General features: G+C 36.0%; 1 protein-coding gene across 2 annotated transcripts; it reads right to left on the bottom strand.

The window, feature by feature from the left end:
- Positions 1-14,436: 14,436 nt before the first annotated feature.
- SLC6A15 (solute carrier family 6 member 15) lies at positions 14,437-57,993 on the bottom strand. Of its 2 annotated transcripts, XM_036091259.2 has the most exons (13): positions 57,835-57,993; positions 57,108-57,214; positions 37,943-38,413; positions 32,943-33,100; positions 32,458-32,584; positions 30,965-31,146; positions 29,455-29,565; positions 25,823-26,064; positions 25,528-25,720; positions 23,012-23,204; positions 19,922-20,081; positions 16,229-16,391; positions 14,437-15,139 (listed from the first exon to the last, which is right to left on the bottom strand). In XM_036091259.2, exons 3-13 carry the CDS (start codon positions 38,229-38,231, stop codon positions 14,768-14,770), a joined length of 2,190 nt encoding a protein of 729 aa, XP_035947152.1. In that variant the 5' UTR covers positions 38,232-38,413; positions 57,108-57,214; positions 57,835-57,993; the 3' UTR covers positions 14,437-14,767. The 2 variants fall into 2 exon arrangements, with proteins under 2 accessions (XP_035947152.1, XP_035947151.1); XM_036091258.2 differs by lacking the exons at positions 57,108-57,214; positions 57,835-57,993 and adding an exon at positions 56,394-56,553.
- Positions 57,994-72,089: the final 14,096 nt, after the last annotated feature.

Raw genomic sequence — 72,089 nt, forward strand, 5'->3', positions numbered from 1 at the left:
TTGAATTTCATGCAGATTTGCTAGTACTGGGATCCTTAGAGAAGGATCAGATGAACATTTGTCAGAAAATACTGAAATACAGTATTGTTTTATTAGTCACTTCTAAAATTACTTTTAATGCTACCATATTGTAATTCTAGGAACCCTCAAGTAGCAACTAAAGAGTGGGCGTTCTGAACCATTATGGAATTGTTATTAAATGATATAAAATGTCATAGAAGAATAGTGGCAATCATAACAATAGCTTACATTAGCACTTAAAAATTTTTCAGGATAAAAAGCCTGCATAATTTCTTCATAAAACATTCACTATAGAGGCATTATTCTATAACGTCTACTCTTCCAATTATTTTCAAATGATATAAAATTATCAGTAAACAGATATAAAACACACAGGAATATTTCATATATGCAAGACCCTGTGCTATGCATATACCTAGGGACATACCAAAGCATTTACATGCTCCCTATTTCACAGAGAACCTCAGGGTCATTCTTAATCCCTCCATTCAGTAGATCAGCCTGTAGCTGTGGGTTCTAACTCCAAAATATACCTAAAATCTACTCCTTTTCATCTACCTTACAGTCACACTGGGTAAGCAATCATCATCTCCTGAAGACCTGCCTCCTTACTCCTGCTTCTACACCTCTTCTCCCCACTCCGCCATCAACAACCCAATTCACACTCAGCACACAGAGTATGGTTTTAAAACATAAATTAGATCATGACAATTACCTGTGATACAACTTTCAGGGCTTCCTCCTTCTTTTATGATAAAACCCAAATGCCTCTCTCCAGCATAGTCTTGCAAGGTAGAGCTTCTGCATAATTCCCAAGCTTTATCTGGTACATACCACACGTTTTCCCTCACCATGCTCAGCCATCCTGCCCTCCTGGCTCTACCTCCCTCCTCTGCTTTAGCATCTTGTATTTGCTGTTCTCTCTCCCTGGTAATTTCTTCCCTAGTGCTTTTTTTTTTTTTTTTTTCCTTTTTCTTTGGAAGTAATTTCAAATTTACATAAAAGTTGCCAGATAGTATTAAGAGCTCCCATATACCCTTTCCTCAGATTAGGACACTTGCTTTCATAAGCACAGTAAAATCATCACAATCAGGAAATTACCACTGATTAAAATTGCTTAAATATTACCATCTAATTCACAAACCCCATTTGAATTTCATTGATTGTCCTAATAATATACTGTAAAAGACTAAGATCCAATCCAGAATTTTATGATATACTTATTGGACATGGCTCATTAGACTTTTCAAATCTGGAATAGTTCCTCAGGCTCTCCTTGTATTTCATGTCTTTGACAGGTTTAATGAATACAGCCCAGTTACTTTGTAGAATGTTTTATATTGATTTGTGTTCTCCTTAATACATTGTATTAGAAAGTACACCATGGCTAATTGTATTCCTGATGATGCTAACTTTTACCATTTGGTTAAAATAGTGTCAGATTTCTCCACTATAGAGTTCATTACTTAATGTATTTATTAATAATAACTTTAAAGTATTTTGTAGAAAAATACTTTGAGATTCCATAAATATTCTATTCCTCATTAATGTTTCTATTTATGATTCTTATATGAATTATTTGTATGATAGTTGCCAAATGCTGATGTTCCAATTCCAGCATTGCTTTTACATATATTAGTTAACATTCTACTTAAAGAATTTGCTGTTTCTTCAATTTAATATATAATTATTTTTGTATAGATGGGAATTTGAATTTCTGTTTTACTCAAAATGTTGACAATTGTTACTATTGTTATTTGTTTTGACACTCAAATTCTCCTCTATCTGGTCACTGGAAGCCTCTTCAAAGGGGTTACCATATCTTCTACTCATCTACATCATTCTTGGAGAACTTCCTTGTTCATAGCCCAACTAGTTGTCCTGAGCTCATCTTGCTTTTTCCTTGCCAATCCCTGGAGTCAGCCACTTCTTCAAGACCCCTTGTTCATTTTAGTGGAGAATAGTATTTATAAACCAAGGTCTGGGTGCTAGTTGTGCTCTTTTCAAATGGGACATCATTATTCATTGGCTGGTCAGTGGAGAGAATTGGGAAATACATATGTGTACGTACATATGCACACACATATATATGTGAGGATATATTTCTACACCTACTTCTCTACAATTTATTTTTAAAAATCACCATTTCACACTGCTACCTATGATGCTAGACTCCCCTTTCTATGCTGGTAACTCCATTTTTAAAAGCGTGGGGCTTTATTCGCATTACCCTTCATTTATTTGCTTATTTTCTCCTCCCTCCTATATTGTATCTACCAGTCTTCCAGCAGTGTTGGCAAAAGCTCAATGCCTATGAGGGAGGGAAAAAGAGGGTAGGGGGAAGAAAGAAAGAGGAAACTTCACCATGTCTTTTAACCACTTCAGTATCATTCTTAGGTCTTAGCTCAAATGCAACCACCCTTTACAATGGATCCTTTTCACACAGGGACACACTGGTCATAAGTAAAAATATAAAAAGATTGCCTATCTAGTTTTTATAATCTCTTATTTTAAAAAAATGTGTCAACTTTTTGATGCTTTATTCCAGCTTACTGGTTGAAGTCTCAGGTTCCTTAAGACCTGATTCTGCCACTTACTAGCATTGTAAACTTGGGCAACAGATTTTAATCCTTAAGTATAAAAAAGTGATCTTGGTATTAAGATGGCTAACTCAAACAGATGTGAAGAATAAATGAGATCAGAACTGTAAAATTCTGCCATGAGCTTCACTTGGCATGTAGCAAGCACTTTGTCAAAAAATGTTAGTTGCTGTTGCTGAAATATATTTTGGGTAGTATTGTGACTGATATTAAGTTCAATTCATCTTAATATTAGCATTAACACTCCAGATTTATGTTCTTCAAGAATGTATGTATCCCCCAAATCATATCTTACACAGCTACCATTAAACTATTCATACATTTTTAAAGAAACATTATAAATTTATATCAATACTACGTAATTGTCAGCACATTATACAAAATAATGTAAGTTTATTTTGCTAAACTATCTATTACAAAGAGGTACTATTTATTTTCAAAGATGATTCATGGCATTCTACACACTAATATACGCATACACACATACAGTAAATATCTAAACAAGGATGAAAGTTGTCTAATATATTTTAACTACTTATATTTTAATTTAAAAAAAGTGTTTTCAAAATATTTTATTAATATCCAGAATTGTTATTGGAATATCAATACATTATGTCCATTTTCTTGATGGTTTGCTTTCATTGAGGAAAACAAGATTTCTTAATGATTGTTTATTTGTATTTTGTTTTTAAGAATCAATTATGTTGGTTTTTTAATATTTTTATAAAGGTTTTATTTCTAAATAGAAATAAAAATTTTTTTTCTCTTAAATTTACAAGGTAATAGAGGTGTAAAACATAAAGCTTTAAGCCATAAAAAGCAAGATTTTTACATAAACATACAGCTTCCAAAGCACCAATTATTGCTGTCAATTCACTTGGACATAATGTGAATGAAAATATTTGAAGCCTATTGATATGGAAATGTGCTACTGCCCTCTTATGGAATATACTTGAATGACAGTCAGTGATTTTACACCTCTCTTGAAGTAGAAATAAAAAATATTTTAAAAATGTGATTCAATTCATTATACTCCGTTCTATTCATTTAGTGTTTTGTTAATTTCCTGACCACAACACATTTCAAAAACTTTATTTGTATAATTTTGTTTTCCCCTAATCAATATAGAATTTCTACAAATTTCCTTCTCACATAGTATCCTTTGAATTTGTATCAGAATTATAGTAGTATATTTAATGGAAAACTGAAATTTAATATTTGACCATCTAATTTTGAGGGTGGCTGAAAATACTCATTTTAATGTTTAAATCCTGGCTGGTTAAGATGGCTAGTTAATCCAGATGGAAAAACTGGATAAAATAAGAACATGTTGAAAATAATAATTATCACTATATAACATGTACTGTTTGATATGTATTGTTCTAGGTAGAAAGCATTCTAAATATATTAACTCACTGCATCCTCACATCAACCTTGTGAGTTAGGTGCTATATCACCCTAATTTACAGGTAAGGAAAAAGAGGCAAGGAGATGTGAATTATTCAAGGTCACTTGGGGACTGAGTAGCAGGGCTGGCATCTAAACCCTGGCAACTTGCTTCCATGTGTTGAATTCCAAAACTCTACTGGTTCTCTATGATCAAGATACTTTATATAAAGATCTGATACATTTATCAATGATCCCTGAAAAGAACCCAGAAATCGTCAGCTCATCTCTGTTTAGATCATTTTAATGAGTTTGAAAAATTGGATGGGTCGACTAGTTGATCCTATTTAATAAGAGTGCGGGCATTCAGATAGGTGTTTATTCTCCTCTAATGCTTCTTTCTCTTTCAATTTCTCCTCCTCTCCTATTCCTCTTTCCTTTAAAAAGGGGGTGGGGGGGTGGGAAGCACATGTCGATTCTGTGCCAAGCACTATGTAACTCCAGGAAATATAATTCTGAATAAAACAAACAACTAACCTCTGGGAATTTAATGTGGGAAACAGAGAATCTGAATATAATGTCATGAGCGCCGTTCCGAGGGTAAGCAGAGCAGATAAACACGGCAAACAAATCCCCAAAGGAAAATGCTTTTTACACTGAGAACTGAAAGATATATAGATTCTAGCCAAAGACAAAGGGAAGAGTGGGGAGGAATGGAGAGCAATCTGGATGCATAGAACAATATGTGCAAAGAAATGGGTTCAAAGGAATTTAAGACATTCAGAGAAGCATAAATATAGCGATTGTACATGACTGCAGTGTAGAATGTGTTAGGAAAAAGATGAGCCAGGGGTAAGGCAGAAACTTATTATGAAAACTCAGGCCTCCCATCATAAGCAGTTTGTCATTTATCCTAAGGGAAATACAGAGCCTTAGAAGGACTTTTAAGAGAGTGATCAGACCAGAATTAGACACTTAAATGTTCTAGTTACCTGCATTTTTCTCCAGAAATATGAAGGAAAATAGTGAAACCTATATTTTAGTATTACTCATAGCTGTGTTAGATTTATATTTCACCAGGGAAGCTGAACATAAATGAACACAGTTCAACCTTCGCTGTTGTGGGTTGAATTGTGTCTCCCAAAAAGATACATTGAAGTACTAACCCCTGGTACCCATCAATGTGACCTTATTTGGAAATAGGGTTTTCGAAGATAAAATCAAGTTAAGATGAGGTCTTACTGAATCAAGGTGGGCCCTAATCCAATAGGACTGGTGTCCTTATAAGAAGAGAAGATATAGCATCTCTCTCACATGAAGAGAGGAAATCATGTGATGGAGAAGAAGGCAGAGATGTCAGTGATGCATCTTTGTCAGGGGCACCAAGCATTGCCCAACACCATCCCAACTAAAAGGCATGGGGCAGACTCTCCTCTAGAACCTTCAAACTGTGAGAGAATATATTTCTGTCGTTTTAAGCCACCCAGTCTGTGGTACTTTTGTTTTTGGCAGCTCTGGAAAATTAATATACTCTCCCTCCGAGTTCTGCCTTTATACTGACTTCATTCCAGGAGCACAACAGAGCACTACAGAATTCACCAAGGGATAGACACTTGACTTATGAGAAAAAGCCATTGTTATATTTTGCAAGGCATTTTTACATAGTACTTTCCCTTCTCTGAATTTTCTCTATAGCTACCTGGTTAGGTAAAGGCAATTATCCAAGCACTCAGGAGGTTTCATAAGTCTAGTGTCTTCTTATTTGCCTGCCAACATAATAATAGTGTCTGAAGAAATATTCCCTGGTCAGATGATTCTCAAGAGTTTAGATGGACACAGATGAGATATTGTGCATGGATGTGGTTGCAGATTAACAGCCTGTTTGCAGAATCTGGCCCCCAGGCCTATGTTATTCCATTAACACGTGTGAATCTTAGTGTTTTTTTAAAACAATCATTTTGAATGAATTTAGACATGTAGTCCAGTCCCTAACATTCCCTCCTGCTCTCTAGATTATAAAATTTGTTTAACTTGAAGTATCTGAGTTTGTCACCATTTACCTTGCTTTCCATAGATGTACCTGTCATCCAGCTATTTTTTTTATTTTATTATGTTATGTTAATCACCATACATTACATCATTAGTTTTTGATGTAGTGTTCCATGATTCATTGTTTGCGTATAAACCCAGTGCTGCAAGCAGAACGTGCCCTCTTTAATATCTATCACCAGGCTAACCCACCTCCCCACCCCCCTCCCCTCTAGAACCCTCAGTTTGTTTCTCAGAGTCCACAGTCTCTCATGGTTCGTCTCCCCCTCCAATTTCCGCCCCCCTTCATTTTTCCTTTCCTGCTATCTTCTTCTTCTTTTTTTTTTTTTTTAACATATAATGTATTATTTGTTTCAGAGGTACAGGTCTGTGATTCAACAGTCTTACACAATTCACAGCACTCACCATAGCACATACCTTCCCCAATGTCTATCACCCAGCCACCCCATCCCTCCCACCCCCCTCCACTCCAGCAACCCTCAGTTTGTTTCCTGAGATTAAGAATTCCTCATATCAGTGAGAGCATATGATACATGTCTTCCTCTGATTGACTTATTTCGCTCAGCATAACACCCGCAGAAGATGAAACTGGACCATTTCCTTACACCACACACAAAAATAGACTCAAAATGGTTGAAAGACCTAAATGTGAGACAGGAGTCCATCAAAATCCTAAAGAAGAACACAGGCAGCAACCTCTTCGACCTCAGCCACAGCAACTTCTTCCTAGAAACATCACCAAAGGCATGTCATCCAGCTATATTTATCCTGGTAGAAGGCAGGGAGGGTTGGCTTTGCTCTGGTTTTAAGCCAATACAAAAAAACCATTGCTACTCCCATATGAACAGGATTTTGGTATTCCCATTCACAAAGTTTTGATCTCTCAGACCTCATTTTTTCCTTTGATTCTTAGCTCCCATTTCTTCCCTGGGTCTCTGACTCTCGACTTTTCTGCCACATCTTCAATCTCCAGCCCTGCATTCATTGGTTGGATCTTATAACTTACTCTGTATCTCTAATTTGGTGGTAATGTACACATGGCATAGGCTTGGAAAATGTATTTGGAATGGAATAGAAGTATGTAATTCCTTGGCCATTTCTAAGAGGCTTAATTTGCTTTGGCATCTCAAGGCTAGTATTACACATAAGAAAAATAGGGAAAAACTTATTATTTGGCTTGATTTTTAGGGATTCTCAAAAGCCTCAAGTTTATAAGGATCATCTTCAGCCTTTGAAGAATGCCTGAATCTAAGGATTGCTTCCTCTGCCAGCAACTGTGCTGAACATTGCATCTCATTATCTTCTTTAATTTTCCTAATAGCCGTATGTGGTAGATATTATCATCAATCCCACTTTACAGATAAGGGAACTGAGATGCAGACTGGCTTGATAAGTTGTCCAGAGTTATATAGTAATAAGTGGTAGAGCTTATAATAAGAAAAAATAAATCTGACTCCAGGACCAAAGTGTTCTTATTGTGTGTGTGTGTGTGTATATACACACACACACACACACACACACACACACACACACATATATATATATAATTTGCATATAGCCTCTTGTAAACTTGGAATTCATTTTTTAATGAAATGTTACCCAACCTAAAAACAGAAAAAAAGTGAAACTGCTTTAGTTGATTGAAGAGGGGGGTGGAGTTGAGTAGAAGCCCTATCTCCTGCCTCCCCAGGCACTAGGGCCTCTGTGGATTAAAAATGGAACTGATTTAAGACTGTACTTGCTAGTAGGAGCAGCTGGGTGGCTCAGTCAGCTAAGCACCTGACTCTTGGTCTCAGCTCCCATCTTGATCTCAGGGTCATGAGTTCAGCCCTACGTTGTGCTCCACACTGGGCATGGAGCCTACTTGGAAAAAAAAAAAAAAGACTGTATTTGCTAGCAAACGGTAGACCCTGGGAGTGCTGCTAAAACCTAAAACTTTTCTAATTATTTATTCCTTGACTGATGGATAAGAGTTAAGGAAAAGAGGACAGAAAAGAGCAGGGGAACACTACAGCCTCAAAGTGGACAAAGTAGGAGGGAAGACCTGAAGAAAACCTGGTCGGCTTTAAGCCTCAGTTAAAACTAGACAGATCGTCCCCGATTTAATGATGGCTTGACCTATGAGGGCTCAACTTACGATGGTTCGACTTTATGATGATGCGAAAGCCATATGCATTCAGTAGAAACCATACTTCTACTTGTGAGCTTTTTCCAAGCTAGTGATCCGTGGGATGATACTGTCTCTTGTGATGTTAGGCCATGGCCGTGAACCACAGCTCCCAGTCAGCCACATGATCAGAGGGTAAACAGCCGACGCACGACCACTCTGTACCCCTACAACCATGCTGTTTTTCACTTTCAGCACAGGCTTCAATAAACTACATGAGATATTCAATAGCTTATTATAAAATAGACTGTGTTAGGAGATTTTGCCCAACTGTAGGCGACTGTAAGTGTTTTAAGTTAGGCTTAGCTATGATGTTCAGTAGGTTAGATGTATTAAATGCATTTTTTGTCATATTTTCAACTTGCAATGGGTTTATCAGGATGTAACCCCTTCATAAGTCCATGAATATCTGTAAATACCCAGCTTAAATGGTGTTAATAAAGACTAGGGTTGCGATAGGTAAGTTTTCTATAGCTAACTGCCCAAGCCTCTATATTAGAGCTCTTACCTGGAATGTTTACACTTCACCTTTTCAAAAGTTTGAGCTATAATTTTCCGTAGCTGAGTCTCTAGACTTTCAAATCCACATTACCTAAAATATATTGTGTTCATAAAACATGAGTAATGGGTGGGAGCTACTTTTCCAGAATTTTCATGGGTTATGCTAAGCAATAACCCTGCTCTCAGTAAGTTCCCATGTGATTTTTAAGATGGGGCTGCGGTTAAGGCTCCATTCTAATGTGACAGTGCCTAGTGTTTTTTTGTGTGAAACCAGCTGGACAAATCGGAAACCTGGACAGCACAAGGCTCCAAGTCAGCCTTGAGAGCTAATCAATAAGCGCAGACAAGGCTGCCATGCCTGGCTGATCAGTGAAGGGTATCCCAGTCTGGGAAAGGAAAGCGAAGTCCCACAGTCTGCTCATCCATCTAGTGCACACCAGGAAGCTCTTCTGCTGGAAGCATTTCCCTCTTTTCTCTGAAAAGACCAGAGCTGACTGATCCGTCTTTCTTTAATGATATCACATAGGCAATCCTTTTTTTTTTTTTCTATTAAAAGACAAAGACTCATTCACAGATAAATTATTTTCCTCTCTGATGGCTGGAATAGTGATGTAAAGACAGAGATTCAGAATTCTCTTCAGACTGTTGTCAAATAATTATCAGCATTATTTTTATTCAGAAATAGGACTGTTTAATGCCAAAAATATTTTCTTCCCATGACAAGAACTTCCTTGATGCCCTTGAAAGTCCCTGAAATTGATTATAATAAACACTTGTGCCTCAATCATATACAGCTATTGAATTCCCATGAGACAAATTACTTGTGAAATTCCAGATACTTTTTCATTTAATAGTAGCAAAATCTCTGAACTAGTGCTTGTCAGCACTATATGCATTACAAAGTTTACTTTTGTGATAAGAATACAAAAAAAAAAAAAAGTGATGCTTCTGTCACTCCCATTCTAGAGATGTTTTGCTTACTCTGCCTAAAAATAGAGAACCAGTTTTAAAAGCCTTGTTTGGAAAAGTTAGAAATGCAAAAACTTAAAAACTTTGAAAAATTCAAGTTTAGGAAATGGACTACTGTATTTTCTAAAGCAATACAGAAAGTAAGTTAACCACAGAGTGATGGCAAAAAGTGTGTGCTGTTTTGCTATTGTAATTCATCTGTAAAATTCAAGAGGAAGGCAGCTTAATCTCTTTGTTTGGATTGGGATTTGTTAGAATATCAGTATTTTATGAAGAGGTGGGAAAAAATTAAAAGTGAAAGAGTTTTGGATGAGGAAATGCTCTCTATTTTTAATAGATGTGAGTTACAGCTACAAGTTAAAAAGTAAAGATAAAATAGATAATAAATTCCATATCATGATAAAGTGCGCATTATGTAAATAACTAGATTTATTCTGTTGAATCGAAGTCTCAGAATACGTTGATCAGTGACCTCACTTGAATAAAGTAAGGGGGAGTAGATGTTCTTATTTGGAATGGCTGGTTGGTTAGATGTTTGGTTGTCTGCACTGATATTGCATCACTTCATACAGTAACCCAGAAAAAAGGATTGAGATGATTCAATCTCATATGATTATTTATAAAAGGCTGAACTGAATGGTTGATCCTACCTAAAATATTATTTAAAAACTACTTAAGAATAAACTTTGGTTTGATTAGTCAAGCAGAGAGATTGGGCTATCCAGATCCCCTCTTGCTCAGAGAGGGTATCTCTTTTGTTCAATTCTGCCAGATATTGACTTAACTGACCCCAAATGTTCTCAGATTGATCCTTTTAATATTTATTCAAGTTAAAGCAAAGCTTTAAAATGAAGGGTGGGGGGAGGCATAATCCTGACGAGAGAGATACCCCTCTAGGGAAAATGAATATAGGCCAGGCAACTGCATGCATGAATTCTGTTGCCCTGGGCAGTAATGTGGGTGAATGCTAGTGATGAGCAGATCAAGTGAACACCACATTGCTACCAAGCTTGAAAATGTTAAGCTTTACACAATCTTTTCAAATTGGTGTACACTGGAATATTGTGTTCTGCTTTTTTGCTTTTCATAAGCATCCCTTTAAAGAACAGTAAAATGACATATATTTGCAACTCTTTTAATGGCTTTTTCTCAAGAAAATTGTATTCTCAGAAACATAAATGCCACCCTCTTCTAAAATCTTTATCTTCCTTACTATGCAACGTATGCATATATTCTGAAAAGGCAAACGGGGGGAAAAGAATAGCAGCTGGGCTACCACCATTAATCTCCAGGGCATGGTTCTTTATACTTACACGTCACCACAGGCAGCACTGCATGGGTACCAACAGGGCATGGTTTTTGCTATTCATATAAATCAGGTGTTTTTGTTTCTGTTGTTATTCGTGGCCGTGGTAGTGGTCTGTGTGTGTACCTGAAGAATGACAGGTGTGTTAAAGCAGAACCCAAAGGTCATTGAATTTAGGACAAGACAACATCCCAGTCTTTTTTCCTTCTTTTTACCTCCACATGATAGGCATTCTGTAACCAATGTTTTAGATGGGAACATATGTCCAAATAAGTAGACAATCAGCCAATTTTGAAGTCAGTCATTTGAGGCAAAACAACATATGAAACACTTCAGTGCTAGTTATGAAAGTAATATATGCTATACTCAGTAATGACTAGCTTATGGAAAGTGTTATCTTTAATATTTCCAATAGGTTTTCTAGAGTTTTATGCGTTTTTTTGTCAAAACTTTACAGCTCAAAAAATTTACAACTAAAATTTATGGGAAAATCCATATAATTGGTATTATTTTATTCATATTCAATCGACATAGATATGGGTCTTTTGGGGGGGGGTAGTGTTCAGGAAGCAGTGACCAGAATAAAGTCTCAAAAGGAGAAAGATATTTTACTCTTCAAAGCATTTTTTAAAATTATGATTTCCAACTTCTATCCACCTAAATTATTTTTCTCCCCAGTTATCACAATTACAGCATCTTCTTTTCCATTCTGCTTGATTGAAGACAATTAGAGTTCATATTTACTTGTCCTTCTTTTCATCTCCTTCATACCCACGGTTCCTAACCAAGAATGCACATTAGAATAAGTTTAAAAAAAAAAGTCATGTCCTGCATCCAATCCCAAAAGAATTCACATTTAATAGGTTGGAAATACATCTCTAAAAAGGACACAAGTAACTCTAACACATAATTATAGTTAAGAAGCACTACATCTTAATCTTAAACATTCTGCATCACTTGCCCATCTGAAGATTCAATAATGAAAGTAACTTCTTCCTTTAAAAAATGCACATACACATAAACACATGGAAATGCAAAAATACTTTCGTAAAATTATATCCTAAGACTTTGTTGCTTCAAACTACTAGACTCACTCCTTATGATTCTAACACCTAATAGTGAATACTTCTTCTCCCCTTACTTTTACCCAGTGAACACTCTGTTAACCCTACTGTCACACTCCCCAGCCTCCTTTCCATTTGAAGGTAGCCAACACCTGACTCTGTTATATCCAGGTACATTTTAGGCCAGTTTACAAAAGTCATGGAAAGTAATACAAAAACAGGTATAGCTCTTATGCATTACTGTTTATTGATTAAATACTACACTGCCTGGGAAAGGGTGGGAGAGGGGTCTCTCTGACAAAGAGGAGAAAAATAGGGTAAAAATGAATAGGCCACACTAATTACAATAGTGCCTTGGCTTAGTACTAAGAATAGGGCAGATTCTTGGTGGAGAGATGCTCAAAGAAAGGGGAGCAAATGAGTGAATGAATGAACAGCTGAAGAACTGACTGAATAAAAGAAGCAGAAAGGAGAGAAGACCTGTTCTTTTCACTGTCTAGTTGTCTCATCTGCCACGTGAGGGCATTAGAAACAATTTGGCTTCTCTTCCATCGTACAGGATTCCTGCATTCTTCACATTACTGTGTAAACAAAACGGAGGAGATCTATTCGCCAGTGGAAGGCAAGTATCCCATCTGTAGATTTAAGAGCCCATGGCGAGAGGGAGCGAAGAGAGATAGCGTTGCTTGACAGTCTACAGTCGTGATAAGGTAAAGGCCAGCAGGTAAATAAGTATTTGCTACAAACCTTTTAAAATTGGGGAAGCTTATAAAAAATATTGCTTCAACACAAAAGTAAAATTTATTCCTTCAACATCTGAAATAATGAGGCAGATCTGTGTGCTTTAACATGAAACAATGTCCAGGATAAATTATTCACAGAAATAAGATCCAGAAGACAGAACACAGAATGCTGTTATTTGTGTGATGCACATACACATCACCAAAAGGATGCATAAGAAACTGGTAATGGCGGTTGCCTTTAAGGATGGAATTGGGTGACTAGGAGAAATGTTGGGAGGGAAATCCACTGTACACTGAACTGTTATAATTTTTGAGTTCTGTAAAATGTACATACATTTCCTATCAATGAATATTTTTTAATTTTAAAGTGATACAAAATACAGTATTAACAAGTATGTGAAAACAGAACCAAAAGTTTTGGTCACCAGTGGAATTATATTTTAAATGCTGTGATGCAGTCTGTTAACATACATCTCTAGAGGACCAAACATATTTGGCCAAAAATTCATTAATGGATATGGTGTGTGTAATACCTCCCGTATTTTGCTGCTGTATTCATTGTGATTTTTTAAATGTGACTAATATAGCGGTAGGGTGGGTATAAATAAAAGCCTTTTAGTGAGATGGCACTCAGTGGGGTTCTGCTTCACCCACTTTCATAGATACAACAGTTTCATAAAAAAATAATCATAATTTACATTTCAGAGACTATACGGATGCTGCAAGCAGTCAACTGCACACATGATCTCCTAGGAGACTACTTTTTCAAGAATTGTGAGACTACGTTAGAATACCATTTAACCCTAGTACTCTACTTTTCCTTTGTCTCTGAAGTGGTGGTAACTCTATTAATGAATCTATTAATCCCTCTTGGAATGTAATGATTAATTATTACGAGAAATGCCTAAGTGCTGACTGAAATGCAAGATAATCCAATTCAGGTGATATAAGAAAAATCAGTGTGGAAAACAAACATCATTTTTAACTTCATTTATTTGTAGCTTAAAATGTAATGCCATACAATCTTAACAATCACTTAAAAAAAGGATTTATATTTGCATAAAACAGAAGCAAAACAGAAAGATATGAAATAAAATGCCATCTTGCTTCAAGTTTTCAAATCAGTACTTAAGAGTACTAATATACATCTATATACATTGCAAGTATATATAAATATACTATGAGTAATCTTGAAACCACAATAAATATCAAGTAGGTTTTTAGGCACACGGCATAGGAAAATGCAGAATCTGCATAATTCTTGAGAGTGCTGAGTGACTCATTCTTAGATCATTTTCACACATATATTTTACACAAAATATACAACCATCACGCACATGATCCCCAGTCATCTCCGAATCGAAACTGTCATCCAGCATTATTCTTTGATACTATTGCTCTATACAGCTATTACATAAGAAAATATTTTGCAGTTTTCTTCAGTGAATCGCCTAAGAAGGTATCAATGCTACCAAAATAAGTACAGCCTATCTACACAACATATTCATGGAAGTGTGCCTGGAGGCGCCGACTTACACAGCTGCTCATTGCAATACTGGGAGTTACCCGGAAGGCAAACTTACAAATTTTGAAGTATACCATTTTTGAATTGCCAATACTATTAAACCAGAAATTATTAGAAACTGAGGTAACACCTGTTTTTTTTTTTTCCTTTGAGATAGAAATGCTTGAAAAAACACCCAAAAGTATTTTTAAAAATCCTGACAAACCTGGACCTCAGTCACTATAAGCTCTTGTCTGTAACTCTTTCTGCGCAAATGTAAACCAAAGAATCCAAAGGAATGCTCTAGTTGAATTTACATATACTTAGGATTAAAGATCACAGCCAAGGAACACCTGAGATCACCCTCTGATAAGTGAAGCCTAATGCTTCTCTTAGTAGAGCCAATGTTCATTGATAAAAATGAACCAAATAGAACCTGCTGATATTTCCCTCCCAGCTACAAGTCAGACTCTGGCATGTCCGGCATATCGGCCATCAAGTACCCTATTCCATATCGTCCATTGGGAGCAGTATCCAGAGTTGGTGATCCACTCTGTTTCCGATAAATATTTTTACCAAAATTTGGAGATGACATCTCGCTGGATAGCTTTCCATGAATGAGGCTTGCATCATCGCCCTCTAAGTTTACAGGCTCTTTCAGGACCCTTCCTCTCTTATAGGTCACAGATGCTAAATTACCAGAACTATTGTCTATTAGGTTGCAGTGACGAATGATAAAGACAGCTGGGACAGGGAGTATTGCCAGGACCATCAGCAAGATACAGACAACCAGTCCCCATGTTGGATAGCTCAGAAATTCTTCAGATGCCTGTGAAAGCCAAAAAAAAAAAAAAAAAAATCATTATTGATAATCTTGCTCTGTAAGTACATGAAAAAAAAATATATTTGTCTCAGGTCTGTAAGCAAAGAGTCTTGTGACATGCTTTGACCAACAGAATGTTGTGGAAGTGACATCAATCGGCTCTAAAGGCGAGGTTTTACAGGCCTTGCAAGTTCTGCCTCTGTTTCTTAGGACGCTGCCCTGAGTCCATCATGCCGGCAAGAAGCCAAGAATGAAAGATTACATAGAGAGAGACCGGTGCTCCAAGTTCAATCAACTGTATGAGTTCGTTCAGGTAAAACCTAGAGAATGACCCAGTTCACCTGCAGAACCCTGAGAAATAATAAATCAGCATTGCTCTCAGTCATTAAATTACATGTGCCACACTGTCTTTCTAAAATCTGAAAATCTAAATCTTGAAACACATCTGGCCCCAAGGGTTTTAGTAAGGGTTAACAGACTTGTTAATGCCCCAGTCATGAATTTAGTTGTTGTTATATAGCGTTATTGACCATAGAATAGTTCAAGGTCAGAGGTATCTCTGAAAAATAAGCATTCTGATTTTATAACAGTTAATATGTATCTTTATTATGATGTGGCTAATGCACCTTGAAAACAGAAATTGAAATCATCATTGCTAATATAAAACACTTACAACAAAACTTTCCTTCAATATTTATTTCAATTATATCTTCATGGCTAATGCATATTTTCTTGTTATACATTATCTGGGATATGATTTAATAAATTTATATAAGAAAAATATTCCTGGTGGTTTGGACAGTATGTTTTCTAGAGTCAAAGGCCCCATAATTATTGGTTCATCTATGGTGACATAAACACAGCTTCTTTAGTGAGGACCAAGTCCATATTTCTCATGTATTAAAAAAATCTACAATCTGTAACAAAATCATACATGCTTGGGGCCAAACAAAATATAAACCTCAAGATCCCTGCATAAAAACAAAACCATTCATTAAACAGCAAAATATACTGTGAAGAAAGCAAAAGACTAAAACCCCTAAAATAATATTTTACATATATTTTTTCATCTAACTTCCTTATTTTGTATTTTACCTTATCTTCAATCCATGCATTATAGCCAGGAGGACTTAATCCCATATTCACAACACTAGCTATTAGCAGTGATAATAGCATCAGAGGAGAAATATATTTCCACATATAGTAGTAATATCTGTTGGGAGCAAACCCCAGCATATCTTTCAGGTCTTCCATAAATCTAAATAAAAAGAAAGCATTTAATTATGCCTTGAGTTATATTTCTATACCTTAAAAATGTGCATTATATCAACAGTTTGACAAGGGTTTAGCTATGATACCCTATGACATTTTATACTGAATCAAAAAATCATATTGGGAGATGACTTATAAGTTAAGAGCATTCATAAGGTAAAGTGTAAACAGTTAAGTATTGTGATTTTTGTTTAGTGAAAGCACTCAAACCAATTACTGAAAAGTTTCCCACTGATGACTTTCTACTCTATAAACATAATATTTGCAATACATTCAAAATTCCTTGTCTCTTTTTTATTTAGCAATAATTAATTAATATCATCCAGTATCTAATCAGTGTTTATATAATCTAAACTTTCACTTCTTTTCATAGTCTATTTGTTGGAATTGAAAGGGTCCACACATTGCAACTGGCTGATGTGTTTCTCAAACCCCTTTTTCATCTCTTACGTTCCTCCTACATCTCTTTTTTGTTTCTTCCAATTTTTTTTTCAATCAGCTGGACACTCTATACCATAGTAATCTCACAGTCTGGATTTTGCTGATTACATCCACACAGTGGTGCTTCACAAGTGCATCTGATCCTCCTATTTCCTGTAAATTAGTACTTAGACTTAGTAACCCTTAGGCTTATGTTGTTGTTTTAAGAAGTTTATCATGGTATTATTTACATGAAATAAAGTTCACACTTTTAGGTATATGATGTCAACACTGTCAAGGCATAGTCATTACATAGTGGTCTATATATCTCTTATTATTTATCTAGAGATAATCATCGCCCACCCACCAGTGTTCCAGTAGATTTTTTGGCTGTGTAAAGACAGTTCTCTAGTAGAGACTTCAAAGAGAGATCATAGTAACTATATTCCCTAATTTCTTGTATGCTCATAATTGTCTGTCTGTGGTCACTATACTTGAATGTGAGTGTTGCTGGTTTAAACATCTGTGGCTTATGTTTTCTTTCCTTGAGAATTGTAAATATTCTAACTACATAATATTGTTACAAAAAATTTGTTGACTATCAGATTTTTCTCTCATAAATAATTTTGATTGATTTGTTTGTTACTGTTTTTGCCTGGATGGCCCTTTTTATTTTCTTTATTTTTTTATTTTTTTGTCTTGAAGTAAGAGCCTAGACTATGTCCTGGTGTTGCCTTATGTCTATTTTTCCAAGTGTATCATGTGCCCTTTCAACATTCAGGTTGTCACTTATTTTAGGCAAGTTTCTTCAATTACAGCATTTAATATTGTTCCAGCCACTGCTTTTAGAGGACTTCACTGTACACATGTGGAGTCCTCTTTGTTTAACTCCTGCTCCTATTCCTTTTCTTAGCTCCTTTGCTATTTCTTCTTCTTCTTCTTTTTTTTTTTTAAGATTTTATTTGTTTATTTGAAAGATAGAGAGGTAGTGAGCGAGAGAGAGAGCGCGTGCAAGCAGGAGGGAAAGGGAGAAGCAGAGCCCCCGCCCTGAGCAGGGAGCCCAAAGTGGGACTCGATCCCAGGACCCTGGGATCATGACCTGAGCCAATTCAGATGCTTAACCAACTGAACCACCCAGGCGCCCCTTGTATTTCTTCTTGATTTAAAGAAAAGTATTCCTCCTTTCTAGCTTCTAATTCTTGTGGAACTAGTCATTGTGCTTATTGTTTTTGTGTTCTTTTTAATTTGATCATCATCTGAATATTAATATTCACAATTATTTCCTGAGTTCTATCACCTGTTTTCAAATCTTCCTTTTCTTTAATTATCATATTTCTTGATTTTTAAACAACTGATGTATGCTATTCTTTTTCTTTTAGAAAAATATATTTCAACTCATTTTTGAAATATGGTTAGTTTTTCATCTATTTTGCTTATGTTCTTTTGTTGTCTGCAGGGATTTATTCTGTTCCTTTCCTCTTTTTTAAAAAATATTTTTCCTAAGATTTGGCCACATTCAAGTGAAGTGAATTTTCTTGCATTTTTAGACACTAACATATACACCAAAAGATGGAAGAGCATTTTTTGGGCATTTTCAAAAAAGAGATTTCTATCTTAGAAGGTTATTGTTAGGCTCATAGGCAATGTATGCAGAGCACACTACCTTGCATACAGTAGAAATTTAGTAGGTGCACATATAGAAGGACTTTAATAGAGACCAGTTTAATAACTACTATTAGTAGTAGTATCACTACTCTTGCTGTTGTTAACTATTATTATTTAGGGACACTAACTACTAAGAAGAGATATTTTGTACTATGCCTATTGTAAATGACAAACTGTTGAAATGGAAATCTAAATTATGATCTTATTGATCCACAGATCAGTCCAATGATAATATCAAATTCCAACACAGTGCAAGTTAGGGGTATCTTGGTAGAGTATAGGGATACCTAATTTTGAAATTGCCTTCTAAATTACAGTCCTGGCTTGTAACTAACATTCTTGTTCTCCTGCACAAGTAAGGCTAATTTTCCATCTATAATATGGATGATATTAGTTACCACAGGGTATTTTTATGAGGATTCAGATTTAATGCATGTCAGACAGCTATTACTTCTATTGCCATATAGTACATGATTATTAAAAGTAAGTCTCCCTCCCCTTCCTTGCCTGGAGCTTTTGACACTAATAAAAACATTCTCCAAGCTTTGTCACGAAGCTCATTCAATACCAGTAACATTCTCTATGTTGTTTAAGAGGACTCTGGTCTTCACGCAACACACTCCTTGCTCCTTTACGTAGACCTCTAATAAGCTTGCCGATCTTACTGCCTTAGTCCATATATGTTAACTAAAGACAACAACTTTAAAAAAAAATATTGTACAAAACCTCCAGTAACCTTTTTCTTCTGAGATTACTCTAATGCCTCATTTCATGCCAAGTATATATACTTTTCACATCAAGCAGGTATATAATTTAGAGGTTTAGGCATCTAGTTATTCAAGTAATGACTCCACGTGAATATGAAGTTTGGGCATAGCAAATGCCACATATGCCTCCAAGCAGGATAGATCACTTCCCAAAACTGACCTGCTACATAGGACGTTATGTATCATAATAAAATAAAACTCCTCCCATAAAACAGATTAGCAAAGTAATTAGGAAGACAGGCTTTAAAGTTAAGCAGAGACAGCTATGAATCCCAGGTGTGCCTCTGTCCAGGTGATGAGCAAGTCACATGGTGTCTCATAAGCCTGAGAAATGTGAAATGTGGACAACTATAATAACTTAAAACAACTTAACAAGGTTCTTGGAGCATAGCCATTACTCACTAGATCCTGGAAGATACTATTTCATAACTAGAATTAAATCAAAGCTCCAGAATCCCAGATTATATTACCATCCGCACAATTCTATCTAATCACCTAATAGAAGAATAGACTTTATTAAAAGGATTGAACCAAGAAGAGCCTGCAAAAGATTTGATTTTGTTGCAAAGAATTTTTCCCTCCTCTTCTAAATGAAAAAGATATTGACAATTGGTCTTTCCAATACAGAGATGAAAAATGAATGCATAAAAGCAAATATACTTACTTATCTATGCCATAAACAAAGGCTACAGCAATATTCTCCAAAATGACTACAATTAGCAGAGGGAGTGTAGCAGAATAATCATCAAACATTGTAACGAAGTAATTTCCAGAGCGTTGCACAAATATCAGGCCGATACAAAATGCCAAAAGACAACAGATAACTGTACAAAAGAAATAGATGAAAAAATTAAGCTTTTATTCAGTCCAGTCTTTTACATTTAATTATGAGTTATTATATTCAAACAACGTTGTCTTCACTTTTATAACTTTTCAATGATAAAAATAGGCAACACCTTTCCTGATACTATGGAATATAATACATTGGGAGTTGCCTGGATTTAGCCCCAGATTTAATATGAATCCATTGTAAGACAGTAACTTTTGACCAGCTACAATTAATATAAAAGCTTAGAGAGATTCCTGGGATCCATATAATATTCTCATATTTATGCTAGACTCTATTCTCTCACACACTTTAGTAGAGAAGCTGTCAAAAATAAAAGATGACTGCGTTCTATTTCTCAACCACCTTTGAGCAGAGGCGAGTAAAAGTAGTAGAGCAGACAGCAGGAAGTCTGCTTCTCCCTTTCCCTCTGCCTCCTCCCCCACCCAACTCATGCTCTATCTCTCTTAAATAAAAAAAATAAAATCTTAGAAAAAAAAAAAAGTAGTAGAGCAGGTACTGGCAGTTTGGGAGGGGAGAAAACAAACATCCTTGGGTTCAATCACATGGGGGTTCCCTGACAATCTCCCTAAGTATGGGTTAAGTGAAGTCATCACCTCCATTTCTCAAGGACAATGCTAGTTGTATGAGTTGCATCATACATAAATGAATATTATATATAAACATATAACGTAGAGATGGAAAAGTAACATTTACTTGGAGTCTATCGCATACTGAAATTTTCTTTTCTTAAGATTTTATTTATTTATTTGACAGAGAGAGTACACAGTGAGAGAAGGGACACAGCAGGGGGAATGGGAGAGGGAGAAGCAGGCTTCCCGCTGAGCAGGGAGCCCGATGTGGGGCTCCATCCCAGGACCCTGGGATCATGACCTGAGCCGAAGGCAGACGCTTAACGACTGAGCCACCCAGGCGCCCCTACTGAAATATTTAAATGCTTGTCCCAGTATACTGTACTCAAAGTCTCAGGATGGAAGTAGCAGGGCTTGAACCACAGCCTGTGTCACTTTCACTCTCACCTACTTACACCGTAGTACATGGTGAATATGAAGAAAGCATATTCTAGGTGGTACAGATAGTAAGAGCTTTGCTGGAGATTTGAGAGTAAAGACTATAAGTAATTTACTTATCTAAGTCCTACTGTACTATCAGACAAGACAAAAGCACAACGTTTCATTGAGGTGAAATATGACTTTAAGTATAGGTATGATCCCAAAAGACAGGTAATGGGAAAAGAGAGGACATTCCCCTTTGCTCTGACCAAACAGGTTCTCCCAGTGGGGTTCACCAAATACTACTTCGTGTGTTTTTTCCCTCTACACTGTTGCTTTTCCCTTAATTTTGCAAGCCCTCTTACTACAGGGGGGTTTAGATACGGGGCAAAGATGAGGAAAGTGGCGAAGATGTTATTTAGTATGCACATCAGGCAGGATACAGGTAGCCTTGAATTAAATAGAAACTTCAGAAGTAGAGACTGCCTCATTTGGGAGAAGATAAGGAAGTTTCTCATTTATAGCTGAGTTAAGACATAAGCATTTAATAAACTGTTAAAATTGTTTTACACGTACATACACAAACTTAGCAGAGCACTAATTGATAAAATACATATTTGAAAGTTATTTATACAGCAGTTATTACTAAATCTTTCAGAGCCAAAAACAGAACTTCGATGAGCTTGTATATTACTGCCCAACATTCAATACTATATATATATATATATATATATATATATATATATATATATATATAGGTATAGACATATATTTTCTAATTTGTTTTTGCATCACTTACCAACACTGTTCCTGCACTCTGGTCTGGCTGGCTTCCTTAACTGTTCCCTTTATCTCTGTTTATATATGTTAAACTAAAGCTATTACTAAAGCTATCCTCTGACCCCTACAAGACCCTTCCCCTTTCCAATTCAACTACCATCCCTGTCACTGATAGTTCCATCATATATTTAGATGACCCTCGCAGCTTCTTAATTCTTGTAACATGTTAAATCACTACTATGCCATCTATCAGTATATTACATGGTGTAAGTCAGACTTGGTGTTAGTTATCAGTTCTATTATTTTTGGAGACAAGGCTCTCCTATATCTCTATCTCTTTTATAATTTCTCTTATATCCTGTATATCCTTCAAGTGCAAGGATGGTGCAGTACAAAACTGGTACTCTATTTCTTTTTTAAGATTTTATTTATTTGACACAGAGAGAGAGCACAAGCAGGGGAAGCAGCAGGCAGAAGGAGAGGGAGAGGGAGAAGGAGGCTCCCCTGCAGAGCAGGGACCCCAACGTGGGGGTCCATCCCAAGACCCTGGGATCATGACCTGAGCCAAAGGCAGTCGCCCAACCAACTGAGCCACCCAGGCACCCCCAAAACTGGTTTTAATAATTGCTTGTACATTGGACTTAATAATAACAGTCAATATTGATAAATTATTTTATTTTCTTTCTTACTTGGAGATATTAACTACTAGTAGGCTACAAGGGCTATTTTATATGAGAACTGAATTTAGGTTTAATCAATTTCAATGATGCACTTTTTGGAAAAGGAATATTGGATCTGAACTTTTAAAAATAATTGTCTTATTTACAAAATTATACATGAACATTCTATGACTTCAGTCTATTCATGATAGATTCATGAATAAATTCATAATAGTGACATTACTATTAATAAAAATAATATAATAAGTAATCAACAAATAATTAATATAATCTACATTGAATCTAGAATCTATCATTTGCATTGTATATAACACATAAATAAAATAACAAATAATAGTAATACATATTAATAAATGGGCATTAATAAAACACTTTCCATTTCCATCTCTGACCTCTCACCAAGAGTAAAATGGCCTGTATCAGTTCAATGAAAAGTCAAATACCTAAAAACTCACCAGTAAGAATTTCTTTCCTCACTTTGAAAGTGTCCACAATAGGTGTGATGATCCCTTCAATGGTTCCAAACATGCTGCCAAGCCCTAGATTTACCAGCATGAGGAAGAACATCACTGACCAGAAGGGGGATGCAGGGAAATGTGTCATTGCTTCTGTAAAGGCAATGAAAGCTAAACCAGTCCCCTGAACAGCCTGTAAATTATATAAAATAGCAACATTAGTACTGAGCAATATTAAGGGATGACTATATATACCAGTTACATAGGGGAAGTAAAACTCTGCATAATGCTTGGGAGTTACTGGAAATAGATAGGCTGATATCATGCTGTCTCCTAAGAAACTGTGCCTCTAAACAAAAGTTGATTGTGTTATTTGATAAAAACAACAGACCAGAATTAAAAAAGGAAAAAGCAAAAACAAAAACTTTAAAGGGTGATTTAATAATTAAATCTTTCTTTACAGAACTCAAGATTTTTATATAAATGATGGCTCCATCCATAACTTCTTGCACATGATGCTTTATGTTTAGTCTCATGTATAGTGTTAGCTGTCTTACTGCAAGGGATCAATGGTCGATTTCTCCATTATATTTTCCTTTTTGGCAATACAAGGGAAAGGGCAACAACCAATACAATGATGCATATTAATATTCACCTGTTTCATGTTTATTAAAATAAATGACAGTAGCTAAAGAAGTTAGTCATGAACTTGTTAAACAAAAATATTAAAATGGCTAAATATCAATTATGTGTCCAAACAACCATGCAATATATTAATGATAGTCATAACTTAAATTTTGTGTTAAAGATTATATCAGGAAAAGTATCAGACTAATTTCATTTTCTTTGATGAAAATTGATTTATATTCATATTTTAAATTTTTGTGGCTTAATCAGTGAGATTGCTTTTTAAAGTAAAGCAAATCTTTGTAATTTAAGAAAATATGTTTTTTTTTATTTCTCTCTCTTATTTTTTTCCCTTTGCTTGTTTGTTTTGTTCCTTAAATTCCACATGTTAACTAACTGGAATTAAAATAAAAACTTCAGGTTTTGTTGACTGTTTTTTTTGCTGTGCAAAAGCTTTTTATCTTGATGAAGTCCCAATAGTTCATTTTTGCCCTTGCTTCCCTTGCCTTTGGCGATGTTTCTAGGAAGAAGTTGACAACCGAAAGAATGGGAGAAGATATTTGCAAATGACATATCAGATAAAGGGCTAGTATCCAAAATCTATAAAGAACTTATCAAACTCAACACTCAAAGAACAAATGATCCAATCAAGAAATGGGCAGAAGACATGAACAGACATTTTTCCAAAGAAGACATCCAAATGGCCAACAGACACATGAAAAAGTGTTCAACATCGCTCGACATCAAGGAAATCCAAATCAAAACCTCAATGAGATACCACCTCACACCAGTCAGAATGGCTAAAATTAACAAGTCAGGAAACGACAGATGTTGGCGGGGATGCGGAGAAAGGGGAACCCTCCTACACTGTTGGTGGGAATGCAAGCTGGTGCAGCCACTCCGGAAAACAGTATGAGGTTCCTCAAAAAGTTGAAAATAAAGCTATCCTACAACCCAGCAATTGCACTACTGGGTATTTACCCAAAGATACAAATGTAGTGATCCGAAGGGGTACATGCACCCCGATGTTTATAGCAGCAATGTCCACAATAGCCAAACTATGGAAAGAGCCAAGATGTCCATCAACAGATGAATGGATAAAGAAGATGTGGCATATATATACAATGGAATATTATGCAGCCATCAAAAGGAATGACATCTTGCCATTTGCAATGACGTGGATGGAACTGGAGGGTATTATGCTGAGCGAAATAAGTCAATCAGAGAAAGACATGTATCATATGATCTCACCGATATGAGGAATTCTTAATCTCAGGAAACAAACTGAGGGTTGCTGGAGTGGTGGGGGGTGGGAGGGATGGAGTGGCTGGGTGATAGATATTGGGAAGGGTATGTGCTATGGTGAGTGCTGTGAATTGTGTAAGACTGTTGAATTGCAGACCTGTACCTCTGAAACAAATAATACATTATATGTTAAAAAAAAAAAAAAAGAAGAAGAAGATAGCAGGAAGGGAAAAATGAAGGGGGGGAAATCGAGGGGAGGACGAACCATGAGAGACTATGGGCTCTGAGAAACAAACTGAGGGTTCTAGAGGGGAGGGGGTGGGGGGATGGGTTAGCCTAGTGATGGGTATTAAAGAGGGCATGTACTGAATGGAGCACTGGGTGTTATATGCAAACAATGAATCATGGAACACTACATCAAAAACTAATGATGTAATGTATGGTGATTAACATAACATAATAAAAAAATAAAAATAAAAACTTTAAAAAAAAAGTATGTCCTCTGAAATAAAAAATGTGAATTTTGAAACAGCATAATCTTCCACTGTCATTTTAAAGCTCATTTTCCTAAAAGAAGTCTTCTGGATAATGTGTATTTTTACCTGAGTGATAATTACTGTGTTGCTTAGACATAGCTTACTCACTTTATTTAGCTCATCCTCAGTTTGACAGGAATTGAGATGAAGAGCAGAAAATTCTTCTTCTTTCACTTTTTGAATGATGTCATAAACTAAATGATAATCTTCGGCAGTAACAGCTGAAAGGTTGATATGATGAGGAATAATATCCTGACTAATGTTGCCCATTTTCAAAAATTTTATGATCATTTTCGAATTTCTGAAAAATAGAACAACACAACGAATGCACCTTTATGGGTTTGGGGGGTATACGTTTTATACAATTATGCCATCAAAAGCTAAAGGAAATTAATATCCATACTCTGCTATGCATTTCTCATTTATGACATTTGCTTTAAAGCCCAGAACTGCAAACACCACCAGTGTTGCCAGGACAGATGTAAAAAAATTAATGAAGGACACCAGGACAGCATCAAAGTGGCAGTTGTTGTCTCTTTTGTTGTAGCTTGAAAAGGCGATGACACCACCAAATCCCAGACCTAAGGCAAAGAACACCTGAGTAGCAGCTTCTCTCCAGACCTTGGGTTCCAGCATCATTTCAAGCTGTTTAAAATTAAACATAATAGAAGTCAGCTGCAACATAGTACTTCGGAATAATCTACATGGAATTAGTTCTCTTATTTAAATATATCATAATGATATTTATGCACCCAAAGGTTATTTCAACTGGGAGAATAATCTGTTCTTAGTAGAAATAACAAAGTTTTCACTTAGTAGTGAGACCAGAAATATGAAAAAGAAAAACTAGAGACAATCGTGTAGATGGAGATTTTATTCACATGGAGATTTTCTACTTATATAGGAATTTTTAAGTTATCTTTAAGACAAATCAGAAGGACTATTTGAAATTAACTATCTTCAATCATTTCCTATTTTAAGTCTTTGTTTTCTTTCCAAAGCAAAATAAATTAATTACCAATAAAACTGAATTATTTAACTAATACCCTAAGTTTTGTGTTTTCTGGGGGCAGTCTAGTAGTCAAGGCAGATAATAAGCAGATTATAAGTTTGGGAGAGTTGACTATTTGTACTTTGCTTATTCACGTATGTATGATGCATTTCTTTCGATAGTTTTCTGAAAGCCTTTTCTTTGAAAATTGAAGCAATGCAACTGCATCATCTCTAAGACCCTTTCAGAGCCAAAGTTCTGAAGGTCTGAACCTATGCTGAACATATATTTCAAGTAACTCTGCTTTACTTCTTGGACAATTATCACTGTATATAATCAAACCTTTTAAATGGAACAATTAATATTAGCCATATGTGACACAGATGTCAATGAACAGGTTTGATTTTGAGTAAAAAAAGTGTTTAAATTGGTATTTTATCTCTTTTTACTATTGCAATGAGGCTGCCTTCATTGGGGGCAATGTCAAATGTGGATAAGAAGATGAGGTCCACAGTTTTAGATCTCGATTCTGCCATTTAATAATCTAAAAGCAGTGCAATCTAGAGTAAGTGGCTGCCCTCCCTGAGTTTCAGCTTCTTCAACTGAAGATGGGAGTAACAAAGCATATACCACTCTATCACATGCCCTACCACACTCTAAGTGCTCAATAATTGTTGACATATATGGACTGCATTGGTAGGAACACTGATAAGCACTTTGCATGGACTATCTCAATTAATCTTCAGAACAATCCATGAAATTTGTTGCTACTATTGTCTGAATCTTAAAAAGGTTAAGTAACCTGCCCAAGGTTACATGGCAGTTCTGAGGTAGAGCTGAAATATAAACCAAAGTGATTCCAAAATGTGCATTTTCTCAAATATTAGGATTTATTGTTCAATTTTAGTTACTAGGATTTAATTATTTCAGTTATTAGTTATTAGGATTTATTGTTCAATTTTAGTTCAATTTATTGTTTAATTTTAGTGATTATAATTGAGATAGAATATATTTTCATGAAACATAATCACGATTATATTTATAATTTATTAAGATTTAACTGAAATACTCATATTGTTTGTTGATGGCTGCTACATTACCACTCTATCATTAATATTGATCTCAAATACACTCAACTATCTATCTCTATTTTACCCACTAGATGGCAGGCAACACCCATTTACTAAACACATTATTCCGCTTTCTTCCAGTTCAGGAGCTATATCTCCATTCACTGTTTTGGGAATAGTTTGTGTGCTTTACTTTCTCCCTTGGACAAACAATGTAAACTAAAAAGTAACTGAGAACTTATCATTATTATATTAACTATCACACCTGCAGTGACCTAAAACAGAATTTTATCTATAGTCAATGAAAAGTGGGCTGAAGAAAGAATTAACTATATTTTAATAGTGATTCCTAGTCCCAGATGAAAATGTCAGTAATGCCATAGTTTTAAATACGGGGCCATGTGAAAGTGTCATATCAAAGTAGCTGAATTCTAAGATAGCTATTTAATTCAAATATTTAGAATTATGTCACAAGCAATTGCCAACTTATATAAGGTGATATTCCAGAAGGTCACACCAAAGTTGGTTGTTTTAAACTCAGAGATCTTTTTTTTTTTTAGATATTACAATATAAATATTTTTGCTTAGTAAATATGGCCCATTTGAAGCCAAATATCTTAACTAGTTATTCACTGAGGGGTTCCAACAACTCTAAATGCTAACCAGGACTTTTGAATTAGTCAAGAAAATCAGATACCAATGGCAGCATTTTTGCTACTAGAGAATGAATACTAAGCTGAAACTTGATACCCAAAGAACACAGCCTCTTTTACATCCTATCAAGGCAGCTGGAGTGACAAAGAATTCCAGGAAAGCTAATTTCTGCCCAAATCCCACAGCATGATGCTGACTGCACATTCACCCTTCAGATAACTTCCAGTTTCTGAACTAATTTTGAAACTTTATAACTCCATGTCTGCCTGTAATAGTGTTGGCAAACTAATAATGAGGTGTTAACTTCATTTCAGTGAATAACTAAAATGTATATACCCTTCAAAACTTGTTTTTGTTTCCTGCCAAATCACTATCCCAAGTCTACAAGGATTGATTAATAAGCAGGTTCAAGGTGCCCAGCATTGAGTTCAACTCTAAGATGAGTGAGAGAACATCAGTTCTGAGCCTTTTGTGGAGCCTAATGAGAACTTTCCTGAAATGTATATGCATTTATAAAGGTTACAAAACTTCCCAAATTCACCACTATAAATATTATTCTAGGAGGCACAAAACCTCGAAACAAGAACATGGATTTTCTCTGAGACAGGATTTAGAGTACAGAAGCCTTCTCAGCCTGGGTTCATGGATTTTAGGTGATCTGTCAACCTTCTGAGACATTAAACAAATTAATATGTTCATTATGTTTCTCTGGTAAGAAGATCTTATTATAGACTTTTTCAAAGGGGTCAATTACAAAAGATTAAGAACCACTGACATAGAGAAGGAAATAGAGGAAAGATGGAAAAGTCCTGGGGCCCCTAGGTGGCTCAGTTGGTTAGGTGTCCGACTCTTGATTTTGGCTCACGTCATGATCTCAGGGTTGTGGGATTGAACCTCATGGCAGGCTCCATGCTCAGCACAAGTCGGCTTGTCCCTCTCCCTCTGCTCCTCCCCCTGCTCACGTGCTCTCTCTCTCTCTCTCAAATAAATAAATAAAATCTTTTAAAAAGATGGAAAAGTCCTAAAATTTATCAGTGTAAAAAATTAGAAGTTAATTTACTATAAAAGGAAGTTTTAAGGTTCACATATTGTCTCACTCTAGAACTAAAATGGGACATTTAAAATTGGAAATAGATGGATATAATTATGGATATTTAAAAGCCCTGGTTTTTCTAGGCTGGTTAACACAACAGCTATAATTTAAAAGGCTAGCATACATATGTTAGAACAATTATCCTTTAAATCTAGCTGTGGGAACATTTGAACAATAAACCTAATGCTTTTATGATCATAAGCCTTAAATAGAAATGCAGTACATACCTTAGGGGTAAACATGTGGCGGATGCCATCAACTGAACCATTTAAAAGGAGTGCTCTGATTAGGAAGCATATAAGTACCACATACGGGAAAAGAGAACTAAAGTACATGATCTACAAAGAAAAAAAATAAATGTAGGTGAGACACACTAACAACGATACTCCTTTCTGTAGTTAAGATCATGTTTTATTCTATACTTTGACAGTCTCTGTTTTTATAGCATGATTAATAGTACTATTAATATGTTGTATAGCCATCATATTAGAATGGCTTATTAGTCTTAATGGAATGTGACTTACTTAAGATCCTATTTGAGATATAACGAGAAATAGGGAATCTCCCTTATTTACACTCCTTTAAAATAGTCCACTGGTATGATGTAACTTGAAAGTGTTTATTTCTTATAGTTCACAAAACAAGCAATATTTAAAAGAAATAATGGCTACTATCTCCCTAACAAATTCATACTTTTATTGTTTTAGGTAACAGCAACAGCAAAAAAGAGGTTTTTTTTCATTAATCAAAATTCCATTATAATTCTGTAAAGCTTCTGGAGTAGAGAGTGGGCCCCTGTGAAGGCTCCTAAGACTCTGAATAATTAACAATGTCAAGGTTTAACTTTCTGCTTCACAAATGTTCATGCTTAAAGTTATGCGAATGTTTTAGCATAGAAAAGCAATTGTCCTAACCGGATATTTACTGCTTCCTTGACATTTGCACGTGGAAGCCTAAAAGGTCTCTAAAATTTTCAGATCCAGAAAAGAACTTCTGACTTTCGCCCAGAGATGTCCCCACCTGTCTCTGTCTCAGCAAATAGAGCAACCATCCATCTAGGTGCTAAAGTCAAACATCCAGAAGTAGTCCTGCTCTACTGGTAATATTCTCCTAGTTTTCAGGCTACCACTCAGGTTATCTTATTCCTGCTTAAAGAACTCCAGGGATTTTTAATACAGTTGCAATAAAATGTGAATTCCTCTCTCTGACCTGCAAAGCCTCACATTAGAGTGCCTCCCTGCCAACCCTGCCCCCCTTCCCCCAGCTGAGCTCTGCCCCCAGACCCTTGCCAGCTACCACAGACCCAGCTCTGCAGCTTCAGGACTCAGCAGGGCTGTACCCTCAGCCTGAGGCACCCATCTCCTGATTTGTAGGACTCGCTCTCCTGTTATTTCTGTCTCAACTTCATCTTCAGTGAACTAAAACACGAGGACCAACGGAATGAAGAGCAAAAAATAAAGGTCTTTTAGGTCCTGACACAAAACTTCAAAAAATCTCTTTGATGAAATAAGGAAAGATTATAAGTGACTTCAGATTTCACTATAAAACATGTCTGTAGGTTCTTTCTTTAATTTAAACGCATTTTTTAAAGCACCACTTTTCACCAATCTTTATTTAACTACCTAGAATGACGTGGTACTTGTAGTTTGCCCACAGATGTTTATAGCAGAGCCTGAGGTGGGCATCACATGCAGGAGTGGTGATTAGCAGAAGCAGGAAGGGCTCTAGCATACTAACTTTTCCAGAAGATTGAATGCCTTTGATCATAGCCAAGCAAACCACAACCCAGGCAGCCAGCAAGCAGACGGTCATCTTCCAGTTTAAGCCCCCACTTTCAGAAATGGAACTGGAAATATTCAGGGCTTCTCTGTACCAGTAATAGGTGGTGGCAGAACTTTTTTCACATTCTGGCTCTACAACTGTAGAAAGAAAGATATTACCATCATTTCAGACTAGGAAGAGTAATGGCATTTTGTTTCCCCAGGAAGCCTACAAATCAGTTCTTAACATTTCAGAGAAAAGTACTATTATTCTAGAGAAGCATTTAAATTCACAGTGAAAACTCAATTGTGCAAAACTGTGAAAAATCCACAGACATGTATTCTTGTTAATATTTTTTATTACACATTTCTGAAATAGGAATATGTAAGCTTTTTTTAGCAAAGTAATTAAAACACAACAGGTTTATAGCCCCTTCCGCGCCCAGAATTATCTGACTGACTTCCTGTGACGGAGCTGTCAAATACACTAGCTGCTGGTCATATGTGACTTTTGAAATGAAGCTGGTCTAAAGTGGTATGTGCTGTAAATACAAAATGCAAAGAAGATTTTAGAGACTTAGTGCAAGAAAAATATTTTAAATTATTACATTAACAATTTTTATATTATTTGTTGAAATGTTAATATTTTGGAAAAATATTTCACCTATTTCTTACTTTTTTCAATGTGGCTACTAGTAAATTTTAGACTACATATGTGAGTTGCATTCTAGATTTACTGGACCTCACTACTATAGGGAATTGTCCTTTATTTATATTCTAGGATTTAAAAATAAATGATGGGAAAACTATGAAACAAGGGAACTAAAGACATAAAAACAATTATTTCGATCCAAATTATTTTTGTCCTATTTTTTATGTATGATTACCTGTATGACCTTTTTTTTAAAAAATTTGGGTTACTGAAGTATAGTTGACATAAAATGTTATATTCATTTCAGGTGTACAATATAGTGATTCTACAATTCTGTACATGACATGATGCTCACCACAATAAGTATAGTTACCATCTGTCACCATACAATTATTACAACATTATTGACTATCTTCCTTATGCTGTACTTTGCATCTCCATGACTTACTTATTTTATAACTGAAAGTTATATTTTATTTATTTTAATCAAAATGTAAGGCATCAAGAAAGTTGTACAAAATAAAAAATTGTCAAAGCTAACAACTGAAGGGTTATAATATTTTACCCCAATGTCATGCAGCATGATAAAATAACTTGGGAAGAGCTGATAAAATAACTTGGGAAGAGCTAGTAAAATTAGATGGTGCCAATGGTCTTCGTTCTAAGTATACCAATCCTAAAAGTGAGGAAAGTTTGTAATGATAATTTTGAAAGATTTTTCCACATTATTTTAAGAAAAGAAAAAAATCTCAAAATCTCATGCCCTTAGCAACTTTATGATCTTTATATACAAAAACACTACGTGATACATGTCTTACAAGTGTGTGAAGCATTTTTCACCAAAGGACACTGATCCCAAGGAAGAGGTTGCTGAAAAGACTGAGAAAAATAAAACAAACTCCAGCCAATGATGACATTGTAGTAGAGAGCCACAAAAAAGCACACCTGCAAAACAAAACAGTGCTATTACATTACACCTCCCGTGCCACTTCCTTTGAAATGAGATGAAATGCATAAAACCCCATTTAACATATTAAAAATCCTCATTTCATTTTTATTTGAAACACATTATCTTTTCTAAATAGATGTCTCTCTTAGATCTTAAGAACATGCATTATCAAGATGAACTGTATTAATATTTACAGTTTGGTTAGTGCATTAGTGCAAACTCCAATGGTGTTTTTTAAAAACATGATTACAGAGTTAAATAGAAATACACACTCAAAGGTTTCATTTAAATGCAAACTATACAGTTACAAACCCTGTAAAAATTATATGGCATATACCATACCAGGAAACTTACTACACAACTTGCAAATCCAATGCCACCCAGTTTAGGGCTTATGTAATTCCATACACCAATGCTTCCTCGCCGAATTCTTTGACCCACAGAGAGTTCCAGGAAAAAAAGGGGAATACCTATTACCAGTAGCAGTATTAAATATGGCAAAAGATATGCACCTATAGAGACAAGAACAAAAAAGATTATATTTTCAACAGTCACAGTAGAGAATACACTAATTTTAAATTATCTCATAAAAGACAATATTTGAACTTCTATATAGTATAATTATAAAAGACTTTAAGGAAAATGCAATTTCATCATTTTAAACTTTCTAGTATTTGAAACCTGAATTTGACTGCTACAAAGAGTTTATGATAAAAAATAATTATGAAAAAAGTGAGAATATAAATTTTAGTTTCATTTTATTGAAAGGGTAAAACAATTTCATTTTCCATAAAAAATTAATTCTTTAAAATTATTTCCTCAAGTAGGTTTCACAAACTCCTGGAATTCTTATTCACACACTGCTATTGAATTTATTAAATCTTATTCAAACTTACCTATACATGCATTCCAAATCAGATAAATTAGAATGAATGAGATTTTATAGTACTAAAGCTGACTTTTTTCCCCTAAATAAAAACAGGAGAGAAGAAATGGCTGCCTAGATTGAAAAAGAAAAAAAAGATAGAAAAAAAAAGAACTACCTCAGACAAATGTCATTTTTTTCCCCAAATATACTTCATTTAAAAAGTATGTTTCAGGAATTATTATTATTATTTATTTTTTTATTTTTATTTTTTTAGAGAGAGAGCGCATGTGTACACAGGCTGAGGGGTGGGGAGGGACAGAGGGAGAAGGAGAGAGAATCTTAAGCAGAATCCATGCCTACGGGGAGTGTGGATGGCTCAGTTGGTTAAGCGTCTGCCTTTGGCTCAGGTCATAATCCCAGGGTCTTAGAATCGAGCCCCACATCAGGCTCTCTGCTCAGCAGGAAGCCTGCTTCTCCCTCTCCTCCCCACTCCTGCTCTCTCTTGCTATCTCTGTCTCTCTCTCTCTCTCAAATAAATAAATAAAATCTTTACAAAAAAAAAAAAAAATCCATGCCTACTGCAGAGCCTGTCATGTGGCTCAATTCCACGACCCTGAGATCATGACCTGAGCCAAAATCAAGAGTCAGGTTGACTGAGCCACCCAGGTGCCCCAAAAAGAATTTTTTATTTTCCAAAATTCTGTGTAGGGGCAGTGAGGTTGACTGAGAAACTAAGATATTTTTAACACCTATTGTAAAATATATGTGCAAATATATATTATATATATGTAGTAAGGTTTTCATACTTAAGAAAATTATAGCCAAATCTCAAAACATATAACTAGTTATTTTAAAATAGTTTGACAATGTTAATATTAGGTTCTATTAACTGATAAAGTTAAAATGTGAAATGTATTCATTTCTACATAAGAATACATATGCAAATTATTCATTAAGTAACCTCTAGAATGGACTTCCTACATTCAAATTTCTTATCTGGAGCTTTGTCCAACCAGAGACTGTCAAGTCAGTCATGTAATTGATGGTGTCAATGCCCTTTTCAAATTAGAGGCCATTATTGTATCTTCCCATTTTTAAAAAGTGTTTAATGGTATTGAGTAGATTTTGGAAGTTGTCCAAATTTTTTTGGTAGTCTGTTGAAGAAGTAAACATTATTTTTTTAAATAATTTTCTCAGTATCTCTATATATCTGTGAAATAATGACCATATACAAGAATTTCCCTAACATAGTGGCCCATAGAAAATCTCTACTTTCTTTTTTTTTTAATTTTATTTATTTATTTGAGAGAGAGAGAGAGAACAAGCAGGGGGAGGGGCAGAGGGAGAAGCAAGCTCCCCGCTGAGCCAGGAGCCCGACGTGGGACTCGATCCCAGGACCCTGAGATTATGACCTGAGCCAAAGGCAGATGCTTAACCGACTGAGCCACCCAGGCGCCCCTAATCTCTACTTTCTTATGACCGATTTGCAGCCTTTTGGACTTGAGTTGATTCTATAGATGGGTATGTAATGTAAAGCATGGACACATGAGCTCATAAAACAGAATTATAAAATATCTAATTCTAAAATGATTAGGAATGTTCAGGTGCTAATAACCTGAAAATGTTTCCCAAAGGACTGAAAGTGCATTTTAACACATGCACCTAATCCTAAAATGTGGATGAGTTTATGTATGTGTTAATGACTACAGAGAGAGTGAATTAAAACTGGACTCATTGGGAATCTTTCCTCAGTTATGTGTGCATAGCATGCCATTAGATACTTAGCTTTTTCTTTAACTCAAATTACTGTTAGCCCCCATATTAAAAATAGTCATAACTAAATAAATAAACTAACTAAATAAAAACATCATAACTAAGATATAACTGAGCATTTACTATCTGCCAGGCACATTTCTAAGCATGTTACATGTAGTTATTCATTTATTCCTTACAAGAATACAATGGGGTAAGCACCATTATCATCACTTTTTACAGGTGTGGAACTAAACCAGAAGAAGTAAGTTAACTTGTAAAAGGTCACATGGCTAGTGTGGGAAAGAGCCAGGCTTCAAGGCCAAATTGACTTCAAAACCTGAGCTGGTAGCTTCTATAAAACACTACTGATTAAGCTTAACCATTGTACTTTAAGTTTAATATCTTCAGACAAATCAACTTATGTTGGGTCTATCACTTTTTAGTTCTATTATTCATGAAGTGCCTCAAGTGACAAATGAGTGGGATTCAGGTGGTCAGAAGGTGTTTGACTAAACAGCCCAGAAAACACTATTCAAATACCTGGAAGGTTCAATGCCATACTACATGTTGGGTACAGCCTTTTGTAACCTGAGAGCCATTTTGAAACAATAAAGTCCACTGGCATTTTATAACATCACGGTCTAGTATTTGTGTATAGAAGAGAGGAAACGATAGTAGGAAGAGCATTTTGACTCTTTTTCCATATGAAAATGAGGAGGAACAATTTTTGCTAATAACTAATTTCTAAATATGAAATCCTTTGAGTTCGCCGCCAAGAAAAAAAAAAAATGGTATCAAATGGAAGGCAACCTGACTTCAGCCAAGACAGCCTTCTTCCTTAATAGTGTCATAAGGTGAAAGGCTTAAAAATCAGAATTCATCTTCTGCTAGACTTGGCAAATGGGACGGCTCATGAGAAACAAAAAGCAGGGTAGTACATAGCTGCTTATAGCTGATTCAATAAATAATTCATATGTGGTGTTAACGACTAGCTAAGGAGCTTACAGTGCCGGTGGAGTGCTGTGGTGTATCACAGACTTCCTATGTTGATTCTTACCTCTCATGCAGATTTGTCAACCAGGCAACTTTTTCCAAACCTGTTGTTTTGTGCCTAGCTGAATTAACTAAGCAAGATCTTTAACATATTTTGTCATCGGAACACCTTAGCTTTTTATCTTACAGTCTAAAAAGAAATTTCACATATGATTATATTATTTCATTTGATTTGTACATCAAATATAAAACCATATTTTTGTCCATTCAACAAAACTATCACAAACTGGAATCAAATATCAAAATATTCTTTCTACCCTTTGTATGCTGAAATGCGGTTAATATAGTACTTAGTCTTTAACCACATTTATTTTAATAGTTTCCATGTATAGAGATAACAAAGTTTCAACCCAAATGTTAGTTAACATTACTTGACTTTGGGGTACTCTAGAGCTTGTGTCTTACATGAACAACCCATTCTTTGTACATGCTTTTTTATTGATTTTTAAGATAATTTTTGCTAAACAACCTTTACTGATTATATGCAAAAATACAAAAAAATAGAATGTTATGTTGATGGGAAATATTTTTGTTTAAAATTAAGGATGGGGGGGCGCCTGGGTGGCTCAGTCGGTTAAGCGTCTGCCTTCGGCTCGGGTCTTGATCCCAGAGTCCTGGGATCGAGCCCTGCGTCATCGGACTCCCTGCTCTGTGGGAAGCCTGCTTCTCCCTCTCCCACTCCCCCTGCTTGTGTTCCTGCTCTCACTATGTCTCTCTCTGTCAAATAAATAAAATAAAATCTTAAAAAAAAAAAGTGAACTAAACTTTTAAAAATAAATACATAAATAAATAAATAAAAATAAAATAAAATTAAGGATGGGGGTGCCTGGGTGGCTCAGTCAGTTAAGCATCTGCCTTTGGCTCAGGTCATGATCCCAAGGTCCTGGGATGGAGCCTCTGCATGGAGTTGGGCTCCCTGCTCTGTGGGAAGTCTGCTTCTCCCTCTTCCTCAGCGCTACCCCCTTGCTCTCTTGTGCTTTCTCTTTCTCCCTCAAATAAATAAATAAAATATTTAAAACAAATAAAATTAAATTAAGGATGCTAATTTCTTTGAAGTTTTCTTTGAAACTAAACACTGTCCCCAAATACTGTAGCATCAGAAACCAAATATATATGATATCTAAGAATGAAGAATGTCTGGCATTACATTTTCTGTTTAAATCCCTTCTCCTAGGATCTACAAAGTTCTGGTCAGCATTTCAACACCATAATTATTCTAAATTGTATGTAATTTTTGTCTTGAAAAGTGAAATAATTTAAAATTCAGAGTTAATAAATTGTGGAGAGAACATTCTTTCTGACTTCTTTCACCAGTCCTGTCTTATATCAGACACTTTAGGTTTTTCTCCAAAGAGAATAACTGACTGCCTCTAACGTTTGTTAGAAAGGTCAGTAATTTAGCGATATTTAAAAGCATCCACAGAAAGAATCTGTGAGCAATCTTTGAGTATTCATAACAAGCCATCTGCTCCTATGGAAACCTAATCTGAAAACAGAGTTGAGCTCACTTCCAACAAAGAAGTCTCCCTGGCTTTACAATGGAATTCATGGTTTCTGAAATAATGAGGCTGCAGCAGCAACACGAGCTATTTGAGACAGTCAATTGCGATTTACTCAGCAATGTATCACTTAACAACAAAAACAAAAAACAAAAACAAAAACAAACCCCAAAACTTACCACCTCCATTCTTTTGACATAGGTATGGGAATCGCCACACATTTCCTAAACCTACAGAAAATCCAACTTGGGCCAGGATATATTGTAGCTTACTGTTCCAAGCTGGTCTTTCATCTTCAACTTCAGATTCCTCTTCAACATCTATATCTTTCTCTTCCTGAACATCAACAATTAGTTCGCTCTTCTTAAAAGCATCATCAGCTGAGTCTTCATTGGAAAGAAGGTCTTTGACAGACTCAATAACTTCATCGTCTAATTCTCTTTTTACCACCTTGCTATTCTTCGGCATTGGAAAGTGTGGGTAGTACTATTTTTTTTTTTAATTCCTTTATGGTAAATGTGTTAATTCTTTTTTGAAATATGTTAATTGGTATGAATAAAAGATGCAGGAGGGTATCAAATAAATCCTTGGCTCAAGGTGACAGAGTCTTAATGAATCCTGGATCTGTATGTCCAATATCCTATGGGTACCTGTAATATTTTAAGTTGAAAAGCAATAATATTTAATGAGGAAAAGTACTTAAAATAATGAAGACTCTTTATTATTAATTTTTATAATAAAAACTCTTTCTACAGAGTATAAGACCTCTGATTGTCCTTGGCCATTCACTTCAGAGCTTGATACGACGAGTAGTATAAAAAGTATAAAGTACACATGTGCTTTAGACATTTCTTTTAACTAACTTCTTCCTTCTTGCATAAATCAAATTTGATCTCAGGTATACGCCAATGCATAATATATGCTATTTGTTAGTAATTAAAATTTTCTGACTCTTTTTTCTTAATTCTTCCTTTTTACCTCTCTGACTAAAGCACATCCCTTATTTTATTCCTTACAGAATTACATATACAATTGCATGTCATCCTGTAAATTTGTCTTACACAAAATCTCTTTTGTCCACACATTCATCATTCACTCACTTGATATTAATTGTAATATGGATAAAATTCAGAGATATAAACAGTAATGAATCACATGATAGCTGCCTTAAAGGAGCTTATATCTAATAAGAGAGAAAGGCACGTCCCAAATAATTATACTACATTATATAATTTATATGACCCAATATCATTACAGTAGGAGAGCTCAGGAATGTTGGATAAAAGCGGCATTACAGTTGGGCAGGGATGGAGTGAGGCCGCACCAAACATAAGCAATAGCATAAACAGATGCAGGAAGTGGTAACAATTACCATTTGTGTAAACATTCTCTCACATGACCCCAAAAAACACACTGCCACCACTTTGGCATTTTTCCCTTTCTTTATTTCTTTTTATGTTATATCTCATATCCTTTTCTTTGTTCAAATACAGACCAAGTAAGGGTATGTCTACAAACCAGTGACATTGTCTATTATAAAAAGTGATTGAATATACGAATATATCTCTTCAAAGCTGGGTTGGGAGCTTTAGAAATAATATCCCAAGAATTCTATCATTTATTGCTAGAAGAAAAATGGAATTCTTTGATAGAACTACATTCAAAGTCAGACAAATAGCCCATCATACTTTAATTCATAATCTTAATGAACAAGACAGGGTGCTGGGTAACTCAATGAAAAAGAAAAAAGGAATTCATTAACTTGACCATGTAACTTATTTGTTGCCTTTAGGTTTGGAGGCGTTTAGTTGTTTCCAAATTAAAATATATACCCTAATAGCAAACCCTTATTTTGGATTTGGTGAAGATTAAGAGTTAGGCTGTGAAGAGGAAATTCTGAAAAAGTAGCATTGCAAGATATTTAAATAATAGGCACATCTCAAGAATAATTGAACAACTTCTCATAGTGACTACTGTAAAGAGATCACCAAATTTTTGATGTGGAAATAGTTTCAAGAGGTTAGGAATTATGTCTGTTTAATTTGCTTTCTTTTCTCTGAGAGCTCAGTAAATACAAGTTGAGTAAATGAATAAATACAACCATTGAAAAACTGAAATAAGCTAATTTTCCAAATAGTTTTTACTGTAAGAAAACAACCTGACAGATAGGAAACTGTGATTTGTGAGACATGAATGATGTAGATCTACACTTGTTGAATTATCTAAAGGTAAGTTGTTGGCACAGCAATTTAACTGATACATAGATAAGAGCATTGGCTTTAATCTGACAAACCTGGAGTTGTGTCCTAGTTCTTTTATTTATTAGTTGTATAACTTCTAGTAGTTATATCATTCTTAACCTTAGTTTCCTCAATAAACTAAGGTTACTAAGCTATTCTTTTTGCTTTTTCCATACAAATAGAAAGGTAAGGAATGTATCAAAGTTTAGAAATACTATTACAGTAAAAACACCCACCATTTCAGAAAGAAGAAAATTAAAAGACAGGGTTACTCATGAGCCTCCCCCAAATTATCTCAGAAATTGTAGTATTTCTTCTATAAATATCTAGACTTTGCAGAAGAAAAACCCCACACAAACAAAAAAAACGAAATGAAAAATAACAACTTTGGACACTGCTGAATGTTTTATTACATATTTAATGAATAATCATACAAATGTACATATGATATCCTTTGGCAAAGTTTACATTTAAAAGTTTCTATCAGACTGGGATGCCTGGATGGCGCAGTCAGTTAAGTGTCCAACTCTTGGTTTTGACTCAGGTCATGATCTCAGGGTCATGAGATTGAGCCCCATGCGGGGCTCTGTGCTGTAGGCATAGAGTCTGCTTAAGACTCCCTCTGCCCCTCCCCCACCCCATACTTGTGCTTTCTCTTTCTCTCAAATAAATAAATAAATCCTAAATAAAAATAAAAGTTTCTATCAAATTACCCAAAGTTCAGATTTTCCATGAAATGAAAGTGTCAAATGTAAACAAAATTTAAATACAATGATATAAATGCCTGAAATACATCTAATATATAAAACATATCTATCTATACAGATTATATAATACAATAAACCTAGGCAACCTTTACAAAATTAAACATATCAAAAAATGCAACATAAATATTTTGTTGCCTTTATTTAGAGCTCTCTTCTTCACTAGGCCATAAGCTCTGCCTGGAAAATGACTTTATTTCACTCATCTCACATTCTCAAGGTTTAAACTTGTCTGTCATATGAATGAACTCCAAAAAGGAGCAAGAATATTGTATGATATCTACAAGCATTCTACACTATTACATATTTGGTTGTTTTTGGGTTTTTTATTTTTTTATCCTAAGGCCCTATGCTCACTGAGTCCGAGACCTTCCTTTCCGAGGGCTGCAGAAAGCCAAAAGTAAAGATATAAACTGAGTTTCTGAATGGATTTGCAAAAACTTAGTATATGAGACAACAATTTGGAAGCCAAATTAATTTCACATCTTCAAGACCCAACTTTTCTGAAAGATGACATTTTTTCGTGATGCCAAAAGCTTATTGAAGAACTTAGCTCATAAAAGTAGACTATAAACATGGATTAAAAAGAGAATAAAAAGCGAGGCTGACTGTTGCCAAAAGTATTTTGATCATCGCTGCATCTGGGAAAAGAAGAAATGAAGCAGGAATGCCCATGAAGCAAGTGAGGTGGGAGGTCATAAAGTATCAGTACTCTACAGGTCACAGGAAGTAGGATAATCAATTTCAAGTAACTGCACAGCCAAGTTAGCACCAACCATTCCTGCGACAGAAGCAAACTGTCATCTTCTGCACTTCATCTGCACCTAGGAGTGGCATTAGCAGTCTACATCATTACCTGGTAAAGACCTCCTGTCTACCCCTGATATCTTGAATATCTGATCAAGGGTCAACAAAATATTGCCTTTGGGTTAAAAACAACCCATTGTGTGATTTTATAAATAAAATTCTATTGGAACATAGCCATGCCCACACTTTTACATATTTCCTATAGCTAATTGTGTGCTGCAACAGCAGAGTCACTTTGTACAGACTGCAAAGCCTAAAATATTTACCGACTGTATTGAAAAAAAATTTGACAACCACTGTTCCAGAAAATAAATCTGAATTGAAGATAGGGAGTTACTCAGATCACTTGATCTAGGCTCCATTTCCATGGCACTAATTTCTTTATCAAGTAGTATGACAAGAGAGAACTCTACACATTTAAGGATAATTACTAAGAATGATAGGGTTTTATATAGAACCAGGGAGACGGAGTGGTAGTAGTTGAGAGGGGAAGAAACACAAGCAAAAGACAAATGTAGAAAATAGCTCTAGAGTTTCAAGTAGATTACTTAAGAAACTCAGAGACACAATAAAATAAAGATTAAAAAAAAGTCCCCCTTTAAAAAAAAAAAAGAAAAGATATAAAAGATGATTGGGAAGAAAAAAAGTTAGGTGGATGAATATGGAATATAGAAAAGAAATGGGAAAATTCAGTATAGGAATAAAAGGCACATTAGAAACAAATAAAAGCTGCTACAAGTACATCCACAGACATGGAGAACAGACTTCAGGAAACTTCTCAAAAAGAATGAAAAGAGTCAAATATCTTAAAGTAATTCAGAGAAAAAGCTAACGGAAACAGAAGTCAGATAAAGGTGATCCAACAAACTTAAAATTGGTTTTTACAAATCCATTCAGAAATTAAATTCGTATCTTTACTTTTGGCTTTATGCAGCTTCTGAAAGGAAGCAAGAAAATAGAATATAACAAAAAATTCTGAAAGATAAATTAATGGAAGTTTTGCCTAGATTCATATTTTCAAATAATAATAATACAGAGGGGTCAATACTGAAAAATACTGGGATAAAGATTCCTAGGGATTTCAAGCAAAAGTAGAAAGGGGAAATAAAAGGACTTCTCAGGATGTTTAATAACCTCTAAAAGAACTACGAGGAAAAAGTACTCAATCTCCAATTTTTATACTCAATTATTTTGTATTCCAATTATAAAAGCCACAGGCAAATATTCTGGTCTGGAAGAGATCCGATGATCCCTATTGGGGAGGGAGAGGAACAGGTTACATGATAATGAAATTTGGCCAACCAAGAGAGAAAACAAAGTAAAAACTTCAGTAACATAGAAGCCATGCTAAAGGATAGAAGTGAACGTTAATTTAAGCAGGAAATAAGCTTTAAAATCTATATGAATTATGTTTAAGGGAAAAATACGAATTAAAATTCAAAAAATAAAATAACTAACAGAATCAGGGGAACTGAAATGGGAGAAGACAGAAATAAAAGTATGAGAATGTCCTCATCTTTCATATCAGGAAGCAATTTAGGATACTGTCTAAATATAAAACTCCTATGGGGCGCCTGGGTGGCTCAGTCATTAAGCGTCTGCCTTCGGCTCAGGTCATGATCTCGGGGTCCTGGGATCGAGCCCCGCGTCGGCTCCCTGCTCGGTGGGAAGCCTGCTTCTCCCTCTCCCACTCCCCCTGCTTGTGCTCCCTCTCTTGCTGTGTCTCTCTCTGTCAAATAAATAAATTAAAAAAAAATCTTTAAAAAAAAAAAAATAAATAAATATAAAACTCCTAGTCAAAAAAAGGATAATGACCCCACCTCTTCACGTTTTCATATAATCCTTCTTGCTTACTATTATGAGATCTCATAGAAATTAATATTTCTTGCTGGGAAGAGACATGTATTGATGCCAAACACTTATATCTAATTTCTAGAAACAGACTGAGTTCAAATCCTAGCTCTATCACTTACAGTTTTATGACTTTGGCTAAGTTACTTTGTTATCTAATAATAAAGTGCTTGGATAAATGCCAGCACATTGACAGAACTCAATATATGTCTTCTTTTGTTATTATGATTATTATCCCTCTTATAGTTGTATTCTGTTACAACTGGTTTATTGCAAATTATTAAGGATAATGTAGGTCTAGAGCCAATGCTATATGTTATATGGTTTTAACATCACTTTTTTTTTTCCTAATACCAGTTTTCTACTGCTGCATAACAAGTTACTTCAAAACTTAGTGGCTTGACAAACAAAAGTTTTATTTGCTTATGATTCTGTGGGTTTGCAGTTTGAACGAGGCTTAGATGATCAGTTGTTTTGCTGGTCTTGACTCAGGTCACTTCTCCACTATAGTCATCTATCAACTCAAGTGGGTAAGGATGGGCTAAGATGGTCTCGCTCACATTCTGGCAGGAGGCAGTCTATTAGCCAGAGCACTTTGATTCTCCCATATGTAGTCTCTCCAAAATGCTAGCTCCAACTTGTTGACATTATAAGCTCAGAGTTCCAACTCTAGCCAAAAGAAGTAAGCCCAACATGAAGTGCTAGCAAAGCCTCTGTGTGGCATTTGCTAAGGTTTCACTGGCCAAAGCAAGTCACTCAGCTAAGTTCAGATTGATTTGAGTGGATAAACTCCACCTTTAATGGAAGGAGCAACAAAGTCAAATTGCAAAAGGTACAAGTAGAGAGAAAAGAAAAATACTGCCACCACCTTTGAAAATAATCTTCTACACTTGTCCAGTTAGAATTCCCCTCCCTGGATTCTGAATCTTGAGGACAGGAACAAAGAGATCAAAAGGTTGGCATCTCACTCAATTCCAAAGGCATTGTGCCCAGGCAGTAACTACTACTGTAGTCATGGGTTCTGGTTCCTTTTCCATCCCATTGCCAAGCACCCCATTGTTCCTTTGAGCCCCTGAGCCTTGCCAATATTTCTTCTTCATTTTATTTTATTTTTGCCTCTTAGCCAGCATCAGTCTCTACAGCTTGCAAACAAAGAACCCTAAATAATACAGCTATTATAAATTTAAAACAATTGGTGTCTTTCCACTCATCTACTGTGTAAGGACTTAACATATATAAAAAATGTTGGGAACGTTACATTACTTAATTTGGACTTATATTTACATTTTTCTCATTCTCCCATTTTTGCATTGCTTTAATTATCTTCATATGCAAGTTTTCAGAAAAAAATCTATTTTAAAGCACTTAAAACTAGATCCAAAACATTTTTAAATCAACATAATAAATTTCTAACTCAGTGCTTCTCAACCCTAACCATTTTTAATGTTTTTTTTTAATTTTTTTCCTTGCCTTTCCACATAAATTTTGAAGTCAGCTTATTAATTTTTTTTAATTTTTATTTTATTTATTTTATTTATTTATTTGAGAGAGAAAAAGAGCGAGAGAGAGGGCACGTGCAAGCACGAGCAGGGAGAGAGAGGCAGACGGAGAAGCAGAGTGGGGAGCCCGAGGCAGACTGAGTGGGGAGCCCGAGGTGGGGCTCCATTCATCCCCAGATCCTGGGTTATGACTTGAGCTGAAAGCAGATGCTTAAGCAACTGAGCCACCCAGGCACCCCTCGCTTATTAATTTCTACCCCAAGAAACCCAGACCTGCTAGAATTTTGGCTGGGTTTACATCAATTCTGTAAACCCTTTTGGAGAGCACTGACATCTTAAAAATTTGAGCTTTCCATTCTATGAACTTGGCATCTTCTTTAAATTGTCTCTGGAAAAAAGTTGATTTTTAATACAAGCTTCCTATTCTGCAACAATGCTGATTTGAGCTGATACTGTTTTAGGATCCCTTAGGATTTTTATACACACAGTATGTCAAATGTAAATATAGTTTAAGCTTCCTCTAATTGTTTACCTTTAATTTCTTTTTCTTGACTTACCATACTGGCTTGGACATCCACTAAAATTTTGAACAGAAGTGTTAAGAACAGACATTTTCATCTATGCCCCAGTGCTAATGGGAAAGTATTCAATATTTTACTAAAGACAATATTAGTTATGGATTTTTTTTCATAGATGCCTTTTGTCAGTTTAGTGAAGTTTCTTTTAATTCCTAGTTCAGTGAGGGTCTTTTTTTTTCTTAATCCTGATTAACTGTTGAATTTTGACACATAATTTCCTACCTTTATTAAGATAATCATGTAACTCCTTAATCTACTAATATACCATACAGCATCAATTGATTTTGTATTTTAGACCAGTCTTTCATTGTGAGATAAACGTCACTGGTCAAGACGTATTACCTTTTTAATATATTACTAGAATCAATTTGCTAATATTTTGATAAGGATTTTTGCTTATATTTCACTTCTCTGGTTTTGGTGGACTCATAAATAGAATTTTAAAATGGTCTCTCATTTATTTTCTGATAAAATATATGTAGAATTAGTTTTAATTCTTCCTTAAATGTTTGGCAGCACTCACTAATAAAGCCATCGGGGCCTGGAGTTTTCTTTCAGAGAATATGTTTAATTAAAAATTCAATTTATTAAAAAAATTCAATTTGTTTCATTGATATATAGCTACTGAGATTTTCTTTATAAAACTTTTTTTTAATTTTTAAATTTTTAAAATTTTTTTATTAACATATAATGTATTATTTGTTTCAGGGGTACAGGTCTGTGATTCATCAGTCTTACACAATTCACAGAGCTCACCATAGTTCATACCCTCCCCAATGTCCAATACCCAGCCACCCCATCGCTACTGAGATTTTTTTTTTTTCTTGCGTTAGTTTTGGTAAGTTGTGTTTTTCAAGGAATTTGTCCATTTCATTTAAATTGTCAAATTTGTTTGTAGAAGGTGACTCATAATATTCTGTAGGTTCCTTTTTACTAGTTGTAGGATTTGTAGTCATATCACATTTTTTATTCCTGATATTGACAATAGGTGTTTTCCCTGCTTTTGTCTTTGTCTTGCTAATATTTTCACTATATAATTAACTCAAAATATTATGCAATTCTTACTCTATCTTTCAAGACTGTTTAGCTCTTAAACTATTGTTACAACCTCTTTTGAAAGTGTATTAAATTCTAATTAACATTTCCAGTGAAAATATGCAAAGACGTAAAATAACAGGCAGGCACTTGCGTCTTAGAGACATGCCTGTGCTGGCTAATTACCGGCACTTGCCAAAAGTTTAATATTCTATAATAAAGAATAAGAACAGCAAATTACCTCCCTGACTTGGACAATTACAAATTTTACTGAATAAAATTTTCTTTAAATATCAACTAATTATGAATAGTAAATCTGAACTTTATTGTGGATTCAAATGAAATATATTTTTCTAATTCTAATATATAGGGTAAAAAGTAAAGGCTATCTCAATAAAAACAAAATGGTAAACTATATTGCAACACCCAAGAAAAAATGACACATCTTGGGAAGTTTATAGTTATGGAATAATTGCAAGAGGAAAGAGATAAGGGATTCTATAATGTACTGAAATAATGATCTTGACAAATAATACAAAACATTTCAACAATATAGAGTTCAACCTAAACATTTCTTTTCCAAATTATACCCCCTTTACATAAAATGTGTTCACTAAGTGAAAAAGTAACAAAAAACACAGAGCCAAACAAAAGGAGAGAAACATTTTTTTACAAATGACAATACATAGTCACAACTTACACTTTTATATATTTTGCCCAAAAAGGTGGACTATAACATACCTATGAGGATGGCTAAAATCAAAAGCAAATTTAAAAAAGTAAAGACACCAAAAGTTGGTGAGGATGCAAAGAAACTAGATCAATCATATATTGCTGATAGAAATATAAAATAGTACAGCCACTCTAAAAAATAAAAAAAAATAGCTGGAATTTCCTTTCAGCACTAATAATAGAGTTACCACACTGACCACCAATTTGCACTCTTAGACATATAGCCCAAAGAAATAAAGGCTTATTTTCAAGCAGGAACTTGTACATAAATCTTCATATCAACTTTACTTATATAGCCCCAAACTGAATGTCCTTCAGTGGGTGAATGGTAAAACAAGTTGTAGTATATCCATATCATGCCATATCAGCAAGAAAAAAGGAAAGAATTATTGATACATGCAATAACTTGGATGAACCTCAAGGAAATGATGCTGCATGGGGAAAAAAGTCAATTTCAAAAGGATACATATTGCATAATTTCATTTATATAACATTTGTGAAATAACAAAATGATAGAGATGAACCAACAGTGGTTGCTAGGAGTGAAGGTATGGACAGGCAGGTGGGTGTGCTATAAAGGACAAGGGACTCTTTGAGATGGTAGTGTTTAGTAGTATCTTTTTTTTTTTTTAAAGATTTTATTTATTTGACAGAGAGAGACACAGCGAGAGAGGGAACACAAGCAGGGGGAGTGGGAGAGGGAGAAGCAGGCTTCCTGCAGAGCAGGGAGCCCGACGCGGGGCTCGATCCCAGGACCCTGGGACCACGACCTGAGCCGAAGGCAGACGCTTAACGACTGAGCCACCCAGGTGCCCCTAGTAGTATCTTCATTATGGTTAAGGATTACATGAAGCTACACATTTGATAAAACTACAAAGAACTATACACATATACACACACATAGGCAGAGAAAATTCATAATCTGAAAAACTATGGATTATACCAATATCAATATGCTGGTTTTGATACTGTACTGTACATCTATACAAGATCATAAAATGAGAGAGGCTAGGTGAAAGGTGCACAGGACCTCCCTTTGTACCTTCCTGTGAGCTTGCAATTATTTGAAAATTATAATTATAAAGCAATTTCCTTAAATTGAAATGTATTTTTTGTTGACTTCTACGAATCAAGGACAGATTTTAAATCTTAATAAAGCATTTCACTAAGTCTTTTAAACATTTTAAAAACAGACAAAAATTCTTTCAAATACTTAAAATTTTGTTAATACATTGAGAACACCTCAGATTTAAACACTGTATTAATTTCCTAAGAATTCTGTAACAAATTACTTCAAATTTAGTGGCTTCAAGTAGCATAAATGAATTCTTTCAAGGCTGTGGAACCCAGAGATCAAAATTATTTTTTTTTTTAAAGATTTTTATTTATTTATTGAGAGAGAGAGAGAATGATAGAGAGAGAGCATGAGAGGGAGGAGGGTCAGAGGGAGAAGCAGACTCCCTGCCGAGCAGGGAGCCCGATGTGGGACTCGATCCAGGGACTCCAGGATCATGACCTGAGCCGAAGGCAGTCGCTTAACCAACTGAGCCACCCAGGCACCCCCAAAATTATTTTTAATAAACCAAAATCAAGGTGTGGGCAGGTCTCTCCCTCAAGAGGACCCCGGGGACAGTCTGTTCCTTGCCTTCTCTAGCTTCTGGAGGCTGCCAGCATCCCTTCACTTAGAGCCACATCCCTCCCATCTCTACCTCCACACTCACCCTGCCTCCACCTCTTCTGTGGGTGTCTGATCTCCCTTTGACTCTTTCATATAAGGACATTGTGATGGCATATAGGGCCCATCTGGACATATCAGGATAATCTCTTCATCAGCGGATTATGTCTGCCAAGACTCTTTTTCCAAATAAGGTAACATTCACAAGTACCAAGAATTAGTAGGCAGACATATTTTAGGAGCTATTACCGGCTGACTATAGGCATATAATATTATATTATATTTAATTATATATTTGTATTATCATGTCAGGAAAAATGAATTTGGAGGCAATCAACATGTTTTATTCATTATCATCATAAACTATCAAGTATGACCTTTCTTAATTATTTCCTAGAATAGATTGTGTGCAAAAAGAAGGTTTACAATTCCTCCCAATGCTGTACATGTGTGCTCCTCCTCCCATTAGGAAGTGGAGTCTATTTCCTCTTTTCTTAATTCTGGGCCCTACTTGAGCTTGAATTTGAATTCTGGGAGTGTGTGAACTTGCTTTGACCAGTAGAAGGCAGAAGTTCCAAGGCTAGGCCTGAGGAAGCCTGGCAGTTTCTGCTTTCACTCTTTTGGAATTCAGACACTATGTATAAAAGTCCATCTGCCCTGCTAGAAATCCCACATGGAAAGAGAGGGAGCGCCTCAGTGACTGAAGCCCTAGGCCCAGGAACAAAGACGCTGACATTCTAGTCCCAGTCCAACTGCTAACACATACCAAATGGAACAGATGAGGTATCCAGCTGAGCCCAGCCAACACACAGAATAATAAGAAATAATAATTCATTATTGTTTTAAATTATTACAATACCAGAAAGGCAACAGAGGGTAAAGGGGCTCAATAAACCATTGTTTTGAACCTACTGGAAAAAAAAAAACAAAAAACAGTGGCAGGGAGTATTTGTTATGTAGCAAGAGATAACTGAAACATTTGCCAAGGGGGGGACAAATTGAATATTCATTGAATTTAACTGAAAGTATAAATATTTAACTCTACTGAAATTTAAACTATTGTCCAAAGAACTGTTCACAATGGGGCTTAGACCTGTGTAAAAATCGTGTGGTTTAGATTTTTAAATCTATGCAGTGATTTTCTTTTAACTATAAAGTAAATATTAACCTTGAGAGACACATTTAGTTATTCTTTTGTAAAGTTCCATGTGGTCAGTCTTATATTTAAGGCATTTGTATATCAGAAATGCAACAGGGATTATCACAACAAAACTTACAGACATCAAAATGATCATAAGAGAATAACAGCAAAACACTCTACACACATAAATAAACAACTTAGATGAAATGGACAAATTCCTCAAAAAACACAAACTACCACAACTTACCCAATATCAAACAGATCATGTAATAACTCTATATCTGTTAAAGAACTTAAATGCACATTACTTAAAATTCTCACAAAAGCAATCTCTAGACCTAGCTGGTTTCACTAGGGAATCCTATTAAACATTTAAAGAAGAATTAACACCAACTCTGCACAATCTCTTCTAGACAATACAAGATAATGGAACACTGCACATTCATTTTATTAAGCTAGTATTACTCTGTTACTCTGAAGACAATACCAGGAAGAAAAACAATACAAAAAAACTATAAATCTATATCCCTTATGAATATGGACACAAAATTCCTCAACACAATATTAGAAAACAGACTCAGCAATATATAATAAGAATTATATACCATGACCAAATGGGCTTTATTCTAGGTATACAGGGCTGGTTCAGTATTCAAAATCAATAATGTAATATACCATAAGAGGCTAAAGAAAAAAATCATATGACTATATTGATTGATAACAGAAAAGGCATTTGACAAAATTCAGTATCCACCTGTAATTTAAAAATTGTAAAAAAAAAAAAAAAAAAAACCCAACTAGGAATAAAAGGAAACTTTCTCAATTTGATAAAAATCACCTCCAAAAAACATACAGTTGGTATACTTACCAATGAAAGACTGAATGCTTTTGCCTTAAGATCAGAAACAAGAATGCCCACTCTCATACTTTTAAGAGAGTGGGCAGAGTACTGAAAGTTCTAGCTAGTGCAATAAGGAAAGAAAAGGAAATCTAAGGCATTTGGATTGGAAAGAAAGAAAGAAAATTTTCCATATTTGCAGACATTCTGGTTGTCTACGTTGAAAATCCCAAGAAATCTACAAAACATGGACAGTACTTTTATGCTGAAAACTACAAAGTGCTGATGAAAACAATAAAAAAAGATCTAAATACATAAGCAGACATAACTACCATGTTTATGGTTTGGGAGACTAACATAGTAAATACGTAAATTCTCCCTAAATTGATATACAAGTTTAATGCAATTCCTATAAAATTCCAGAAAAAATTTATAGATAAAATTATTTTAAAATTCATATAAAAAGGCAGAAAACTAAAATACCTTCAACAATTTAGAAAGGAAGAATGAAGTGAGAGGAATCATTCTACCTGATTTGAAGACTTATTTTATACCTACAGTAGTGAAGATTGTGTTATCTTAGCAGAAGGATAGACACATAGATCAATGAAACAGAAGAGAGTACTCATAAATAGACCCACAAAAATACACCCAACTGATTTTTGACAAAGGTGCAAACATAATTTGAATGGAGAAAGAATGACAGCCTTTTCAACAAATGGTTCTGGAATATGGATATCTCTAGGCAAAAATACAACCTCAACCTAAATTTCACACCTTATACAACGCTTAACTCAAACTGGATCATGGACTTACAGGTAAAACATAAACTATAAAACTTTCAAAAATAAATCATTGGAGCTCCTCGTTAGTAGAGTGGTTAATATCCCCGCCTGTCAAAAATAAATCATTGGAGAAAATCTTTGAGATCTAGAGCAAAGCAAAGAATTCTTGGATACGACATCAAAAGCAAAATTTAGTAAACTGAACTTCAACATTAAAAACTTTTGCTTTGTGAAAGAACCTATTTAGAGGATGAAAGAATAACCTAAAGACTGGAAGAAAAATATTTGCAGACCACATATCTGGAGAAGGGCAGGTATTTAGGATCTATAAAAATTCATAAAACTCAACAATTAAAGATAATTTTAAAATGGGTAAAAAATATACAGAGACATTTCACTGAATATGATATCTGGATGGCAAATGAGCACATGAAATGAGGTTCAACATTATTAGCCATTAAGGAAATGCTAATTAAAACTACAATGAGATGTCACTGCATACCTCTCAAAATGGCTAAAATATAATGACAACAAAATTCTGGCAAGGATACAGAGAAACTGATCATTCATACATTGCTGGTGAGAATGCAAAATGGTACAGTGCTCTGGAAAACTAAACATGCAACTACCATATAATCCAGCAATTACACTCTTGGGCATTTATCCTGGAGAAATGAGAATTTATGTTCCATAAAATCTGTAAATGAGTATCCACAGCAGCTTTATTCATAATAACCCTAAACTGGAAACGACCCAGATGTCCTTCAATGGGTGAATAGTTAAACAAACTTTGGTAAATCCATACCATGGAGTACTACTCAAAAATAAAAATAAACTACTGATATACACTACAGCTTAGATGAATTTATACACAATTACACTGAGTGGAAAAAGCCAATTACAAAATGTTGCATACTATATGATTCCATTTCGATAACATTCTTGAAATGCAAAATAAATACGAAGAGCAGAGTGATGTGGTTGTGATTATAAAGGGCAACACAAGAATCCTTACAGTGATGGAACTGTTCTGTTACTTGACTTTATCAATGTCAATACTCTGATTATGAAGCTGTAATACAGTTTTGCAAGATGTTACATTTTCAGGAAACTGCGTGACAAGCACACAAAAGCTCTCTGTATTATTTCTTAACAACTACATGTGAATCTATAGCCATCTCAAAATAAAATTTCTTTAAGGCCCCAGTCAACTCACTAAAATTTTTTTTGTATTTTTATGCTGATAATACTGGATAAATTTAGTGAATCCACTAAATCCCATCTGCTGCTCTAATATAATTTTATTACTAAGAATGTTGAAAGCAAAAACTCTCTTGTAAATTCAGAAACTATGAAAATCATGGAGATAAAATACCCATTGACTTTTATACCTTACTCATTCTATAGTATCTGATGCCTGGATACTGTTCTCCCACGGGTATTTGCTATTGCCTTCACTTTAGAATATATTTTAATGTATACTTTGAATAAATAGTATAGTAATATAGTATTAAAGGGCATAGAGCGAAAAGTATCTTCCCATTCTGTCCCTCAGCATATCAGTCCCATCCCTACTTCCCTGTAAGTCACCAAAGTCCTCCACAGGTATTGGTGTATATATATTCAAGCTGATACGTGTTTTCGCCCCACCCACCCAACCTGTTTCTTCTTACACAACAGTCACTATATGCATAACTCTGCATCTTGGTTTTTCATTTAAAAAGCCTTCAAAAGCTTTTGCTCTCAATACAATTGTTTGGTTTTTGTTTATTTGTTTGTTCTGTTTTGTCTTAATTGTATGATAGACCATGGTATGAGTATATATTTAGGTCATTTCTGATAATCTGCCTCAATGTTCAAGCAACTGACTCTGTATATCTGGCATTTGCTCATCTGTAGAATAAATTCCTAGAAGTGGACCTACTTGATCAAAGGTTATGTGCTTCTACAATTTTGGTAAATACTGCCAAGTGGCCCTTTATAAAAGTTGTCTCAACTTGAACTACAAGCCATATATGAGAGGTGCCTGTTTCCCTCTGCCCTCTTCAATACAGTGAGTAATTTTTTGATCTTTGCCAATCTGATAGGTGAAAAAGCTCCCAGTGTAAGCATTTCATTCAAAGATAACAATCAATGAATCTTATGTGAAAGGATACCTTAGTGCATTAATCAAAAGGAAATAAAGTGAACCTCAAGACTGAAAACAGTCTTCTATATCAAGTGATACTGAGCATTTAAAACTATCCTGTAGCCCAGTGTCTGGGGCTTGTTATTCACAGAGAAATACGAGAAAATCATTATTGGTCAAAGTAAATATTTAATCAGATAAATCCATAAAAAATTTACTAAATGCATTCAGAACAGTAGTTAGGACTTACTTTAAATTATAAGGGAAATTGGATATAAATATAAAGATTCTTCCTGCCATGTAACTTTACATGTTTTCATGCATCAGACTTTGCCCATGGAATTTTGTTCAGAAACTATTTTAATATTACTCTGCATAGGGGCGCCTGGGTGGCTCAGTAGGTTAAGCATCTGCCTTTGGCTCAGGTCATGATCTCAGGGTCCTGGGATCCAGTCCCTGCTCAGCAGGGAGCCTGCTCTTCCCTCTTCCCACCCTCCACTCATTCTCTCTCTCTAATAAATAAAATCTTAAAAAAATATTACTCTGCATAGACTATATTAATATATCCAATCATGCCTATGTATGTAATAATAGTCACACACTACCCAAAAGAAGTTGAGAGGTAAATTGAGAAGTAAAAGTTTTCAGAGCTTTTGATAATAAGCAAGGTCTCTTTCAGGTCTATCAATCTAAGTCAATGATTTTTTTTTTACTACCTGGGTAATAACCCCAGAGTTCAACAGAATGCAACTTTCTTACCTATTCATATACAAGTTTTATTTTATGACAGGACAGCATATTTTCTAACATGCACTCAGCAAAATTTGAACTCTGATCATTGAGTAAATTAATGATTATAAACATAGAGTTTAGGTTTTAGTAATTATTCTAACTTATTTTACGTATTAACTTAATAATTGACAAGTAAGGCATTTCGTTTGATTATTGGTATCTCAAATGGCTATTAGCCAATTAAATTCTTCTACTATTTGCTATGGCTTGAATATTTGTGTCCTCCACTCCAAATTCATATGTTGAAATTCTAACCCCAAGATGATGGTATTAGGAGATGGGGCCTTTTGGGTAATAAAAGTAACCCAGAAAGCTAACTAGCCCCTTCCAACATGTGAGGATACAGTGAAAGGCACCATCTAAGAAGCAGGAAGCAGGCTCTCACCAGACACCAACTCCGCTGGTGTCTTGAATTTCTCAGCCTCCAAAACTATGAGAAATAAATTTCTGTTGATTATAAAGCACCCAATTTATGGTATTTTGCTACAGCAGCCTGAACAGACCAAGACAGTGTTTCTTATTTACGTTATCATTTGGATGACAGAACACTCATTTTCTAGAAACATGTATAAATATCTTTCTTAAGCCTTTAAAATATTATATCTTGAGTTAACATATATTGGGAGTATAAAGTAATTCTTGAATCAAGAATACCGCAATGCAATCAGAAAAAAGAAAACCTGTCAACAAACAGGAAGAAATTATCTTCCTTTCAAAATAGTGTTAATTCCTGTCTTCCTGAAAAAAAAGAACACATTAAATGTTTCGCTTGGAGGAAAATGATCAATGAATTCTGTAATATATTTTACTCCAATAAATCAACATGGATCATTGATCATGTGGATACAGAGCGTACGCACACAAAAATAAAATATATGATTCTGATGATCGAATACTCCGAATTTAATGAGATAAAAACTCTTCGAGGGCAATTCAGTCCATCATCAAGTACTTATTAAGTACTTACTACACAAGTCAAACCTAGGCGCCAAAGACGCAAGTAGGTCGGTTATCTCAGCACCGTTCTTGCGGAAATGAGGCTGGGTGGGGTAAGAAGCTCTATCAGGTTGCTTCGTCAGAGAATACTTCCTAAAGCAAACACGTAGTTCCCGGTATCCCGGGAAAGCGACCAGCCAATGACAGGTATAAAACAGCTTTAAAAACTGGGTGATGAGGCGCTTAGACGCAGTACATAAAACAAACACTTCAGTCCTCCCGTGTTTCTGGGTAGTGAACCATACAAATGGTGCAGACTAAGTAAGGCTGCGTCTACCTTTAAGACCTGGAAGGGCCCAGCCAGACTGGGGGAAACGGACGCAGCCTCATTTGCATAAGCACCCAAACACTGCTGACGTCACCGCGCCTGAGTGCGGACCCCGCCCCGTCTTACTCCAGCCTTTCCCTTGGAAGGAAGAAGATGGAAAGAGGGAAGAGAGCGAGACGCTAAGCGCGAGCCTGGGGGCTTCCCTCTCCAACGCGCGGCCAACGCCGCTCCTTGTCCTAACGGAAAAGAATTCCCGCTCCCGCGGCCTCTGCGACTGGGTGGGTCACACCTGTCCCCGGGATGTCTCGGCCGGGCGTTTCGATTCGCTCATGTTTATAAGGCTGGTTTGCCTGCGTGTTATGATTTGAAAACCTCTCCCTATATTCAAAATCGTCCTCTGCCCAGGCCACTCACAGACAAGGCAAGTAAATGGTGTAGAAACGGTCTGGCTTTCCAATTCCTCCCATCCTCTCCTTAAAATCCCCAGCATCACCATCTCACCGGCACACTCTCAAATTCCTGGATACGCAGAAACACACAGGTTGTGCTTTCTCCAGTAGCCACGTGCCTTGTGCGCGGAAAGGCCCACTTACGGACCTTTTATCGCAGGATTCCTCGGGCAAAAGGGAACGAGGGTCACGTGAAAACACAGAGCCTCCGGTAGTCGCCCTCAGCAGTGGCAAAAGCGACGAGAAGCGAATGAGGAATGAGACTGGCTCCTCTCCCCGCCCTACCGCCCACCCGCGCGGGGATCTGCTTCCAACTCACCTAGAACCTCGGAAGCGCCTCGCTTCGTCCGGACCCTACCAACTTTCCTCTCGGACTTGCCCCAGTCGGACCCCACCCGTCCAGCCAGCCCTGACTTGACTTGGAAACGACTAGTCTCTCGGGGATGCTGTAGGCGAGTTAGTTCCACGACGAGAAGGAAGGATGGCGGCACGTTTCGCCCCATGTGCTTCCCCCCCTACTCGTCACCCTCCACCCCCCTTGTGCACAGGTGCAGGACCCTGCCTGGAGGGTCGCCCGCTCAGCCCAAGTTCACCCTCAAAAGCTTTGGAGCTGCCCTCCTCCCCTCATCCCAGGACCCAGCCTGAGTCCTTCCCGGGATCCATCCACCAAGTCCGCTCGCGTCCCCGTCCCCCGGCTCCAGGGTGGCTAACGGTGAGCCCCGCCCTACCTAAAACCGTGCCCTTAGCAGTAGGAGCGTGTCATTACCGTTCGCGTGTCTCCACCGGGCACCTTTTGGGTCTTCCAGGTCCCGACAGTAGCAGCAGCGGCTAAAGCGTCGGGCCCAGGTGGCTGGGACGGAGGCCGCGGAGGAGCTGTCGAGAGAGAAGCAGCGGCTTGCCAAGGGCGGGCCCTGGGGCTGGGCTGAGGGGGTCGCTGCCCTGCGGGCTGGCCGCGAGGGACTCCTGAGCGCCTGTGTGTCGGCCAGGGAAAGAGCACGAGATGCAGGCGCGCGGGTGCGTGCGCGCGGGTGTGTGTGAGGGTGTGAGTGAGGGTGTGACGGAGGCGCCCACGTGCCCGGCCCGCCCGCGCTGCGGTCGCCGACCCGCTGCGGGGGAGAGGGGGAGGCTGCGGGCGCCGCGGGGGAAGGGAGCCTGGTCGCCAGGCTGGGCGCCGCACCTCCCCGCCCCACCGCTCCTTGACGCAGAGGCCGCTGCGGCTGCCCAGCCGCGTCCTCCCTGCGCTCCAGGATGGGCCAGCCGGGGCGGCACGGACCGGGCAAGTCCGCTCCGAAGCAAAACCAAACGGCTACCCCTGACATGCCAGCCTCCTTTAACCCACCCAACGCAGAGGACAAGCACCAGTTGTCCGCCCGCGCCTTTGTCTCAGCGAGGATAACAATAGAAATGGTCCTGCCTCGCACCCTCTAATATTCTCCGAGAGTCCGTGACGGGACACGAAGTGGGTGGGTGACCCAAAGAACCCTTTTCCCTACCTGTCTCTCAAGCCGGCCATTTACATCTCTTGCAAAAGAAAAGCCATCTGGGCATTTGCTTCTCCACCAAACGTTGGCCTGATAGCGTTCAGGGATTCTGGCCAGGTTAGGAAAGGCTGCTTTAGGGAGCTGGTCCTCACCCTATGTTGGTCCCTTAGCATCGGACTCTTCCCCAAGGGGTCTCAGTACAACATGAATTCTTGAGGCAATCAAGACATACACATAATTAAGCCACGTGGAGAATCCCTAACATCTACCTCACTGAACACAAAGCTAAGCCTTCCTTTGAAAATGGCTGAATCTTCCCCTGAACAGGGCATATGCTCTAGAGATTAAATTTTATGTCCTTGAAACTTTAAGTCCTTTCAAAATTTGAAAGAAATGCAAAATAAGCCTAAAACAAATTATAGCAGAAAGGTTCAGTGACTTGATGAAGGACATTTTTCACTTCCAGACGATTAATGTTACCATTAAAAAATACCTTTGTGCGCTTTTAGGCCTTCCAACAATCCCTCAGATTTTGACGGGTTGTATCCAATTAAGATTGAATTAAATAACAAGGCCATTGCAGACAGGTTTTTCATGCAGTGAAAAATCTCCTGGAAAGAAATCACAAGACCTGAATTTCAGGTCAGAACATTGCAATTAATCCTTAGCTTTTAACGCAGCCAAGAGAGTTTTTCTCAGTCTCTTCCAATCTCACCTTTAAAATATTTTTTTAATTAAATTAGATTTGATTCCCTGGATGCCCCTTCCCTGCCATGAGTAAATAAATACTCTGACAGATGTCCCACGGGAAAAAAAAAAATGAAAAACAGTTCCAAAAAACCTCTTACAGAACATCGTGTATAATTTGTTTTTTACTTCATATATTGGTGACAGGCAAATATTTATGTTGATATATATCATTTTTATGTACTGAAATTGATATACAGTAGAAATAATACCAATAACAACTGAGAAGAATTTAAGAAAATAAGTAATGCTATGTCTTCCATAACCAGGATTACGCTTATCTGTGGGAAACAAAGTTTTCTGTATGCTTACAAGAATGGTTTATAGCAGTACAAAGAAGGCCTACTTGCCTACAAGTATTCCCTCCTCACACTTGTTCACTGACATTTGACACCTACCTCAAATACATATGCAAAGCAACAAGTCACAAAATATTTGTGGAGTGATACACTCAAGAATGACTAATACTAATTCACGTCTTGAAGCCAATGAGAAGAAGAAACAAGAGAAAGCACATAGAGAGTTCAATGACAAAATGGAGATTTTAATCCAGATCTGGCTCGCTTCAGAGTTCATGTTTTTTAATGCTATCTTGTAAACCTTTAGTGAATGTATAAATTTTAACAGGAGGAAAATATAGAATTAACACAAGGGCTAGTCACCTTTGAAAATAAAAAGTGGAGGGGCGCCTGGGTGGCTCAGTCAGTTGGGTGTCTGCCTTCGGGTCAGGTCATGATCTCAGGGTCCTGCGATCAAGCCCCATGTCGGGCTCCCTGCTCAGTGGGGAGCCTGCTTCTCCCTCTCCTCCCTGCTCGTGCTCTCTCTCTCTCGCTATCTCTCTCTCTCAAATAAATAAATAAAATCTTAAAAAAAAAAAAGAAGAAGTGGAGAGGGGTGGGGGGTGGTGGAAAGATCCCAAAAGGAGAACTTAGAAACCTAGGGAGGTAAAAAGTATCTATTTTTAATTTTAACAGTGAAGACCCTTCAGTGATCTAATGTCCAATCACTAATATATTTTAGCTAACAGTTATTGGGTGCTTTCATTGTCACACGGGGGGAAATGATCATATGGTGTTGGTGTGGCAGAAGGGAAAGAGTAAGACTTAGATTTCAACCTACAAGTAAAGGGAGGCTAGTCTTTTTGGCCACACTGTAGTTAATATTAGCAAGTATTGATTCAAAGTTAGGAATGTGCCCTGGCAATGTGCAGAGTAATTTAAATGCCTTATTTTTCCTAATTCTTACACTAACTCTATGCAAGAGGTATAATTATTAGCCACACATTGCAGAAGAAAAAGATGAGACTGTGGTTGTCCATATTTATAGTCAGAAGACATCTATTAGATACTGTAAATAAATACCTGCCCCTATCTAAATCACTTTCTGAATTTGATACCTACTTTTAAGCACCAAATCCCTCAAAATGATAACATTATGCAAAAACTCCCAAAGGTATAGCACCAGAGTTCAGAAAAACAATGCAAAGATAAGCCAAAAAAAGATTTAAAAATCACAGTTCTAAAGGAAAATATTTAAATCAATTCACACCATGATATTATAATTCTCCTATTTGTTATACATGTAGTATATTGTGGAAAATCTTTTTTTCTGATAAAAATTTTATTATATTATTCTCCATACTATAGTTTATTTGATACACAGTTTTGAAATTTTTATGACACCAAAGTCTGCAGAACCCCAAAATACCTAGTGAATATCCTATTCATCCTACGTCTTCTTGACTGGTCAAGGGCTGAGAGGTAGAAGCAAGGCAAGTAACTATATTATTTGATCTCTCTATAGGTAGAGGATGGGTTAACTGAATTGACAAATGTCAAAGCGATCAAATCAATTGGTATGGTTTAAAACTCACAGTGTTGTTTCCAGAATTTCAACTACCATTTGAGGAAAACAGGACAAACTCAAGGTTCTTTTTCTTTTGATTTTTATGAAAATAAATGCTTACAGGTTTCTCTGACATCTGGTAACTCTTTATTCATCTTCTTTTATTCTTCTCGTTCTAAATGTTAATGGCTTTGGGATCTGTCCTTGGTCCTTATGTCTTTTTTTTTTTTTTCCTCTCCATACTCTCCTTAGGTGATTTCATTCTATGGTGATGTTAAAAATATTTAATTTTCTGTAACTAATAACTATAATTGTACTGACCAAAGGAAATTGAGCATAGAGAGGACCAGCATCCCAGGAAGGGAGCCAGGGTGACTAAAGTAGCAGAAAGGAGGAACTTGGGGGACTAAGGCACAGCTATTTTTTTAGCAGTATGAAAATATTCAATATTCCTTCCACTGGTACAGCTAAACAATGTGTGATCACTGAAAACTGTTCTTCATTTTATTTTTTTTTAAAGATTTTATTTATTTGAGAGAGAGAGAATGTGAGAGACAGAGAGAGCATGACCGGGGGTGGGTCAGCAGGAGAAGCAGACTCCCCACTGAGCAGGGAGCCCGATGCGGGACTCAATCCTGGGACTCCAGGATCATGACCTGAGCCCAAGGCAGTTGCTCAACCAACTGAGCTACCCAGGCACCCCCCGTTCTTCATTTTAAAATGTGTCTTTGGCATATGCTATTTCTGATTTAAAGAAATTTCATTACTAATTTACTGAGTTTTTAAATCATGAACTATTTCATTCAACAAATATTTATTGGGTACTTAGTGTATTGCAAGCACAGTCCTAAGTGCTTGAAATATATCAGTAAGCAAAATAGACAAATATCCCTACCCTCGTAGAATTTATAATCTAGTGGGGCGGGGCAAAGGAAGGCATAAAATTTACAGTAAACATAATAAGTAAATCATATAATATGTTTAAAAGAGCTAAGTGCTATAAAATAAAAAAAGATAAAGTAGGCTAAGGGGGGTTAGAAGATTCAGGGGAAGGAGGGTGCACTTCAATTTTAAATTGAGTTGTCAGGTTAAACCTCTGAGATTTTATTGGAACAATGACTCAAAGGACTTGTAGAAGTTAGCCTTGCAGATGTTCCAGGCAGAAAAGTCAGTGAAAAGACCCTAACAGGAGTTTACAGGGCATGTCTGAGGAACAGAGAGAGACCCAGATATAGCAAATTCTTACCTTACGCTCTAAAGGCAAGCTTACGGTTTTTAAACTTTAATTTCTTTTATGATATTTATATTCATCAATTTTATGGTGTTCACACATGCTTTTATTCCTGGAATAAATCCCACTTGACTATGATGTACTATTATTTTTTATTTAAATTGATGAGTCCAACTTTTTCATATTTTATTTAGAGTTTTTCATCTATATACAAAAATGAAATTATTTGTTTTTTGTTTATGTTTCCCTTACAATTGTTTTTTAAATCAAGGTTATTCAAGCATTGTAAAATGAGATCCAAAGTTTACACTCCTAGTCTCTCAAATACTCTTACATAAGATAGAAATTGTTCATTACTTGCCTGGGAAACTGAGGAAAGTAGGAAGGAGGTGTTACATAGAGATACTTTATTATTATTTGAATTTTTCTATTGGTCTATTTAACTATTTTTTAATTGAGTAAATTTTGGTAATTCCTTTTTTTAAAATTTTTATTATATTTTTAAAGATTTTATTTATTTATTTGACAGAGAAAGAGATAGCGAGAGAGGGAACACAAGCAGGGGGAGTGAGAAAGGGAGAAGCAGGCTTCTTGCCTAGCAGAGAGCCCAATGCGGGGTTCGATCCCAACACCCTTGGACCATGACCCAAGCCAAAGGCAGACGCCTAATGACTGAGCCACCCAGGGTCCCTTGGTAATTCCTTTTTTAAAAAAAGGATTTTAATTTTTTTAAAAAAATCGTTTCATCTAATTTTTTAGTGTGTTGCAATAAATTTATTAGTACTATTTTATTTTAAATCCTAGATCATACTTGTAGATACATGCACTTTTCCATAATGCTGCTTATTTTGATCTTATCTCTTTCTTTTTCTATCAGTCTTGCTAAACATTTGTCTATAGTTTTTTCAAAGAATCAACTTTTGATATTGTTGGTAATGTATTTTTTGCTTTCTTGTGAATTTCTTTTCTCATGTTATTTATATATTTCTTTTAGTTGTCTTTTCTAGCTTTTGGATTTGAACAACTGCTATTAAATTGCTTCAACATTATAATTTACTCCCTAAGTACAGCATTAATTGCAAACTACAAATTAATTAAGTGATCCTTTTAAATAATTTCAATTCTTATTTGCATAATTTATAAGCACATTTTTAAATTTTATTTTTACTGCTGATCATTTATGTTAACATTGTAGTGAGATAACTTGATCTTTGTAATATCAGTTCTTTTGGAATTTTTGAGATCTTTTGTGGTCCAGTATTTGTTCCTTTTTTAAAAAATCATTTATGTAGGGGCGCCTGGGTGGCTCAGTCGTTGGGCGTCTGCCTTCGGCTCAGGTCATGATCCCAGAGTCCTGGGATCGAGCCCCGCATCAGGCTCCCTGCTCTGCCGGAAGCCTGCTTCTCCCTCTCCCACTCCCCCTGCTTGTGTTCCCTCTCTCGCTGTGTCTCTCTCTCTGTCAAATAAATAAATAAAATCTTTAAATAAATAAATAAATAAATAAAAATAAAAAATCATTTATGTTGAATTCAAAAGAGTGCATATGTTTTATTTATTAGATAAAGCTCATTAATTATGGATTTTAAATCTTCCAATATGTAGCATAAACTTTAATGTCCATATGATTATATAATCCTACTCCAACTAGATTTTTTAAAAATGTGTGTTTTGTTTGTTTTTGTTTGGTTATTCTGGGTTATGTTTTTATATCTGAACCAAGTAATATAGCTCTGGAAATGAGATTCATAGTTCCATAATGATCACATTGAGTAGAAGAAACTTCTCCCAGTGAAAGAAGACACCATTAACAGAAAAGGAGCATAAATGAAAAAACATTCTAAGTAACCAAAAATATGGGCTAATAGAAGAACCCGTACAAAGCATGGTATGAATATACCTTCTACAGGCAGTATAGTTACATTGGATTCTAGAACCTGGGTGTTGGACGAGGTCATCGAGAGGATGTGACTGCTGATTGACCCATGAGCTGGACCTGGACAATCAGAGATTCCTCGCCTCCAACCCTATCCTTGAAATGTGTATTCTTCCTACTGCTCCCATAGCTGGAGACATTTCAAGAATGCAACTTTGAGAGAGTAATTTGTTGTTGAGACCATCTGGACCATAAACGTGACTGAACCCCACTGAGACCTCCATAGAAACTTTTAAGATTCTGGTGAGCAAGTGCAGAGATTTACTCATCTTGTAGCAGCCTTAAACAACCTCATATGTAAGTTTCCTTGCTTATTAAACCTGCCACCTAGCAATGTGGAATGGTCTGCCTCTTTCTTGGGTCTCTCCTTGCCCTCTGTATGGGGCCTAGTTTCAGATTTCACCTGGGGAGGTCCTGAGGTTTCAAATCAAAAATTGGTGAGCCAGCCAGGGTCTGACATATGGGCCACCCTCCCCCCACCACCACAGAGAGGTCATTGACTAACCCAGGATTTCCCCCCACAATACCTCTTTCCCAAGTTGCAGGAAGAGTAAGTAAGTAAAGTTGCATTATAACAATCTTCTAGAAAGAATTGTCTGAGCCTTCCAATGGCAACTTTGTAAAATAATGAAATGATTATGACAATCTCTGTTGCATGAGGAAACCCAAAACAAACTCAGGCAAAATGACTCACTATAAGAGATTGAGAGGTAAAAGGGGAAAGCTTGTAGTGAGAAAGGGGCTACATCATTCATGGGCAACTAAGTAAGGACCAAAAACAAGTGAAATCTAGATCAAATCAAATATCTTAAATTTGTAACCCGTATAGCTTGAGTTCCTACTACTCATAGTTCTCAGATTCAGTTTTGTCACTGTTCTTTAGTCTCTTTCCTAATATTAGAGAGACATCAGAAACTCTTTTACCAATTACAGGGGTTTCACGAAGCCTTTAAACATAAGCAAATTCCAGAATCAATTCCAGACTCCCTTCCTTAAGGTTCTGTTCCCTTAGAACCACTCTGGTAAGAACATTTTTACTAGTCTTGTTTTGATCAGCCAGAGCTGAGCTGTTATAAATATACGGGAATAAGAATTTAATATAGGAAATAGAAGTTTAAAAATGTGGAAGGAATTGGGGGCAGGGCAGTAAAGGTCTAGATCACTACAGCCGGAAAATCAGAGAAACCATCACTAACAATTTAGCCTGAAGCTATGGAGCGCATGGAGATTTCCAAGATCACAAGGAATTCCAAGAAGCCACTGCATCTGGCCGCGTGACCTTGTGAGATGGTGACTTGCACTTCACTTCTGTTTTCCAGGTTACATGTGTGTTCCTTTGTTGGCAAACCCTGAGTCTTCAAAGAAGGGGATTCTTAGAAATGTAGTGCCCACCTTAGAAGGAAGTGATGATGGTGTCGAACTGACAACAGCCCGTCTACCACCTAACACCTCTAGCCATAAATGAGGGGTGTGTGTGTGTGTGTGTGTGTGTCTGTGTCTGTGTGTGATGTCTTCAGTGTTACTGTGGCTGTGCTGGGGGCTTTACAAAACGAATTGGGAAGATTTTGTTTTACTAAACTGTTGAATAGTGTGTATATATCTTCTTGGAAGTATCTCTTCTTTAAAAGACTGAAATGAATTAGCTTGTAAAACCATCTGGGCCTCGTAATCTCTCAGAAGTAATTCATGTTTTTTCCAAGAGCTTCTAAAAAATCCGCCTATTTAGGTTTTCTTCTTCCTTTTTAGTCATTTTGGAAAAAACATTTTTTTTCAGAGCCTATTCTTTATTTCAACCAAATGTCAAACCTAGAATTGGGCATAATATCATATTAAACTTTAAAAATATGTTTCCTAGTTATGCTTGTATTAGTCAACCTTGCTGTACAACTAACTACCCAAGAACTGCAGTTGCTTACAACAAGCATTTATTTTTTACTCATACGACATTTTGACTACTACAGTTAGCTCAGTTTTTACTTCTCTAAAGCTTCATATAAATGAAATCATATAGTAGTGTATTTTATTAAGTCTTCATTCAGAATAATACTTTTAAAGTTCATCCATGTTGTGGGAGGAGTTTATTCCTTTTTATTACTGAGTAGTATTCTTTTGTATGAATATAAATATATAATGTTTATCAATACTCCTATTGATGGATACCTGGGTTACTTCCAGTTTGGACTATTATGACTACATTGCAATAAATATTCTTTCACATTTCTTTTCATTGATATATATTCTCATTTCTCTTGGGCAAATTCCTAGGAATAAACTTTCTGTGCCATATAGCAGATATATGTTTAGTTTTACAGGAAACTGAATGATACTTCCCAAAGGAATCTGACTTCCAAGTCTGTGTTCTTAATTAAGCAATAGAGTTGAAATGAAACTTGCAAGAAAAATGGGACTTTTCCAGATAGGAAATTTAGGGGAAAATACTTCAGATTAAGAGAATAATATTAGCAAAAGCACATAGTTGTGAGAATGAAGTTTACTCATGAGAGGGAAATGAAATATGGGTCTGATACACAATTAAGAGATGAGATTGCAAAAGTAATTAAGTCATGTCCTGGTGATCTGCTTGAGAGCAGTGCGAAAGATTTGTGGCTTAAGGACAGAAAAAAATGGAAAATCATAAGAGTTTTTTGGGGAAAGAATAATCATTCATTCATTCATTCATTCATTCATTCTCTACACTAAATATTTGCTGAATCCTAAGCATATGCAAACATCACAATGGTCTTTGCAGTGTTTTTTGAAGTGCTAAAGGTTTGAAATAGCGCAAAAGGGAAGAACATCTCTGAGAAATATTGAGAAGAACAATTCCAAAGGATTCTGTGGTTAATTAGATACAGTTTCCTGAAGGAGAATAAGGGCTTCCTACTGGCCACAACTTAAATAATCGGAAAATTGATATTGAGAATTTAAAAGACAATCAAGTTAAGGCTAAGAAGCTGAAAGCAGAATGTTTTTTTGAAGACATACCATCCAGGAAACACAGTAGTTCTGTTACAATACCAAGTATTTTATAATAAAAAGTTCTAAATGTAACAGAGCTTAAGTATTCCAGGTTTTTACATTAAAAAAAAAAACCCTGTAAACTACTCTGTAATAAACAGAAGGCAATTTTAATTCTAAGCTGGTATACTATAGTCCAATTACACTTATAAGTTCTGTCAAATAATTTCTTAGAATAGTTTTGTTTGTTGTAGGAAATAAAGCCAAGAAGATCATATTTCCTTTGAAAATAACAATATCCAGGGATTAAAAAATTGATTTCAGGGCTTTTTAAATTAAATAATGTGTAAGTATTGGTGTTCTTTTGGACTCAAGCCACACTAATTTGCAGAACTTAAAAGTAGAGGGAGATATAATAGCATATCTTTCAAGAAACAGCAGTGTGCAATCATATTTAATAATATGTTCATCTAATGTTATGCCTATAAGGATTTGGGGATATGTGTAAAACATAAGTGAGTCAGAAGAGAATCTATAGTCTAATAAAAACTCTAACAGGAATTTTTTCTCTTCTATTATTTCCACACGCCCTTACCTTAAGTCTAATTGTCATATTGTAATATCTTAGTTATTTGCACATACTGCTCTTGTGAGTAATACTTGAAAATTATATTTCCCACCTAGCCAGGTAGATTCTTTTATTAAATTAAATTCTGCTTTTTTCCCCTCTTTAGATTCTGTCAATTTCTGATTATGAAGGGAAGGATAATAGTCATAATTCAAAATAATAGCATGACAGGAGTAAATGAGAGGGACTGGGCCAATTCAACTGAAAGATAGTGCTAACTCAAAAATAAGTGAGGAGTACTGAATAAGTCACTTATTTTTGCAGCAGTAATGCTGCAAAAACAAATCATTCCCAAACTCAGTGGCTTAAAACTACAATTATTATCCTCATCACATATCTATGGGGTGGTTGGGAATTACCTTATCTAGACTGACTTGGCTCTATTTGTTCTAAGCTTTAATCAGGGCTGCTCCACATGTCTCTCACCCACCTTAGACCATTAGCTTCCAAGGCATGTTCTTCTTATGGCAAAAAGGCAGGAGTGCAGAAAAGGTCGAATAGAAACTTGATGCTTCCTGAAGCCAGAATTAGAACTGGTATACTATCAAAACTTCCCACATTCTATCAGCCAAAGCAGATCACTTGGCCAACCCCATAAAATGGGACAGGGAAGTATATTTCTCCCATAAGGTTAAGGAAAGACCTGAATATTATGAACAGTCATCTAATCCAACCCAAGCAATTAAGTAATCTAAGGTATTTTCTGTAGCTAGATTTCTCTCTTTGGTTTCACACCCATATATTTCCCTATCCAGCTGTCCCCCCTGGTAACGCAACTTCGCAGTCCTTGACGATTCCAATCTTGCCCACTGGCATGTTTTAAAGACCTTCCTTTTGTAGGTGCAGCCTCACCCAGGCCTTGAGTCAGCATAATGAAGAAGGCAGTATGTTAGTCATTCCATTTCTGTTAAGTCTTGCTGTAGAAAGTATATGTCATTTTGCCTGGGTGAAGACCTACAGGCTTACTGAGCATTGACCTCTTTTTCTCTAAAAAATGTTTGCAGGTGTGTACTAAAACTGCGTAGGTGACTGATGTCAGCCTTCTGTGACCATCTCAAGTGACCTCAAGGAGATATCGAAAACAGGAAGAACCGGAAAAGCAGTTCAGTGGAGGCATGCAAGCAATGCTTTTGAACAATCAGATATGAGAGAAACATAACGTATTAAGATGACCCTTAGGTCTATCACATGTCTATGTGGAAATCAGTAAACCTTAATTTTTACAACTGAACAAATTGTACATTGTGACACCCAAATATTTGGAGAACTGCTTGCAAGCACGTACACTTATTTTCCTTTTTTATGTATATAATCCCTTACAGCTAACAAGCTTCAGAACAGTTCTTCAGAGCAATCTCAGACTCTCTCTGGGCTATACTCCTTAGTAAGACATCAAATGAAGCATTTATTAACCTTCTTTGAGGTTGGCTTTCTATTAGTTGACACACGGAGGCGGGTGGCTTTTAAACTAGGACTCTGTATCAATTTTCTTAAGTGCCAAGAAGGAGGTAACAATAATTTGTCTTAAAAAATGTATTGTGTGGTATTGACATTTTAACTATATTAATTCCAATTCCAATCCATGATCATGGAATATCTTTTCATTTATGTCTTCTTCTTTAATTTCTTTTATCAATGTCTTAGAGTTTTCAGTGTACAGATTGTCCACTTCTTTGGTTAAATTTATTCCTAAGTTTTTTTCTTTTTTTGATGCTATTGTAAATGGGATTGTTTTCTTAATTTCTTTTTTGGATTGTTTGTTATTAGTGTATATAAACACAACTGATTTTTGTATGTTAATTTTATATCTCACAATTACTGAATTCATTTATTAATTCTAATAGTTTTTGTTTTGGAGGAATCGTCAGGTTTTCTTTATATAAGATCATTTCATTTAAAATTAGAGACAACTTAACTTCTTCCTTTCTTATTTGGATGCCTTTTATTTCTTTTTCTTGTCTAATTGCTTGGACCTGAATTTCCAATACTATATTGAATGGAAGTGATAAGAGAGGATCTTTGTCTTGTTCCTGATCTTAGAGGAAAAGTTTCCAGCTTTTTACCATTGAGTATGATGTTAGCTATTTGTCTGTGATATATAGCCTTTATTATGTTGGGATACATTCCTTCTATACTTAATTTGTTGAGAGTTTTTGTCAGGAATGAATGTTGAATTTTGTCAAGTGCTTTTTCTGCATCCATTGAGATGATGAGATGATATGATTTTCATCCTTCATTTTCTTAATGTAGTTTATCACCTTTATTGATTTGCATTTGTTGAAACATTCTTGCATCCCAAGGATAAATCACTGTTGATTATGGTATAATGATCCTTTTAATGTGCTATTGGATTCAGTTTGTTAGTATTTTGTTGAGGCTTTTTGCTTCTATGTTCATCAGGGAAACTGATATCAATAGGCTGAAAAAAATAAAAATACATATTTCTATGCACCAAGATGACACTTACAAAACTGAAAATCAATGAAAACTAAAGACTCCATTATTAATACAATGACAAGGAAAGATACCATTTTCATTCATTTAATTGCTAAATATAATAAGAATCTAGCTTGTTCTAGGTATTTTTCTAACTTCTAGGTTTCAGAGGCTGAGAAAGAAATATTTGGACAAAATTTGGATCTTCAATCTGAGAACAACTGGAAAAACAAATGATAGTGTCATTAAGAAAATACTTATTTGTTTTGGTTTTCAACTCTAACACACTTTGATCTGCAGCAAGCTATATATTATTCCATACCCAAATTTACAAAATCAAAGTGCAGATTTTAAAAAATAATACCTACCAAAAACATCAGTCAAACCCATGCTCTTTTTTATTTTATTTATTTATTTTTTTAAGATTTTATTTATTTGACAGAGAGAGACACAGCGAGAGAGGGAACAGAAGCAGGGGGAGTGGGAGAGGAAGAAGCAGGCTTCCCGCCAAGAGAGCCTGATGTGGGACTCGATCCCAGGACCCTGGGATCATGACCTGAGCCGAAGGCAGATGCTTAACAACTGAGCCACCCAGGCGCCCCCCATGCTCTTTTTTAAAACCTTATCTTTGAATATTGGGAATTCATTTAATTATTTAAATTGATAAAATGATAATGAATTGATAAAAATGATAAAATGATAAAAATTGATAATTTAGAATATTGGTGTTTCACAATATGCTCAGTACATATTTGAAGTGCCTATGATACTGAATCTTAGATAATTTTTTAAAAAATTTTTAAAGGTTTCATTTATTTATTTGTCAGAGAGAGAAAGAGAGAGAGAGATTATGCACAAGCAGGGAGAGCAGCAGAGGAAGAAACAGGCTTCCCGCAGAGCAGGGAGCCCGATGCAGGGCTCTTTACCAGGACCCTGGGATCATGACCTGAGCCGAAGGCAGACACTTAACCGACTGAGCCACCCAGGTGTCCCGAATCTTAGATAAATCATTATTCTTGAAATTTTAGAGTCAAAAGTTATCTCTAATTACTTTAGAAATAACTGAATTCAAAAGTACAACCAATTGTGTTTTACAGAAAGATGTATACTGTTTAGATAAAATATATATATAACAATAAACTTTATTCCCTGTTCCGTGGTAAAGCTTGAGTACATTTTCCCCATCATCTCTGAGGACACTACTATACTCCAGGGTATTAAATTGGAAAAGTAGGTCCATGTACACAAAAATATGGTCAGAGAACAATAAGTCCATGACTACTAGTACTACTCTTTATTCTCAAAAGAATGGTCATTTCAGGGCCCCTGCGTGGTTCAGTCATTGAGCATCTGTCTTCGGCTCAGGTCATGATCCCAGGGTCCTGGGATGGAGCCCCACATCGGGCTCCCTGCTCAGCAGGAAGCCTGCTTCTCTCTCACCCACTCCCCCCGCTTGTGTTCCCTCTCTCGCTGTGTCTCTCTCTGTCTAATAAATAAATAAAATCTTTAAAAAAAAGAAAAAAAGAATGGTCATTTCATGGGATAATAATAACTTGTATTTTGTCAATAACTGGATACATTTAACAGTTGCTTAGTTTGTGGTTTGAAAAATGTTGGCTCATGCAATTAAAAAGAATAATTAGCTGCAGCATCAAAAGTAGCAATTTTATTTTGTAGTACTTTTTCTAAAGAAATGATGTTATAAATATACTGCTTTTAAAGTGGTAGTGCAATCTAATCTTAAAGAAAGCGGGACCATCCATTATTTCCATCAGGTATGCTCTGGCTTTTAAAGAGAGATTTTGGGATGTCTGGGTGGCTCAGTCAGTCGGCTCCGGTCACGATCCCAGGGTTCTGAGATCAAGTCCCGCATTGGGCTCCCTGCTCAGCTCCCTGCTCCCTCTGCCTGCCACTCCCCCTGCTTTACTCTCTCTCTCTGAGACAAGTCTTCTCCTATTCGCTAGTGATTCCTTGTAATTAGGATACTGTTATGGCTGGACCTCAAACAAAAAGGGCTTCTTGATGGTTTCATCCCTCATAGTCTTTTATCCTGGAAGCCACCCCTACTGACAATACAATTGCAAACAAAGGCTTTAACCAAGCATACAACAGCTCTCCTGGTAAAAACAGCCTCAGAGCTCACTATGGGACTTCCAGGACTTACGTTAGGACTGCAATATAAACTAAGCAAAACAGTTTGCTTGCTCAGCAGGACTCTGAATGATACTTCCCAGGCATTAATGCACTCAGCCAAGAAATAAATGCAGAGAAGGACTTCTCGAGAACCACTATTGATTCTCTACCATTGCTACACCGTTCCTCATGTGTTGTTTCAACAATACAGTTAACTCCTGCAAGGTGTCCCAGTTAATAGGGGACATTTATGATCAATTAAATAAGATCAAGATATGCACTGATCTCTTTGACAAAATTGGTATTTGGGGATCTTACCTAAAGGATGTGATCATAATTTTGGGCCTAATACTTGT

Source organism: Halichoerus grypus, chromosome 6 (assembly GCF_964656455.1).
Source record: "Halichoerus grypus chromosome 6, mHalGry1.hap1.1, whole genome shotgun sequence".
NCBI classification, from domain to species: Eukaryota; Metazoa; Chordata; class Mammalia; order Carnivora; family Phocidae; genus Halichoerus; species Halichoerus grypus.

What these genes read in the sequence shown, in the direction of transcription:
- SLC6A15 (XM_036091259.2), bottom strand. Translation starts at nt 38,231, where the DNA reads ATGCCGAAGAATAGCAAGGTGGTAAAAAGAGAATTAGACGATGAAGTT. An exon ending in GAAAAATGCTTCACACACTT is followed by an intron (nt 31,147 to 32,457) that starts GTAAGACATGTA and finishes TTCTTTCTACAG; the next exon opens with TTGTAGAGCCAGAATGTGAA. An exon ending in AATGAGAAATGCATAGCAGA is followed by an intron (nt 25,721 to 25,822) that starts GTATGGATATTA and finishes TCTATTTTTCAG; the next exon opens with AAATTCGAAAATGATCATAA.